This window comes from Diabrotica virgifera, chromosome 9 (assembly GCF_917563875.1).
Source record: "Diabrotica virgifera virgifera chromosome 9, PGI_DIABVI_V3a".
NCBI lineage: Eukaryota > Metazoa > Arthropoda > Insecta > Coleoptera > Chrysomelidae > Diabrotica > Diabrotica virgifera.
Window position 1 is genome coordinate 142,162,811 of NC_065451.1, and position 72,089 is coordinate 142,234,899.

Below are 72,089 nucleotides of genomic sequence, written 5' to 3' on the forward strand. Positions count from 1 at the left end.
CGGCTCAGCGCACGAAGAGAATTCTCGAAAGACAAGGTACGCCGCTGAAAATAAAATAGTTCTAAAAACATCTTTGAAGATTAAACATCTTTTTGGTAGAACTCAACTAACAGACTCGCAGAAAGTCGCACTTTGCCGGTAAAATGTTTTTCTTTTTATGGTAAAAGAAGTGAAGGACTGGCAGTTTGTCCAGTAAATGTCAAGGAATATTATTACAATAGTTTCACATTTTACATGGATATATTCTTGTGAAACACCATTATTGTTATGCAGTTTGGTTTGCCGGCGGTAAAAAAAGTGCGTGGTTCCTGTCCTTTGTGTAGCTGTTGCTATTTTTATGATGATGTTTTGGATTTGTTCATGTTCCAGTAAGAATTCCTGTTTCCTGTATGGTTTAAAATTGAATGTCTTCCCTTCCCCCAATCTCGAATGGAAAATTTTGAAGTTCCCAGTGTTGTGACATGGATTTTTGTTTTAAGTTTTAGAATGGAAGAAAGTGTTATGGCATGGAAGCCATATGATGATAATTTGTAGCCCAGTATTACCCCAACGAGGAATCTACGATGAATGTCCCCCAGTTGCTTTCCAGTAAGTACTCGATATGAGAATTTGAGGATTTTTCAAACGGCGTCCCAATTTGTTTAAATAGTAGGAAAGTCCTCAAGTCTGTGTAAGTATCCTTTGCTTATTTGGTTAAGTAGTTAGTCTTCATTAAACCCTCTTAAAAATACAGGTAATGGTTGGAAAAATGCTTCAACTTAGTCTTCTTTGAACCCTCCTACCCCTCCCAACGAACCTACGACCTGCCAACGCACAAAAAATGAGCTGCCGTCTTGCAATGAAGGTTTGCGTGTCTGTTCCTTCTACTAGCCCCATTTCAACCCCCAGTATCTTAGTAGATAGTCTTTCCTTGTCCCCATATGAGCAGACATGTAAAACGCTTCAAATACAGTCTCGTTTTCATGAAAAACTCTGGGCCCTGCTTCCTTAGGATATTTGATCTCTTGTTTGGATAGCATCTCTTTCCTAAAATCAGGCTGTAGACGATCAAAAAGTGAGCCTAACTTCCGCCCCATTAATATTTCGGATGGGCATCTCCCTGTCGCACAATGGGGTGTAATGTGCTGAGTAAGGAGATATATGTGCAATGCTACTTGTATATTGATTTGTTCATTGCTATCTGTCATTTTCTTAAGTGCATTTTTTACATTTTGTACCATGCGCTCCGCTTGCCCATTACTACTTGGATAGTACGGTGCAACCAAGGCTTGTCTAATAAGGTTTTTCTTCTTTAAAAAATCTTGGAACTCAGCCGACGTAAAACTAGTTCCGTTATCCGATACGACAACATCTGGGATGCCATGAGTGGCAAATAAACCGGGTAAAATGTCTATAGTCACAGCACTAGAGGTATTTGAAACGATTTTTACCTCCAACCACTTTGAATATGAGTCTATGATTATCAGAAACATTTTCCCTTTAAATGGACCGGCAAAATCGAGGTGTATACTTGTCCATGGAGCTCTGGCCCACTCCCACGGATGGATTGGCGCCTTTTTTGGCATATTTCTAGACTCCTGGAGCTCGCTGCATGTATTTACTAGGTGTTCAATTTGCTTGTCGAGATTTGGCCACCAAACATATGAGCGTGCCAGTGACTTCATTTTTACGATTCCAGGGTGTGCTGAGTGTAGCAAATTCAGTATTGTTTTCCTCCCTCCAAGTGGAACTATTACCCTCGTACCCCATAACAGGCAGTCTTGATAAAAGGCCAGCCTTTCCATGTCCACTGCAAAACTTTAGATAACACTGGGTCTTTCTTAGTTTCATTAGCGATGTCTTTGGCACAGATTAGTTTTTCTGGGATGTTCTCGAGCATCAAAACGTCATCTGAGTTTGGCGGTTCTGGCGCATTTACCTTTTGTGGCAACCTGCTAAGAGCATCTGCATTCTGAATTTTTGCACCCGGTATGTAGCATAATTCGTAATCATACGCAGATAACATAAGGGCCCATCTAAGCATTCTGGGTGACAGTATATCTGGGACACCTTTTTTTGGATTAAAAATACCCAGCAATGGTTTATGGTCCGTTTTTATGCTTATTCTCCTGCCATATACATATTCATGGAATTTTTTAACGCCCGATATTATGGCCAGTGCTTCTTTGTCGATTTGGGCAAAGTTTCGTTCCGCAGACGATAGAGTACGACTGTGGTACGCCACTGAATATTCGCGTCCCTCATCATCGCGCTGGCTAAGCACACAACCTACCCCGTAAGGGCTAGCATCACACGTCAAAAATAAATCCTTCCGTTCACTGTAATGTCCCAACACCGGTTCTTTTGCCAAAATGTCTTTTAATAATTCAAAAGCTTTTTGTTCCTTGAAACGCCACTGCCAAGGAACGTCCTTTCGGAGCAGTGCATGTAACGGATTTGCAATAGTTGCCTTGTCTTTTAGGAAAGCATGATAAAAATTTAAAAGTCCAAGAAAAGCTTGTAATTCGGTTTTATTAGTTGGAGCAGGCGCATTGGTGATGGCCGCGATTTTGTATTTAGTGGGACGTAAACCGTCTTCACTAATTTGAAACCCGAGAAACTCTATTGTCTTTGTTCGAAAAACACACTTTTCCTTACGTAAATGCGATAATACTGCGCGCACTTTTGAGTCTAAATCTATTTCTGAGGTACCTACTATTAAAATGTCATCGTAATACGGTAGTACACCCGAACCCGTTAATCTAGTGTCAATAAATTTTTGAAAAATTTGTGGAGTCACGGATATACCGAACTGTCAACGATTGCATTTAAAAGCTCCCTTATGCGTAATAATTGTCTGTGCCTCCGCAGCTTCGCGGTTGACACTTAACTGCAGATAAGCTTGCGCCATGTCCAGTTTTGCAAACACTTTACCGCCCGCGAGAGTGGATAAAATGTTCTGTACCGCTGGCACTGAATAAGGTTCTGGATTTAGCGCCAAGTTCAATGTAGATTTGTAATCGCCGCAGATCCGAACCTCTCCGTTTTCTTTACAAACGGTCACAATTGGGGTGCACCATTTTGGGTGTGTAATAGGCTCTAAAACGCCCTGCGCTATAAGCCTGTCCAATTCAGCTTCAATCTTGTCTTTTAGTGCAAAGGGGACCTTACGTGCTTTTAGCATAATTGGCCTTACATTTTTGTCTAACGAAAAACTTACTGGGGGACCCCGGTAAGATCCCAAATCCGTGTTAAATACATCTGGGTATTCTTCTGGATAATTAATAATGGAATAAATCTGACTTACCCCTGCTATGGTTAATCCTAACCTCTCAAGCCAGTTTCTACCCAGAAGACTGGCGCGGTTTCCTTCCGTGAATATAAGGGGAAGCTTGGCTGATCGTTGACCCCTTTTCACATCCAATAGACACTCACCCAGTATGGGTATCACTGTATTTTGATAATCGCGTAGAATAACACTGGATTGATTTAATTTAGGTCGATTTTCACTAAATATTTTATGGTAGGTCGATTTGCTAATCACTGAGAAACTTGCGCCCGAATCAACCTCCATTTTCACATTTTTGTCATTGAGTAGCACGTCTACTAAATATTTACCGGTAATGCTATCCGACGTCACGTTAAATAACGAAAAATTATAGTCGCCACTTTGATAACAAACACTTTGAGTATTTGATGTCGATTCCTCGGTAGTCTGATGCACTTTGCGTCTTTGATTTTGGTCTTTCTTCTTACCAAAACAAGCTATTTCAATGTGTCCAATTTTCCTGCAAAATGTACAGGTTGACTTAATGTGTTCACAATGTTCAGGAGAATGTTCCTTTTCGCACCGAAAACACTTTTTCCGTTCGCGATCAGCTGATTTTTGTTTTGATTGTCCTGGCTGATTTCTACGAAAACTTACTGCGTTCACCTCTGTATTCAACTCACTCTCCCGTAACACCTGCAAACTTTGAACAGCCACTTCGTGTGCCAGGCACATGTCTTGCGCGTCTTTAAGTTTTAACTTTTCTGTGGCGAGCAACTTTTGCTGTAAGGTCTCATCAAAAATCCCACAGACTAATCTATCTCGTAGCATTGTGTCCAGGGCAGTTCCGAAACCACATGGCTCTGCCAATTTTCGCAATTCTTTTAGATACACAGAAATTGTTTCACCAGTTTGCTGATTTCGCCTATAAAACTTGAATCTGCAGACAATTTCAGACGTTTTTGGCGCAAAATGTTTTTTCAACTCTGCAGTGATCTCTTCGTAGCTCGAATCACTAACTTTTGCTGGTGCAACCAAAGACCTTATAATTTCATAAGTATTTGCCCGACACAGACTCAGAAATGAGGCTCTTTTCTTCTCTGGATCGGTAATATTATTGGCCGTGAAGAAAAAATCCATACGTTCGACGTAGGAGTCCCAATTTTTTGGCTCGTTAGTATTGAAATTTTCTATGCTTCCGTAAGCTGCCATGTTTACTAACCTTGTCTTATTATATCTCCGGGATGAACAAAGCACTTAAATTCCATTTATCCTCGCCGCCAGTTTAAAGTACGAGCCTGGGTTGACATAATATCTAATTAATACAACAGTAATTTGGAATTACCACCCATTTATTTAAACGTAGGTACATATTACGTAAATATAACTAATTACATGTAAACAACTGATGCATTCCGGACGCCATGCCAATATGAAAGTAGTTCACGCATGCGTGTAAATAATTCTTCGTTGCACGCGCACGACGCAGTTGATAGTCCGAGAGCTGGATACATTACAGTAAACAAGATAACAGGTGGAGTTGGGGAGGACGAGAGCGAAAGTGATGAGGAGGGGGGTCACGCGATCAACAACAAACAACTGTGTCGCACAGTGCTGCATTGGCGAGTGTGGAACAGCTGCTTGAGTACGTTGAGAGTCAAGAAGATGCTCCAATCGCAGACAAAATTGTGTTACGAAACATGAGAAGTAGAATCAAAAAGAGATGTTTCTCTGTTCAAAAACAGAGAACTGTTACGGATTATTTTCAAAGAAAGTAATTCACGCTAGTTTGTACCTTGTAAATATTTTTTTTACATATTTGAAAGTATGTACTGTTATTGTTCATATTCTTGGTATTTACAGTAATGTGTTTTATTGTGTTACAATATGTATGTGTGTTATTCATGTGATTCTTGTCAAATACAACATTCAGGTATGTTTTAATGCAATATTAATACGTTAATTACACCATCTAATAGTGTTTTGCATTTTAATACCCTTTCCTGTTAAATTTATAGTATTTTGCGGATTAACCGCGATTTTACGTATCCGGGAAGCCTTAACCCTACTTTATCCCGGTTAATCGGGAGTTGAGTGTACTGAGAAAATAATGTACTTCCGTTTTGACTCACCCTGTATTTGATATAAAGAAAATTAGCAATATCAATCATTTTTGAAAATTTTGACAATACACAAAAAAATATGGCATCATAAACCATTGCTGTTGTGCGTATTCTTATTTATACAGGTAGTCGAACTTGTTACGATTTTCATATAAAATTGGTTATAACTTTGTAAATACCCTCTACAACATAACAAACCTTTATATTTTTGTGATGGAAAAGATAACAGGATTTCGAATATAAAATAAAATATAGGGTGTTTAAATGAAAAAACATAAGTTTGGTCTGCCACTGTGTTATCGAACACCCTGCAACATGCTAACTAATTGTGTGATGTGAAGCTTAAAGTTGGCTACAATTTTTGTTATTAACTTTAATTGCTATCTATTACTATAGCGGATCTATTGAGCTATGAATGAGTCAGATTAAATTAAATTATTAGAAAAATTTTTTTACTAAGCAATAAGATTTTTGTTAAATTTAGTAATATTTTGTATTTTGATATCGACGTCCAAGTTGGAAGTCGAAACGTCAATAAAATAATTTGTGAAGTTAAATTGTGGCTTATTTCCCATTTAGAATAGTAAATAAAGTAACATGCAAGTGCTTCAGTTAGTTGCTAAGTAAATATCAGAAACTAGGTACCTACTTATCCTTTTGTTTATTTTAGGTTGCACGGGAAATTTTGCTCGCCAAGCAAACCAATGGTAAAAAAAACCCGAAGGCAGTATCACTTATTATCCCTATATGATACATTGGAGGTGGGACACAAACAAGTAATAATTAAGAAAAGGTTAGAAGATAGTGAAAATATTCTATACTTTACTCCGTACGAAGATTTGTTTGACATTTTATATTCATTGTATATATCTATCGGGCATGGGTCCAGAGATAAAATGATATTTGGTCTGAAATCTAAATATCATATTTCACGACCAATTATTGAATTATTTTTAAGCTCTTGCGAAGTTTGTCACCTGAAAAAGGCTAAGAAACATGCTAATCTGGTAACCAAGCCTATAATTTCAAGAGAATTTTGCTCTGGGGCTCAAATAGATTTAATTGATTATCAATCATGTCATGATGGAGACTACAAATGGTTGTTAAATTATCAAGATCACCTAACAAAGTTCTGCTGTCTACGTCCATTGAAATCAAAGCAATGTATTGAAGTGGCTTCACAATTACTAAAAATTTTTCTTGAATTTGGTGCACCGGCTATCCTCCAAAGTGACAATGGCCGCGAATTCGTAAACAGTGTAATTACCGAGTTAGTAAAACTATGACCGGAACTGAAAATTATCCATGGACGACCCGACACCCACAGTCGCAGGGGAGCATAGAACGTTGTAATCAAGATGTGGAAAATATGATGCGGGTATGGATGCTTGATAATAAATCCACCAACTATTCCATCGGCTGCTATTTTGTTCAGTTTCAAAAAAACTGTTCTCTTCATAGAGTTATTGGTCGTAGTCCATACAAAGGTTTATTTGGTACTAACCCAAAGATTGGGTTATTTTCCACAACGCTACCAAACGAGATTATTAAGACTTTACACACGGAAGAAGACCTTAATGAAATACTGTCAAAATTCCCAGAAAGAGAACGTAAAAATGCTACCGATTTGAAAGATACTACACTAGACGAACAAGATCAACAACAGTTAGAAATATTTCTCGATCCGGAAAACCAAGGCGATATTCAAAGACCGGAAGAGCCAATCGACACAAGTAACTCATTGCAGGAATCAAATATAGTAATAGAAGTAATTGATGAATACGCTAATTCCGCAGCTGCTTCTGAACCGTTGATGAAAACATCAACGAAACGCAAGAAGTCGTAACGTGTGTTAACTGTGAAAATGAAAGGAATGTATCGTGTGTATTGTGTTCTAATCAAACATCTATTGCGAGAGACAGAAACGAATGCCATTTGGGACAGAAAAGAGCTGCTGAAAAAATGCTGACAAACACTGCTAAAAAATTGCCACCTTTAAAAATTGGAGATTGTGTACTATTGTCAGTTGAAAAAATTGATCGTGGCCCAAGTGACATGCAAAATTTACTATGTGCGATTGTTGACTACAAAAACGGAGTTTTTCAGCTAGGAACTGCAGTGGGTAAAATTAAAGGTTGGTATAATCGTGCGGATATTGTTACAGCAGACAGTCAGTTTTTAAACATAGGTTAGAAATGCGACAGTGCCGGATAAATATATTTCTGTGCGAGAAGCAGTCGCTGCAGTCTCATTGCGCCATGGTTAGGGATATGAGGTGTTCTTGCAAACCTTCGAAGAAACAATGCCAAACGAATCGCTGTGTGTGTTTTAAAAACAAAAATATGTGCAATTCTAGATGCCATCATAGCGCCACTTGTTTAAATAAATAATAAAATAGGTAACAGAACATGTTATGAAATAATGTAGTTGTGTACTACCATCAGAATTAATTTATTATTTTTTTAAAACAAAACATTTTGATTCGTTTTCATATTTTTTTTCTTTCTTTCTATTTAATTTTACTAAACTATATTCATCAAACTACCTGCTAATAATTTTCATTATCCTGCTAATATTCTTTTCTGTTTCGGGCTTATTTGTCTCAAGATTGACTGGACTAATAACTCTGCAATTTATTTAATAAATGACTGAACATACATCCGTCAGACACTGTAACATTCAATCATTCGAGCTGTTTCACCGTTTGCCTAAACCGAAGACGGCAGTCCCCGGAATGACGCATAATTTCAGTCAAAGTAATAACGATTGTAATACAGCGTTTGCCGGCAATACGTGTAATGACTAGGCGTTTCACGGAATGACGTGTTTCGCCGATTGTCTACTACATATATATTAGTATCTACTTATAATATCTATAATAGTTATAGATTACCATCGAAGGACGACATGACCAAAAAAAAAGAAGACAAATCATGTAAAGGCAATAAATCTGTCTTTTGACTTGGAGTGCAAAGATGGCAACCTTCATATCCATCCAGAAAGGTAAAAGAAAATTACTTTATGAAGTAAGGGTTACCCAGGACAACAAACGCAGATGAATCATGGCACCATGCATTTTCTACCATATTCAGCTGCAAACATCCGAACCCTTACCTAGTAATAGAAAAACTACTAAAAGAACAGTTACGACGGGACTACCAGTGTATACGGCTGGAAGCAGGACTAGATCCACCACGGCCAAACAATTACCAGAGGGCAAATGAGCGGCTAAGGGATTTAATAAGAAATTATGAAAATATGTAGTTATTTCAATTTTTAGAGGAGTGTGGTCGCCATGTGCATTATATCTAATAATGTATAAATTGTATAAAAAATGTACTTTTAATAAACACATATTTGTATTTTTTATGAATTTTTCATGATATGAGTATCCACAAGCCAATGAAAAACTCTTTTTTTAAAGTCAATCACAGTGAATGGTAAAGTGTTCTTCATTCTCCCTGTCTTTTTCCTTTTTTTCATAGATTTTATCGATATTACTACTTCATCACTACTTTCATCCAAATCGCAGTCCATACTTCTAACAAAACAAATATTAACTAAAAAACACTGAGCCATACAACAAAGCTCAGAAGCTTGAACAAAATATTACAACAAACAGAATGGAGCTACGAAGTTAACATTCTCTGAAGCACTAGCGTTTTGTATGGTTCACAGACTTTAAAAAGGAACTCTCATCGTTCTTTCACCTGTGCTCGTGAACTATATACATCGTCTTTCTCCCTTGCATCCAATCTTCTGACATGTTGTTAAAGTGATTATCATCTTATTTCCCTCTTGGCCGTGCACAGGCTAAGTTCTAAGCTAACAGATGACGCAAGAATTGCAAAATGACCAAAAATTTGACATTCATTGTTTTCCCCCTAACCTTTCATATTACAATACAATATTAAAGTAATTCGCTATGTTAAGTCACAACGACGATCTCTCGTGGATTTCGGCTGAACTAGTTTTAGGGTGTTTTCATTGTTAACAAACGCTGAGCGCACATGCATTTGAAAGAAGTAGGTAATATTCATTATTTATTTTTAAATTAATTGGACGTAGTTATGCAAGAAGGAACCAACTACCAAAATTTAAAATTTGATATTATTGCTTATATGACATAAGGAAGATTCAAACTTTGCTTAGCAAAAAAGAACCAATGGCTTCAGCATCAATATCTTGTGTTATAACAGTTTGAATCAACTACCATTTACGTAACTATCGTTTTGAGATTTTCATTCAAGATCCAACCGCATAAAGTCAGTTGTGTTTTACAAGAGGGAACCAACTTTGCCTGTGTTTACTAAAATGAATCAAAGGAGCTATATTGCATTTTACAAAAGAGAACCAGTAACCACTGTTCCAGTGTTGTTGATTTGTTGCTGTAGAAGTTTCCGTGTACCGATTTACCGATATATTTGTTTTTAGTTAGTGTTAATAAAAGTTAAATTAGTTTAAAAACATTCAGTAAGAATGTATTCACCAGGCAAAATGATGGTAAATATGTGCAACGAACCACAGAAGAATAAAGCACCGTATTTTGAGGTTAGTTTGCTATTTTTTACTCTTATCAGCTTACTGGTACCTACTTATGTTTTTCTATTGATTTTTTAACATTACGTTTTCATGTAATTTTATCTATTGGTAATGTTTTTTCCTTATTTACAATTTTTCTCTTAAACACAAGAAAGTTGTCTCACATTTGATGGTGATTGGTTCCCTATCGCAAAACAGAGAACACAGAAACATTGATAGCTAAAAGTATGTTTGTGGTTTCAGGAAAATGTCCTGCTTCCTGTTTTTAATGGTGAAAATATGGTTTCTACTAGTAATGAGGATGAAAACATTCTAACTGATCTTGAGAATGTTCCTGGTAACAACTATGATGAAAATTTAGTCATTCCACTTAGTTATAGTGATGAAGATGTGATGATTTTTACGACAACACACAATAATGAGAGCAGTATGATTCCTGAGAATATTAATGATGAAAATGCAATGATTTCTGTGATGGGGCCTAATACTGATAAAAATTTAACGATTTTTCCTAGTACTGAAAATGACAATTTAGAAATTCCACTTCTTGACGAAGAAATTATCATGGCATCTGCTCCTGATGCTAATGTTGCATTAACAGAAAGACAAAGTGTTTTTCAAAGTACAGAATATTTTAGTAAAAATGGAATCTGTTGACTTGAAGTCTACAAGTGATATTGAAAAAAGTATTGTCAACAGAAAAAAAGATACAACAAACACCAAGATAAACTGGTTGAAATTTAAACAAATCCGCATTATTAAAAATAAACCCATGTCTATTTACGTCAGTAACAGCTACAATAACGAATTTGTTGAAATAAATGTGCAAAAAACGAGGAGTTGGCAGGTTCCCTTCCCTGTCATCTTTGTTGAAAAGTCTCTGGCCAGAAGGAAAACCAATATCACCTGAAAAGCTTAAGGACATCGCATCATTTCTTCATTTAATTCCGAATGATTGTAAAAAATTTTATCGTAATTTATCATCTAATGAAGAATTTTTTTTATTTTTATTTATCCGCATCAACCACTCGGGTTATTAGCGGTACATTTATAATACAAAACAGATAGAGCAAAAGATAATGAAAAAATTGAAGATGACATTGATGGGTACAATGGAACGCTGGACTTTCAAATTGAAATTGATTAAAATACTATTCCATTATATTAAAATTGAATAACAAAAACATTCTGATTTTTCCTATTCAGTTTCATAGTTCAGTTTATTTTTATTTTTAAGCTATAAAATAATATTAGATGTCTTTATTTTTTACTTTGTTTTTCGTATTATTGTTTTTAAATAATTACATACAATAACAATATCTAAAGAAATTTGTGTTTTTATTTCCCTATTGTGAAATGTAATTAAGTAATAATGTATAATATGCAATAAGCAACCAATCACCATTTTTTTGGGAATACCAAAGCTGTTATTATATATTATGTTAGTTTAAGTATCAACAGTAAAAATACTATCCCCTTCAGACACGGTACAACCTCCAGTAAGGTTGTAAGTTGTACCTGTAATTTACAATAGATAGCTTTGCGAAAGCGCCTCTCCTGAAAAACACACTTTTTGGAGTTGAGTCATTCTTGCATAACTACGTCCAATTATTGGACAATATAAAATGATGAACATGGAATCTTCACCTTTCAATAAAAGTTGGTGTAGATGTTGTATATGTTACAGTACGTATCCATACAAGGGCGAACCCCACTCCGTGTAGCAGCTCCACATAGTGGATATGTCAGTGAACCCCGCTCGGTGATCACCCTTTTCGATTCAACCGGTTTAGGTTTATATGTAGGGGAGCTCATACCGTATCCATTTAAGCTGGTTCACGGAGCTGGGTTCACCCTTGTATAGATAGGTGACTTTACAGTTCTATCCAGTTGGAGTTGACTATTCCTAGGTCTAGTCAACTCAAACGGCTGGTTTTAGTAAAAATTGGTTATAAATCCAAAATGAAGATTTTTATTTAACATTTACTAGTAAAAGTAGACCCCAACTAGAAAAAGTATACTCTTCCCAATGCCATTTAGTAAGAGTTGATTCACACAAACAACCGATTCTAGAAATTAAATGTTACTGGATATGTTCAAATCATGATAAGCAGTTGAAACAGTCAAAACAAAAAGACGCACACCCATCAAAAAAGCATGTGAGATTAAACTTATACAGTGCTAGTCAAAAGTCCGTACCCCCCTCGTATCTTTTGAACGGTTATACCTATAATAGTGAAATTTGGAGGAAGAAAATAAACGGACGTAAGCTTCCTAACTAGTCATGACAGGTGACGTAATAGTGACAGATGACGTTACAGAGCCACTGTGACCGATAATTTTAAATGGGACCTTATGGCAAGTGATACCTCGTTTGAAAGGTATTGAAAATACCTATTCAGTCATACTAATTTGGTTTGAGTTTAAGCTAATTTTGATGAACAAATGAAATAAATATAAGATTGTAGTTTCGCATTTAATTAATAAAAATTCAAAATTCCGCCTATGATTACTTTCAAACAGGTTGACGTTGACGTAAAAACTACTAGAGAATTAAAAAACGTCAACTTTTTTGCCAAAAAATTCATAGGCGGACATTTGAATTTTTATTAATTAAATTCGAAACTACAATATTATATTTATTTAATTTATTCACCAAAATCAAAATCAACCTAAACTCAAAAAAATTAGTATGACTGAATAGGTATTCTAAATACCTTTCAAACGAGGTATCACTTACCATAAGGTCCTATTTAAAATTATTGGTCACAGTGGCTCTGTAACGTCATCTGTCACTATTACGTCACCTGTCATAACTAGTTAAGAAGCTTACGTCCGTTTATTTCCTTCCTCCAAATTTCACTATTATAGGTATAACCGTTCAAAAGATACGAGGGGGGGTACGGACTTTTGACTAGCACTGTATATTCTACATTTACTGAATAGATCCAGGAATAGTCAACTCAAACTAGTATGAATTGATTCTATTTTTCCTGTGAACTTCTTTTACTAACAAGGGCTAGGAAGAGTCTACGTCAACTAGTAAAAGTTAAATTCAATTTTTCAAATCAACTCTTACTGCTCGTTACACGGATTATACAACATATGACAGGAGCTCAAAACAAATGACAATCAATGAAAAGCCCTATTCTAACAGTCTGAAGCCATTATTGTTTTTTTTTGTTTTCTCCATGTATGCCTATTGCTTTGCCTGTTTCCTCATTCTTTATGCCTAGTCTAGCATTTAAATAATCCTATAAGTATAAAATTGCAATTGTATTTACATAAATCGCACTGTCTTGAGAATATGTATACAGTGATGAGCGTACTAATAACAGGCAAAATAACGCAAAAGATGGAAAACATATTAAGTTGTGAGATAAAAAGAGATGAACCTAGTGGAGGTGTTAAATTTAGCGATAGTAACTTATAGATTGACATTATATTGATTGTTTCCCACCTTTAGACGTATCGGACGAGTTTGATAAATGCTACTGTCACAGTGACAGTTTTAGTAGACATACTCCTCTGATACGTCTAAAGGCAGGAAACAATCGATATATTGTCAATTTATATGTTACTATCGCTAAATTGAACAACTCTACTAGTTCCATTTCTTTTTATCTCATAATTTAATATGTTTTCCATCTTTTGCGCTATTTTGCCGGTTATTAGCTCACTCATCACTGTATTATAGTACCTATAATAATTAAAAATTTAAAATATTTATTGTGATTATTTAGAAATTTAGATACAATTTGTTCTAGATTTATTAGATTGTAAAAATGCATTGAATTATTATAACTTCATTGATTACTGTCCTTTTCAGAAGTTTCCAAACTACTGGCAATCTCCACTGCTCTGTCCAAGTCTGGATACCTGGTTTCCAATAGTCTTGCTTGTATTCTTTTGAAACATAATCCAAAGACAAATTGGTTCCTTATGGCAGATTTTAGATGTGCTTAATCGCAATTTATTGCTGTTTTCTGTACTTATAATGCTAGTAGAAATTATTGCACTGATTTTCCTTCTACTTGCTTTCTGCTTTGAACTCTGAAATTTAGCAACTTCCAAAGGAACAGGATTGTAAAAACTGTCCATTTGTGTAACAACTTCGTTGTATATTTATCTATCGTCTGCTGGTTATATACATATTTTATAAAATATACTCTACTTTTTCAAAAACTACTTTATATTTTTTTTATAATTTTATAAGTTTTTATTATATCATTTTAATAGGTTAGGTAGGTACTTATATCAAAATCAGATCAAATCTTCTCTTTTTCTTTCCATTTGTAATATAAAGTTATCCAACAAACACAAAAGTATATACTGTTTATAGGTACTTTTATAGTATATTTGTTGTGTAATACATACTTTTTAGCGATATAATACATATAATAACATGACATCATCAATTCAATTTCTAAATTTATAATATTTTTCTCTTTTCTCAATTATGTATGTGAGTTGGTGTGTATATGAATAGGGTCGTATCCAACTGTGTGATTATGCGTTTTCGACTTGCGCGTGACGATTTCTGTGTTACCGACATTTTTACACCTTAGGCGTTTTGGGGGCGACCCGAATTGCGCCAATAACTGAGCGTTTGTAGAAGGACTCTAGATGAATCTAACGGTGTATACCTCATATCCGGGAAAATTCGAATTTTTAAGTTTAGGCTTCATAAGTATGATCAAATCTATTTCTTATGGGAAAAACGGTTTTTCAAGCTCAATAATTCCTGTAATAGCTTCAGTTATCATACTTGACCTTAGATGCATCAGATACTACTTGTCAATACGTTTCAAACTCATGTTTAGTGATCAAAATCGGTTAAGCCGTTTAGAAGTTATTAAGCTACAAAAGTATAATCCAATTAACGATTATTCCCTAAATGGTTTATGTAGTTGTAGTGGTTACGACACTAAATTTGATCTGGCAACGGGCAATCCGAGTTCATTTACCGACCATCCCAATATTTTTTTTTCAATCTATTTCGAATAGAAAAGAAATCTAGTGTACATTCGATGGACACTAGATCATTTGGGAGATAATGCGACAAAGGCGACCATTTATAAAGCTTAACGTGTAATCGAGAAACGTTGCATTTAACTTCATACATTTAATTTATAAATAACTTTGAAAAACTCCTGATACAAGAATAAAAAACCGCTAAGCGCCACAAACAGCTACAAAAGATCTGATATGAATATTACGTGGCGCGAAAATGTATTTTCATTTTGATGCAAAACAAAATTCTAGTTTTATTTTATAAAAGATTTTTCCATATTATTTGCTAAATTTGAAGTAACCGCGCCACAAAAAAGTGTCAAAATTCAAACTGTATCAAATTTACTCTTTTGTGGCGCGTATACTTCAAATTTAGCAAATATTATGGAAAAATCTTTTAAAATAAAACTAGAATTGTTTGCATCAAAATGAAAATACATTTTCGCGCCACGTAATATTCATATCAGATCTTTTGTAGCTTTTTTTTTGGGAGGTGAGAATCTTCTAAAGACCGTCTGGGAAGGTGTCCCAGGTGTGTTGGATTCAATCCGCCACGCTTCACCGTGCCGGATCGCCTACCAACTAAACTCACCTCCTCTTTCTCCAGCCGACGAGTCCGGGACCACTCTTAGCGAGTATATACACTGACCCGTCGACCTTACTCTTAACTCCCCCCTGGCACTTTTCGCGTGCGTTCCGCAGACTAAGTGACCCCTAGTTGCCCCACCCCACACACACCTCGCAAAAGACCGGTCAGTGAAGACGACCGTCCCGTGCAACCCATGTGTGGGTGAGGCAAACCGGGGTGCACCCCATCCAGCATGAAACTAGCAAGAAGATACCAGTCGGCAATTACGAGTAACTCCAAGCATTCATATTTTCATTCACTCACACTCACTCTCACACTCATACCTTATTACGTAAATAGACTTCCCTATGAGAAATAATGAAAAACGATTATAAAAAAATTTTGTATGGATAAAATTATGGTACGATATTAAATAAAATAAATAAAATTAAAAGGTAAAATCGATAAAATATTTGTATATTGTAACGTTACAAACGTCACATCTTTGATATTTTATTTTTAAATAATTATTTTACCATATTTCCTTTAATATTTCATTAATAATTATCTTCTTCTATTTGGTTTACCCATTTCCCCCTTTAAAAATTGGTTGGCGCTCTTTTATTATCCTCTTTTATTTACTATATCTCTTTTTATTTAAATCATCATCTGAACATACTGAACGTACCTCGTATACATTCTTACTCCGTAAGTATCTGTCTCAATTCGGAACATGCCCGCCACCTATGTCGCACTGTCATGAAAGTGTCACTTCATCCGTCATCACTACTCCCTGACATACACTGGAAGGGAAAAATTAATCCTTAAAAAGGCATGTAATTCGAAAAATAAATCATTTCTATTTCAACAAATCATCTTCCTCTTGGGGTAAGAATAATATATTGTAATTATATTTCACCGTCTAACAGTTTTTCTAATGTTTTTTTTCTAACCTAACTTCCAATGTCAGACCATGTGTTCTGATATTTTAGTTTCAAATATAATTATCTTTTAATTTACATGTATGCACGTTTGGTAATCAGAATTTTAACTATTCTCATCTAAATTTCATTTGATTTGTTCTTGTCATCTGCTACTCTTTCTGACGATTAGAACGGCAGATGGCACACGTTGGTTTTTCTTCTTGATGATTGATATGTGTCTCTATTTTATAGTTTTTTGGAAAGAAACCACTTTTCTCCCTCCGGGAGTTTCAACAACCCTCAAATCGCCGGCGATACAACAACGAGGACCATGTCATCAGGGCTGCAACCACATAACCAAGACTGCAACGACCAACATCCGTAGGCCTGGTGGAATACAACACCTACAACCCCAGAGCCCGTTGCAGAACCAGCAGCAGTACCATACGACATCAAGAAGATACCATCAGCTACCAAAAGCCATAAGTATAATCCAGAATTGTTAGTTTTTGGCAAGAATTTGAATACATTTGTTAATGCAATTTACTAAGTCATTTTATTTATTATATCTTTATGAACAATAAACATGATTAGTTAAAAACTATGTTTTGTTTGCTTCCATTCCAATTTTCATAGTTCATTCTGAGGTTAGGACAAGACGAACACACACCTGAGTGACTGAGCTAAGCTAAGGGTGTAACGATGGCTATCTTGGTTAGTTGAGGTAATATTTTCGAATATTGTTTCAATTAGCTGGGTAGTCCATCAGCTTTTTCGTTACACTGGCGCCCAACGTGGTCGTTATTATGCTAACTCGTTACACTGGCGCCGCAACGTTTCTCATGTGTGCTAATTCGTTACACTGGCGCACCAACGCACTTGTCTTATCCGAAGAATCGAGCTGTGAGTGTGTGGTTTGGTAGCAGACAACAAGCATTAATAAATACTATTTTCATATATTTCATTTTTATATTCAATTTTTGCAGTAAATCTATATATATATTATCTATTTTGGTACTTTTTGACTACCTTTTTGACTAATTTTTATATATTTTCACATGTTATGGGTCAAAAAGTATTACCAGTTTCAACAATTTAATTATATATTTCAGCATAATTGATTTAAAATACATTTAAAGTTGCAAATATTGGTATTTTTAACATTTGGAATTTTTTACCTAATTTTTATGTTGGGACCTTGATAGTAATGTCCACATGGTGTTTTTTCTGTTTTTTCAATTTAACCAGTTTTTTTTGGTAGTTCTTCTTTAATTACTTTCTTATTTTATTGTAACTTTCCAAAACCCAAGAGAATTTTTCCATTTATTGTCATATTTTCTGTACTTTTTATACGTACTATTTCTTCTACGTTCTTTTCATAGGTACTTCTGTGTACTCTAAAGTGCATTTGAATCTTGTTTTATTACTTATTTTCAATTACTTTCTACTTATTCTTATATTTCCTAGTTGTCCTCATATATTTATTACCAATTTTGTGCAAATACCAAAAATTTTGTTGTTTCCGTCGAACTTTCTGTTCGGATGGTATATACTACTTTACTTGTATAGTAAAGACTGGGACAATTTTCAAGTTCTTTTCTTTCATTAAGTTGTTTTATTATTCTTATTCTTTTTCTTTTCTTATTCAGCAAATTAATTTAAATCATTCTTCTTCTTCTTGTGTTGAATCTCAAAAAATTTTTTGTTCGTAAAGCATGATATTTTACATTTTTCAATTTTTTGCATTAGTGCACTTATATCAATTATGATAAACATCATATTTAACATCTTTTTTATTTAACAATGCCCTATTTATCTATATATTATTGTTTTATTATTTTATTTTGGGTGTTGTACTGATTTTTGATACAGATTAGCACAAAAGCCTCATCCGGCACTTATAAGTTGTGTATGGCTTATATATAGCTGCATAGACACCTAGTGTTTTTTTTCCTAGGGTACATATAAGTTATCCATAGGGTTGGGCCAGATCTATTGAGTCTGAGTTCCGTTTTTTTTGGTCTTAATGACTGTTGATATACAGTTTAATGCTGTATATTATTTTTAGGATGATGTCTTTTATAAATTTTCTCTTTTGAAGTTAAAATAATTCTATGCATCTCTACTCTTCATGAGCCTCTGGTGTAGAATTATGGCGCTTTGAAGTATGATTGTAGTTTAGCTACTAGCATTTGTTATTTTCCATCTTTGCAAATCATATTTATGAATTTTTATACATATATTTTGTTCTTTAGTGTAGATCCCTGGTATGCATTTGATGGAAGTAGCATTTGCATTATGTATCAGTATCTCTCTCTCTCTTTATTAACTTTTTGGTTAAGTCTTTTAGGACTAGTTTTATGCAGTTTTTTTAAACCCTTTGGTGTAGAACTTTGTCTTATTTGGCTTTCCATGTAGTTGGTACTTATTTTTTTTTAATGGTTTATCTATAGTTGCACTTGCATTTCTTTTTATTATATTATATTTATATTATCTTTATCTACTAATATGCTTTTACTTGCCTTGTTATATTGATTATTATATTATTACCTTACTTTAGGTACTTGTTATCCGAGTACTTGTTATTTTGTTCGAGATTCAGTTGTTAGTAGCTCCAATAGCTATTTATTTATTTTATATAGGATGTGATATCCCTTATATTTACTTAAATTTGGTTATAATATGCCTTTTATTTTATATAAATACCTGAATATTTGCAATTCATTTTTATAAATAACAACATTATTTGGCTTAGGTCAACTTATTTACCTTTAATTATTACTTACTTGGATTTTTAGTAAAATTTAATTATTACTTACACTTTATACTACATGTCTTTATAATTTTGAATTAATTTCATACTTTTTAAAGTACATTTATTTTTTTATCCAGAGATAAATATTCTCTGATGTCATTTATTTATAATGAATAAATATTTTACAGTGTGATGAATACTACAATTCATTGGGTAATATTTTAATTTTTTTTATTTTCCCCAGAGTAACATCTGAAAATTATTTTGGTACTTTAAAATTTTTTATGATTAATAATTTATATTAACTATATACATTGACTTAATGATTACTTTATTATCAGTATTTATTTTTGATTTGTTTTGAACGATTACTACTGCATATATTTATTTCGGTTAGAACTTTGATTTCTTGTTTTCCTTGAGAAAAATTTCTCACCTGTCTTCGAAATTTTTCTGATGAGTTGATGGAGTGTGTAACATTCCTGTTTTCTTTGAGAAAAATTTCTCACGTGTGAAAATTTTTCTGATGGGTGAGAGGAGTGTGTAACGTTACAAACGTCACATCTTTGATATTTTGTTTTTAAATAATTATTTTACCTTATTTTCTTTAATATTTCATTAATAATTATCTTCTTCTAATTGGTTTACCCATTTTCCCCTTTAAAAATCGGTTGGCGCTCTCTTTTATTACCTTCTTTTATTATCTTCTATTTAATATATCTCTTTCATTTAAATCATCATACTGAACATACCTCGTATATTCATACTCTCCAAATATATGTATTTTCAATACGGAACATGCCGCTACTTCATAGTACTTGGTTGTCATTTTAAACGTCGTTTTCAATGACAGTGTCACTTCATCGACTTGACCCCCTACTCCCTGACATACACTGGAAGGGAAAAATTAATCCTTAAAAAGGCATGTAATTCGAAAAATAAATCATTTCTATTTCAACAAATCATCTTCCTCTTGGGGTAAGAATAATAATATATTGTAATTATATTTCTCCGTCTAACAGTTTTTATATTGTTTTTTACCTAACCTAACTTCCAATGTCAGACCATGTGTTCTGATATTTTAGTTTCAAATATAATTATCTTTTAATTTACATGTATGCACGTTTGGTAATCAGAATTTTAACTATTCTCATCTAAATTTCATTTGATTTATTCTTGTCATCTGCTACTCTTTCTGACGATTAGAACGGCAGATGGCACACGTTGGTTTTTCTTCTTGATGATTGATATGTGTCTCTATTTTATAGTTTTTTGGAAAGAAACCACTTTTCTCCCTCCGGGAGTTTCAGCAACCCTCAAATCGCCGGCGATACAACAACGAGGACCATGTCATCAGGGCTGCAACCACATAACCAAGACTGCAACGACCAACATCCGTAGGCCTGGTGGAATACAACACCTACAACCCCAGAGCCCGTTGCAGAACCAGCAGCAGTACCATACGACATCAAGAAGATACCATCAGCTACCAAAAGCCATAAGTATAATCCAGAATTGTTAGTTTTTGGCAAGAATTTAAATACATTTGTTAATGCAATTTACTAAGTCATTTTATTTATTATATCTTTATGAACAATAAACATGATTAGTTAAAAACTATGTTTTGTTTGCTTCCATTCCAATTTTCATAGTTCATATCTGAGGTTAGGACAAGACGAACACACACCTGAGTGACTGAGCTAAGCTAAGGGTGTAACGATGGCTATCTTGGTTGGTTGAGGTAATATTTTCGAATATTGTTTCAATTAGCTGGGGTAGTCCATCGCTTACTCGTTACACATGCTTTTTCGTTACACTGCATCGTTAACTCGTTACAATATATAAAATTAAATAAACAAATAAATAAAATAAAGTAAAATAACATGGTAAAGCAGTCAGTGTAGGTTGGATGTAAAAGGTCCTCCCACCCTGGCTGCCCTCTACAACACAAACACGTTAAACATAAATAAAATAAATAATAAGGGTCATCCTGCTTGCAGTCGCCTCTCTTTTTCCTCTTTGTGCTTCATTGTTTTTGTAACAAAGGCAATGACCAGGTCGAAGTCACTCTTGCTACTGATAGCTTTATCCATAAGCTCGTGAGGCTCGCCTAGAGGAGACCCCAGACCCAGCTGCAGCTCGGTACGCCGCGTACGGTATGCCGGGCATACGAATACGACATGTTGCGCGTCATCCACCACTCCACACTCGGGGCATAGATCGTCCGCGGTCTTCTTTATACGATAGGTATATGATCTGAACGATCCATGTCCCGTCAAGAACTGTGTAAAGTAGTAATTGACGCGCCTGTGCCTGCACTCGCACCACCTTACTACATCCGGAATCAGAGATCTCGTCCAGGCTGCCTTTTCGACCTCGGCTGCCCATTCCCTTTGCCACATCTCTAAACTTCTGTTTCGCTCTTGAGGTCCTGAACCAATTGCCCCGTTACCCGTCTGATACATTCGGACTCTTTCTCTGGCCAGAATGTGCACCGGCACAGAACCAGCCACAACCTGTAAGGCAATAGTTGATACGGTTCTGTACGCGCTGCACACCCTGATCAGAGGTTTTCTCTGTACTCTAAGAAGCATGTCTTTATATTTCTTCTTCTCCAGAGCCTCGTGCCATACTGGGGCCCCGTACAGTGCGATGGATAAAATTGACTGCAACATCACCGCTCTTTTATGAGATCCAGGACCCCCTATATTTGGCATTAACTTGGTTAACGTGGAGGTCCTTTCTTCCGCTTTCCGACATGCCTCTTGCACGTGTGGTCCTAATGTCCGTTTGTCATCAAAAGTAATTCCTAGATATTTAACTGTCTTCTGGGGTCTTATTTCGGAGCCTTTATACTCAAATACTATATCTTTTCTATCTCTCGGTCCCCTCAAGATTACCGCTTCTGTTTTCTCTACTGCTAGCTTTAGGTCATTTCTTTCTATCCATTCCGCGGTTGTCTTGATTGATTTGTTTACTCTCTCTTTTATACCCCAATTCATGTCGTCTTCTACTAGTAGAGCCAGGTCGTCCGCGTATGCAATTGCTCTTACTCCTCTCATCTTATTTACTTCTAGTACCCCGTTGTATAGTATGTTCCATAGTGTGGGTCCCAGGACCGACCCTTGGGGTACTCCCCCGGTCATTTCCATCTTCTTTTTTTTTTTTTATAGGCATACGGTTCTCTCGGACAGATAGTCCTTTATTATGTTGGACACATAATCTGGAGCCCCAAATTCGACGATTCTGTCTACTATGAGGCCACAGTTTGCTGAATTAAAAGCATTTTTTATGTCCAAGAGAACAAGGACCACCCATCTTTTTTTGCTTGCTCTAGCCGCGTCTCTTATCCAGGTCGCGGCATCGACGGTCGATCGACCTTTTCGAAATCCGTATTGTTGTTGTGATAATACTCTCTCATTTTCCAACACGCCTTCCAGCCTCTTCTTGATAAGTCCCTCGTAGAACTTACCAAGGCAGTCCAGGAGGCATATTGGCCGATAAGAGGATGCTGAATCGGGGGGTTTCCCAGGCTTTAGGAGCAGAACAAGGTTCGCTTCTTTTAAGTCCCTGGGAAACTCTTGCTTCTGCAGTAGGTCGTTGAATATTCTTCTGATCAAACCTGGTTTCTCCGTTGCTATTATCTTAATTGCCTCTGGTGGCAGCCCGTCGGGGCCGGGAGCTTTCCCCGTCTTCATCTCCTGACCAGCGGTTTTTATTTCCTCTTCCGTGAACTCCTCCACCATCGTTGGAAAGATTTTTGTAAAAGTTTGAATGTCCTTAGTGGGGAAGAGGAGTTCAGCCGATTCCATCCGCTGGTCCTCGTCCAGTTTATATGGGGCCATTATCCTTAATGACTTCATGGTAATTTTGTAGGCATCACCCCATATATCCTCATCCAATGCTTTTATCAGGGTCTGCCACTTTTCCTTTTTTTCTTGTTTTATTTTTTTATTCAGTGTTTTCTTTAGTTCTTTGTAGATTTCTTTGAGCTCGAGGTTGCCCTGGCTTCTCGTGTAATTCCTTCGAGCTCTGAGGCATCTTTCCCGTAGACCTTCTATCTCATCCGTCCACCAGTAGGGGGATTTTTTGTTATTCTTTTTCTTCACGGTGGCCAACTTTGCTGCATTTTCTAATGCTCTTCTCAGTTGGCCAAGGTCAGAAATCTCTTCCTCATTGATCTTTCTGACCTCCGATAGGTATGTGGTTTTGTTAAAATAGATTTCGGTGTTTCCTATCGGCCGTCTTAGTTTCCCTTTCACCTTAACCTCGTACTGGATGTAGCGGTGGTAGGTAAATAACTGGTCGTCGAGGACATCCCATCCCTGTATTCTTTTGGATAGCCCTTCAGTTGCGATAGTTACATCAATATGTGTCTGGCTGGCCCCTCTTACGAACGTTGGTTTATTATTATTTAAGACTTGGAGGCCAGCCTGGGCTATCCATCGTTCCAAAGTTCCCCCTTTTTGTCATTTATGGGGGAACCCCATAACCTCGATTTAGCATTGATATCCCCGGCGACCAAGATCTTTTGTAGCTGGAATATTGTATGCGCCACTCATTTTTACGGCGCTTAGCGGTTTTTTTGTTTTGTTTATATTTTACATCTGAATGTTTTGTGCGCCACTTGTTCGTAGTTTTTTAACTTGTTGCTACAATCTAACAGGTGCCTCCGGGCCTATGTTAACAAGTAGAGTGTTAACATAGTAGATAGCGGCCTGCGGGCATCAAGCGACCAATACATAGGATTCATAACCCAAAGCGTTTTTTATTCCCCTTGAGGGAATCTTAATTTTTAATAGAGTAGTGGTCATAAAAAGCTATTTAGTGCCAAGTGTGCCACCTCCACGCGGTTAGGGGCGGGCAACCACTCCGTGGCCATTAGTCGGGTTCGTCCCGCAATAAGCTCCACGGTAGGGCTAAGAGCGCACTATAAACAATTTCGTGGTGAAGGACAGTTGGGGTTAGTTAGTTTAGTTTTTTGTAGTATAATTTATTTTTTATTTTAATTTTGTTAAAATGAGTACTAAAGATAGTACCCAGAATTTGCATAATGAAGAGGAGGATGAGAGCTTTAGCACTCATCTGAATCTCAGATTAAGTTCGAACTCGGCTGAAGAGCCAACTTTTGAGGACAATGTCAATGAATTAATGGATTTCATAAATAATGTTATGGACCCGAGTAATAGATTAAACAAAGCTGGGAGAGAAGGATTAAAAGACAGAATAACAGCAATAGCGATGAACATGGCCAATTTGGCGGGACAGAACAAAATTTTAAGGGAAGAAGTCGAAAGACTGAGAAAAGAAAGTCAAACGAAAGAGCGAATATCGTATGCAAGGGTGACAGCACAGCCTGCAGTGGCTACAAAAAGTGACAAAAAGAGTGAGCAAGAACGTAAAATAGAGATGAGGAAGGAGGAAAACACCTTGTTCATCACGAGTGATAAAGCGACGACCGGTCGCAAAGTACAAGAGGAACTTACAAAGGTATTGAATTCACGAACGGAAAAAATACGTATTAACCGTATGAAAACTATTGGTAAGGCCCTCATAATTGAGGCTGCAACCAAAGAAGACCTCGAAAAAAATTAAAAATAATGCTAATATAAAAAGGAACTTCAAATGTGAACTGCCCAAAAAACGGAAACCACTGGTCATATTATATGACGTGAACAGTTCGGCTAAAGAGGAAGACATAAAAGAAGACATACGAGCTCAAAATTTCGAGCATATGAGCAAAGAAGAATTTGAAGATTCCTTCAAAATTCGTTTTAAAACAGGCCCAAGAGGAAAATCAACCGTCCACTATGTGGCGGAAGTGTCCCCTGGGTTAAGAAAAGCATTGATTAGAGACAGAATTTACATAGGATTCAGTGCGATCAATGCCAAGGACTACATAGTAGTCCCCAAGTGCCTCAAGTGCCAAGACCTAGGTCATGTCGCTAAACATTGTTCCAAGGAAACCGCATGTAGCCATTGCGGAGGTGCTCATGAAAAGAAAGAGTGCGACAAAGCTGAACAGCGAAAGACTTGCATACCGTGCAAGGCGAGAGGAAAGGCAGAGTGCAATAAAGATCAGAAAGATTGTCCAACACATAAGATGTTGACAGACAGGTTGATTCTCAAAACTGACTGGGGTAAATAAATTCGATCGTGAAGATTGTGTTAATCAATCAACACGTGAGAATAAAAACCCTGTGGATGGACAATCTTCTAAAACACCGTCAAAACGATTCCGAGATCGACTACGATTACTTTCCTTTAGAAGGAAAAAGAAAAATATACCAAATGTCAATAGCGACAAAGACAAACCGCAGACAAGAGATGAGGGAGTGTTGGCTCTGTATGAAAATATGGAGGTCAACATGAGGCTATCGCGTCTCGAGGAGGCTTCCATACTGGTTGCTGCCTTGAGGCACATAGTCAGAAAGCTCCATCAAAGAGGCGACAAAATTACGTTTCCTGTTCCTGATGCGGTGGATAGAATTCAGCTCAAATGCTTGAACATACCCACGGACGCAAACGAACTGCTGCCACTGCTGAAACAAGTCTTCAGTAGGAGGGGGGAAGTCTTCGATCTTGAGGAACTTTACAGTGACTTTGTGAAAACCTATGGGAGAATCGCAACGGATTATACTCAAAAATGGCCACTGAGTCAAATACACACTCGACATCCGTAAGAATTAAGATGGGGCAAATAAACTGTATGAGAAGTACTACCGTACTTCATGAAGTACGTAAATTTGCAGAAGAACAGAAATTAGACATTGTGTGCATGCAAGAAGCATACACAAAACAGGGAAAAATACAGTTTATGCCCCTTACATCACAAAAAGCGAGTATAGGCGATAATCCCATGGCGGTCACAGTACTGTTCAACAGCGAGATGAAACTTTTCCTGCTGAGGCAGTTCAGTCATGAGCACTGCGTATGCGTTGAAGTACTAACAAAGGTTGGTAAAATAATAGTTGCAAACCTATGTTGTCAATTCAACGATGACATAGAACCTTACATAGAAAAAATGAGAGCGATCTTTCTAGCATACAGAAATGAAAAGGTTGTGGTTGTGGCGGACGCTAACGCGAAATCGGTATTGTGGAACTCACCACAAACGGATGAGAGAGGCGCATTAGTTGAGGACATTATTAATGAACTACAACTAATTGTGCACAATAGACCAGGAAATCCGCCAACCTTCCAGAACAGAGCAGGCGCAGCCAGTAACATAGATATCTCGATATCAAATGTGAAGGCAGCTAACCTGGTCAAAAATTGGAAGGTTGTAGAACATGCGACCCCCAGCGACCACAACTTTGTTGTTTTTGAACTTACAAATACGGCAAATAGCACGTACTTGTCATCGAAGAAATACAATCTAGGTAAAGCAAATTGGGAGCAGCTGAAGGCTGAGTTCTTGCCACCGCGTCCTATACTGAGAGGATGCAATGTACATGAGGAAGCCAAGCAATTAACAGCAGCAATAAGAGCAGCTATGGATATAGCAATACCGAAAGTAGCTTCCGCCAAATCGGTAACAAACACAGCTTGGAAGGAAAGCCTGACGATGTGGAATCTATCTCGAAAGGCAGAGACTTCTGCAAGAATATAGGGATATAAAAAGCGAATATAAAAGGGAAATAGTGCAAACCAAGGCGAAGAGTTGGGAGATGTTCGTATCAAGAAATCTGGAGCTGGACATGTGGGGTGTCCCATACAAAATTGTGTCCAACAAAATAAAAAGCCCAATAATGCTTTCAACTCTGTTGAAAGAAGACGGCTCGTTGACAGAGAGTTGGGAGGAATCAGCGGACATATTGTTAGATGTGTTGCTGCCACCTGATGACCTAGAAAACGAGACTGAAACACAAACTCAGATCAGAAGGGCAATGATACAGAGGTATGAGACGCCTGACGTGCCAGTGACAGAGGAGTTCACAGAAAACGAAATCAGAGAAAACTTACGAACAATGAAGAAAAGAAAGGCCCCTGGGCCTGACAATATTCACGTTGAAATATTACAAGCTCTAAATGAGCAAGTAGTACCCACTCTCGTGGCCTTATACAATGAATGTATAAGGCAAAGAAAGTTTCCCAACAACTTCAAACAAGCTGATGTTGTAATTATAAGCAAAGGAGAAGACAAAGATCCCACACAGCCAAAATCCTACAGACCCATATGTTTACTCAACACTATGGGAAAACTGTTCGAAAAACTGCTGTGTGCAAGGCTGAATCATGTACGGAGCATAAACGGGTTACACCCTGACCAGTATGGATACAGGAGCGGGAAATCCACGGAAGACGCTATTAACAAGGTATATGAAATCATCGATAGTAGTGAAGGGAAATATGTTATGACAGTGTTTATAGACATTTCTGGAGCTTTCGACAATCTCTGGTGGCCTGCGTTCTTTGAAAGACTTCGGAGAATGCGGTGCCCTGGGGACTTGTACGGAAGCTTTAGAAATTATTGCCAAGATAGGTATGCGAGTCTGAGCTGTCCAAATGCCAAAAAGACCAGGCATATCACAAAGGGATGCCCTCAGGGTTCGGTATGTGGTCCCATATTTTGGGATCTCATGCTGGAAGAGTTGCTTGACGAAATGACTGTGTGTCCTGACGTACTAGGGTGCATTGCTTATGCAGATGATCTCTTGCTCATAATAGACGCTGATTCGAGAAGACAATTAGAAGGTAAAGCAAATGATGTACTAGAGCAAATCAGCAATTGGACATCGAAAGTTAAGCTTTCGATCTCACAAAGTAAAACAGTTTACAGTTTGATAAAAGGTAGGCTGGAAAGAGATCCCATAATAAGGATCGATGGAAGGCCTATTAAAAGAACTAGTACAGCAAAATACTTAGGAATCGTTATTGATGAGTCGAGGCTCTTCAGTAAGCACATTACCAGCGTCTGTGAAAAAGCAACGAGGTTGATGCATGGCATTGCGAGCCTGGCGCAGAGGGACTACAGGGTACCGTTCCGTCAAGTAAGGGTTTACCTTAGCTCAATTCTAGCGTCCATAATAGGGTATGGAGCCAGCACGTGGGCACACAGGTTAAAGAACGTGAAAAATAGGGAAAAAGTTGATAGAGCTCAGAGAGGCTTCCTTGTCAGAATGACTGGAGCCTTCAGTACAACACCAACAGAAGCCCTAACAGTGCTCACAGGAGTTTTGCCACTTCATCTAGAAATAACTAGAAGGGGAAGTCATTACTGGCTTCGGAAACACAACTATGAAAAAGTAATCGAAATTCTGGGTGTACATGTACACAGCAGAAATGAGATAAACAATGAAATAGAGAGGAAGCGGCAGGACGAATGGGATGCGTCTGTGAAAGGGAGAAGACTTTATCAGTATATACCACGTTTGAATGAAATTCCATCACACTTTAATCCAAAACCTGGGTTAGTGCACTTCTTGACAGGTCACGGCCCATACCCTAGTTATTTGCATAGATTCAACCTCAAGCAGGATGATCTATGTGAATGTGGACAGGTAGGAACACCCGAGCATGCGATATTTGACTGTAACATCTACGAAGATGTCGGAGACCTAAGACAGCGATTACAAGCACGACAAATAATTGAAATATTGAACGACGAAGAACTTTATAACAATTTAAATGACCTAACAGATAGAGTTTCCAAAAAACAACTGGAACTGTACAATGAACGACGAAACATACGACGAAATCCTTAAAAACATTTTACCATATAAATTTTTAAACTTAACCACGTAGGTGGATAATAAAATAGTGAAATTTATCTATAGTAAACCTCATTGTTAAATGAACTTGAGAGTTGGTAATTGGGTGCATCGCGGAACTCTCTGGACAAGGTTTTGGACTAAGGGTCTAATGGCTCACCAGAACCGCCAGAGGGGAAAGCTATGCACTATAAACAATTGAAAACTTCAAGCGAGTTCGAACTACGGTAGTAGTTAGTAGACTAGGATGTTATGATAGCAGGCCGCACTCAAGGTTGAGGGTGAGCAGCTCACGTTTTGAGTGCGGGCTGAAATCATGACTTAGGGTGAAGTATTAACTTAGTAATAGATTCTTAGGTGTAGTTTAGCATTTTGTAGGTCAATGCTGCATGTATGAAGGTTTGACATTGCATGATGTACAACCTTCAAATAACTCTACTTTAGTTGATTAGGACCTACCATTTTATAGAATTAGTGTTTAGTGAATTTGTAGTTAGTTATTAATTATAAATAAAAATAAAAACTGTTCAGAATTAAATTAAAATGTTCAAAATCCGGCGAGGATTAGATTCCAGATGCCTGGCCTTAATGTAAAAATAAATGAAAAAAAAAAAATCTAACAGGTACAAATTTAACAGTCACTTCTACAAAATTGTAAATACAGTCCTGTATTTATACTACATAGGACGAAAAATGTCAATTTGGCGGTTTTTAAAACTGACAATATTTTAGCTAATTTTACAAATTTTTTTCAACACTTCGTCATTTTCCAAATTTTAATATTTTTCAAAAATCCTAGTTGATAGTATAGAAAATAACTTATGTTTCAAGAATTACTTTGAAATTTTATGTTTCAGGATCTCTATTAGTCCCGATCACTGCAGCAGTAGACCTATGATTTTATTTTCACGGTGCTAGTAGATGGCGCATAAATCGTTTAATTTTTAATATTTTTTTATGAAAATTGTTTGACACATACTTCATTTTATAATAAATGATCATGCAAATTTTCCAAACAATTGGTACAGTACTTTTTATTTTAGAAATTAAAAAAATATATATGAATTTGGTACTTTTACACTAGGATAGCCCCTTAAAAAAGATCGCATAAACTACAGTGGTAAAACATTGTCAGACGGAAATATCCCAAAAGATGGGCCAAATAAGTCTTCAAGAGGCTCAGGATATATATGGAATTCCTAAAGCGGGCTTTCCATTTGTGCAACTGCGCATGCATAATAGCCGCATGCGGCGGCCGCACAATAGAGGCATGCAGAAAATCAGTGCGCACGAGGTGGTTGCAATTGTGCGCGTGTCTTCCGATCTGATAGCGGGAGACATATGCATCTATCTGCCTCTTAGTTAGTTTTTAATCGCGGTTTGAAGCACATGTACAGCAATGGAGTGGTCAAACGAAAAATGCATTGAGTTTGTCGAAGACTATCGCCAATTTACATGTCTTTGGAAAGCATCTGACAAAGATTATAAAGACAGAATTAAAAGAGGTGACGCTCAACAATATTTGGTTGATAAATATAAATTAGGAACTAGAAAAGCAGTGAATAACAAAATAAAAAGCTTCCGGTCATACTTTCATCGGCTTCACGCTGAATACAAAAGAAAACGAAGTGGAGATGGAAGAGATGATGCACTACCAGAGCCGAACTGGTTTCTTTATAAATATTTACTATTTATTCTGGATGGTGAGGAGAATCGGTCCGGCAAAGAAACGTTTACGACTCAACGAGAGACATCATCAGAAAAAGAACACTGTGAGGAGGATGAGGTAAGTTTGTAGTAGAGCATTTCATTGTATTATTTAAGCAAACAAACCTTTTAATGAAAGTTTTTTAATATGAATTATTGATAAAAATCTCTGTTAAGAAATCTGTATAGACGCTTTATAAAAAAACAGTAAATGTTATGGAATCGTATTTAATAGTTTGGGTAATATTTAGTGCAAATTCTACAAGGAAAATAGTTTATTACAAATATACGTCTTGCCAAGGTACAGAACCTTCATGAGACATAAAGTATTTCATAAAACCGTCTCTTATTTCTTTTGCTTCTCTTGTGGCATTTCCTCTCATCTTTGCAAGGTTTGTAATTCCAGTGTCGCCTGCAATGTCTTTTCTCCATTTTCCGTGTACCAAATTTCCATCTACGTCAGAGCCGAGAGTACATGGAGGGCAATAAAGGTGACGTGATTGACGACTTTGTCGCAAAAAATTGTGGATGCAAACACATGCAAGCACCACTTATTCAATGGTAACCGTCTTCAGTTCAATCGGTGTTCGAAAAATTCTAAAAACTGATCTGAGTAATCCAAAAGCATTTTCTACTATGCGCCGAGCTCGTGACAATCGATAATTAAACACTCTGTTAGGGGATCCTTTCAGAAAATCAGTTGCATAAGGTTTTTGAATATGTTTTGTTAATGGAAACGCATCGTCTGCGACAAAGACGTATGGTAGAAGAATATCAGTTCCTGGTAATTTTTTTTGCTCTGGTACATTGAGTACACCATCTCTTATTGCTGTATACAAAGAGCTATCAAGAAAAACCCCTCCATCAGACATTCGTCCTGGTCGTCCCACATTTACGTATCGAAAACAATAATTAGCATCAACAAGTGCAAAGAGAACTATATTAAATGTTCCTTTGTAGTTGTAATAAGAACTTCCAGAATTTGGGGGGCATTGAATTACAACGTGTTTCCCGTCAAGGGCACCCAGACAATGTGGGAAATGCCACTTTTCTTGAAACTGTTGAGCAATTTTCAACCATTTTTCTTCTGAGGTAGGAAGCTGAAATAAAAAGTGCCATTAAAAGATCACTTGAATATTTGATACAATAAGAAAAGTTTAACTTTAGCAAAACATAAATCTCCTAAAATAAATTATTCTATTTACAGAGTCAACAGGACAGAGAAAGTCATCGCGAAAGTGATTTTCAATCAGGACTGATCTTTGATTCGCCTCCAGGAACACCAGTAATCCGTAAAGCTGAAAATAATGATATTATTCGTAAACAAGGTCCGTCTAAAACAGTCATGTCAAAGATACGGCCCGCGATCGCAATGTGTCACAGAAAGAAGAATCATGTTTTTTAGAGCTTTTAGACTTCACTCGATTGCTCTACGGAAGTTTTAAAATGCGTACACTACACTACATTTATAAGTCATTTCAAAGGCAGCGCGTGCCTAGACAAGCGAGAGAGATAGACAGTAACACCATCTCTTAGCGGAAACACCCTATTATTTTTGTTGAGAACAATAGAATCTTCCATGCGCTTCGAGTCTAGACTAGAACCTTCCTTATCGATATAAAAGAAGTGCGTCGACGTGTCACGTGAGTCAGTTGCGAAGTAGTGGTTGAGAAGGTATTGTACATTTGTTTGTGTCGTGCGTGTGCGATATCCATAATTGTGTCGAGTTCCATATTTGTTACGATTTCGGCATAATGTCACAAAAACGTAAAGTTGATAGTGAACGTAGAGTTTTTCAGTCTAAATGGGAAAATGCATATTTTTTCATAGAATGGAAAGGTAAACCACTGTGTTTGATTTGCAATCAAACAGTTGCTGTTTGTAAGGAGTTTAACTTGAAGAGACACTATGATACGAATCATAAATCAAAATTCGATTGTTACACTGAAAAAATAAGAATGGACAGATTGTCATCTTTAAAATCTAAACTTCAAGGTCAACAATCGATGTTTACTAAAGCTAATACTGAGAGCGAAGATGCCCTGAAATCAAGTTTTATTATTGCATTAGAAATCGCGAAGAGATCAAAACCTTTCACTGATGGTGATTTTATTAAAGACTGTATGTTGAAAGTTGCCGATGTTTCATTTCCATTTCAAAAGTCAATAATTCAAAATATTTCGCTGTCAAGAAACACTGTTGCTTCAAGAATAAATGATTTATCTCAAAATTTGGTTCTTCAACTGAAGGAGAAAATTAAGGAATTTACAAACTTTTCACTGGCTGTTGATGAGAGCACTGATACTGTTGATACAGCTCAACTTGCTGTTTTTATACGAGGTATTAACAGTAACTTTGAAATAACTGAAGAACTATTAAAGTGCGTTCCATTGACAGGTACTACAACAGCAAATGATATTTATTCTGCATTGGAGCATTTGATGGCAGAATATGGACTCGATTGGAATATACTTAGCAGCACAACTACGGATGGCGCTCCTGCCATGGTTGGCCAACATTCGGGCGTTGTAACTAAATTAAAACAGAAAACATCAGGAAATTTTGTGGGATTTCACTGTATAATTCACCAGGAATCATTGGCATCCAAACATTTAAAAATGGACCATGTCATGCAACCTATAATTAAAATAGTAAATTTTATAAGGAGCAGAGGACTAAATCACCGACAGTTCAGACAGTTTTTACAAGATTTGGACGAAAAGTTTTCCGATGTCCCTTATTTCACCGAAGTTCGTTGGCTCAGTCGAGGAGTAGTTTTAGAAAGATTTTTTGCATTACGTGACCCTATTCAAGCTTTCATGTTAGAAAAAGGCAACCCAATTGATTATGACAATGACTGGTGGGTTGATTGTGCCTTTTTGGTAGATATGAATAAACACTTGACTGATCTGAATGTAAAGTTACAGGGTAAAAATCTGATTGTCACTCAAATGTACTCATGTATTCAAGCCTTTGAAACAAAGTTGAGGCTGTGGGAAAATCAGGTAAAAAATCAAACTTTGGATCATTTCCCTCATTTAAAATCATTTGGCACAGTGGATCAAAAAAAATTGGATCAATATTCTCAACTTCTGCAAAATCTTATCACGGAATTCAACAATCGTTTTGAAGACTTCCACAAAATGAATGAAATGGAATTCCCAATTTTCAACAATCCATTCAATTTTGAAGCTTCACAGGCACCAGTTCATTTGCAAATGGAGTTGATAGATCTTCAATCGGACAGTATTTTGAAAGAAAAATTTAAAGAGGTTAACGCACTTACATTTTATACACAATATTTCAAGAGTTTGGATAACTACCCGGAATTAAAAAAGCATGCAGCACGCATTCTGTGCATGTTTGGTAGCACCTATTTATGTGAGCAGATGTTTTCCGTCATGAAAATAAATAAGAACAAACATCGCACAAGACTTACAAATGAACATCTCCAATCAATTCTTAAAATAAATACAACGAATATGATACCTGACATCAATGAGCTTGTCAAAAACAAGAGAAGTCAGGTATCTGGATCCTCGAGCTCAAAATAATTACCCTCTTTTATAACTTTGATATGATTTTTAACAACCGTATATTATAAGTATACTATTAAATAAAATGTTATAATAATTCAGTACATTTTTTTTTATTTGAATCTGGCCCGCCGACACATTCTGAATTTAATATATGGCCCTCTGCAAAATTGAGTTTGACACCCCTGGTCTAAAAGACTCAAAAGTACCAAACCATTCGAAGACACACAGAATAAACCTGCAGAGGAAGCTGCCGCATTATTAAGAAACATTACCCAAAATATACAAAAGAAAGACCAAATTTCCTCTTTTGCCGCATACGTTGAAACTAGAATCCGGAACTTGAAAAACCCTCGCACATTGGCAATTGCAAAAATGCGAATAAACTCTCTTTTATTTGAACTAGAAATAGAAGAACTTCAGGAACAACCATCTATTCACATTTCTTCTAATCAGGTTCTTACAGCCAAGGCTTATCCTAGTAACAATTCCAATTTATATTATGCCTACCCATACGAGTGGTTATGATGTCCCCACAGAAGTTGTACACGTTACTGACACTGCCAAGCGGTATCAAACACTTTCACCTGCAGTGGTAACTCCTGGACCAAGCAGCAGCTCTACCATTAGTTCTGTTTTCTCACCGCGTACTGAACAATTCGAAAATAGCTCCCTCGATGGGCAAAATACAGTGGATGCTAGTGAGGCAAGTTGTCATATAAAAGATTTTTTGAACTTTCAAGCAGAATAGCGAGCTTAATGTAGTTTTATGTTTTAAGAATGGAAATTACATATGAAATAAAAATATTTTACAATAATTACAATTACATAATTGTCTTACCTGTACATATTCCTGTAGAACTGTCACAACAGCTAGAGCTACATATTTTATTATGTGAGAGATACTTGGGGTTGAAACTTTAAAAGTGTACATTAAACTCGCGAAGCTATCTCCACTCGCTGCATACCTCAAAAATATTGCGAGCCTTGTCGCCTCTGGAATTGCTTCACGAAAATAGGTGTTTCTTTTACATATTATTGGGCCAACCAGCGTCAAAAGTAATTCAAAATCAGTAGGTGATATCCGAGTGAAATTTTTAGTTTCTTTCCTTCTTTGGAGAAACGGGTTTATCCAGTATGAATGCTTCTTTCGTTTTTTTCGCTGATTATTATCATTATTAACAATAATTAGTACTGCCGCTGCAATTGTAACAGCTTGTTCGTCACTCGCCATATCTAGGTACACTAAAAAGTTAGACGCATAAATGGAAATTTGGTACACGCAACACGCAAGTTGCAAGCAGGTAGCATGCATCTGTGCAAGCGCATAAGGTATGCAAGGCAGATGCGTAGTTGCATGCGCAGTTGCACAAATGGAAAGCCGGCTTAAGTCAACTTTACAGAGACATAACAAAGGGCCAATAAAGAAGCAAGGGGGACAAACCATTCTCAAACAAAATTAGAAGCAACGATAATCTTATAACACAGACCAGTTTAGCTCCATCGTTCTCAATAATTAATCTATCAGATGAGTATTTCACAAAAAAAACTGGTCAAAACTGTAGAAACTTTTCTGTCAAATTATAACCAATCTTTGATACTGCCGAAAATTCCAACTTCTTGTTTTGTAATAATCATAAATTGACTTTATCGGTCGCAGACAGTGCCGTTTTATCCATTGGGCGCTTTATCCAGGGGCCCGTACGAACCCTTCCGTTTATTAATAACAAATTAAAGTCCGCTAGATAATCGAGAACCATATTTTTTAAATAGAGAAAAAGACTACAAAATACCTGCAATTTCGATATGGTCTGATTTTAAGACTGATAAATAAGAACTGTGACAACTTTTAAACCAAAGAGTGATTCCTTAGAAAATTGTAAAAAAATGTATGAAGCTGGAGACAAAGCTTATTATAGAAGATTAAATGAAAGCAACTCTTATAGAGTAAAACCCAATGTCGGCAAAGAGAAGTGTTAAAGCTGTTTATTGTTTATGCAAATTATTTTCAATTAAAAAAATAGTTTAACTGATTTTGGATATTTTTACCCACTGGAAATATTTGGATAGTTTACTCAAATCCCACGAAGAAAGTAAATTTCATCTGAACTCTACAGTTACATTAATAACAATATCATCAGTTGGAGTTAGATGGATCATCAGTTAAATTGTAGTTATAGACGCTGGCTTGAAAGATCAAGTAGAATGCGAAGCTGACTATTGAGTAAAGATCCTAAGAAGAGTTGTTGTCACCATCAAATTACTTGCTTCTCAAGGACTAGCTTTTCGTTGACCCCATGAGAATTTAACGAGTCGTCATTTACAGCGGAATGCGAATAAAGAAAATGGTTTAGTTAGCTATCTGTCTGACCAAGCTTGCAATGAATTCCTGGAAGCGATGAAAAGAAAACATTTAGAAACTTTTGACGCTGTAAATGCTTTACTAGTGAAAACGAGCAATAATAGAGACAAAAAATCAGCAGTCAGAAGTGAAGCCAAGGCACTGCACAATAAAATGGATACCTTTGAGACAGATTAACTTGGATACTCTATCGACACTGATTTGGGCAAGGATTTTAAAACGAGTGAATGCAGCAAGCAAAACGTTAGAAACTATGGACTTGAACGTGTCAATTGGAGTAGAATGAATGACATTTGGGCTTTGTTCAAGATGTAAGAAGAAATAAGTTAAGCGAAATTGAACTAGAAACCAAAAATATTTTTTTGTGAATGCAATAATCTCAAACATATTCTATAGAATTGGTAAAAAAACATTTTTCGATGAAGCAGTTGAAAGTGAAATAGTTTTAAGAGGCAAGAGATACTCAGAATTGAAGTACCTATTTAATGTTATATGCCACAATATTTTTCAAGATCTTAAAGATAATATAATGCTACAAAGATGTTACATCAGCTGTTAGATGTTCTTTACGCTAAATAAAAAAGAAGTCAAAAAGTGAAAATATTTTATGCGAGGAATATAAAAAAGATGTTGATGAAACGAAAGAGAACTTGCATAATGAAATTATTCATTTTATAACGTTATGACAAAAATTTGAATAAACATTTGAAAATTTGTGTCATCCAGGATGTAAAGGCAACTTTTGCCAATTTTTAACTTTACTGCAAGTTTATTTGACGATACCCATGTCTAATGCCCCAGATAACACAAAGACATCTTAAAGAAATCTAAAAGATAACTCACTAAAGATGTTTTAGACGTCTTAAAGATGTCTGGTATTTCCGGAAAGATATCTTTACGACGTCTTAAAGATGTACGGATGTTACAAATCCTTACATCTTAAAGATGTCTTTTTTTGTATATTATTAAGGTGTTTAGGATAGCTTTCTTTTTAATTTTTTATGAAATATTTTAAATGAACTTTTAATAAAAATAATTAGGTTCTAAAAATACGTTTATTGCTATTAAAATTTTACATGTAGGGGAATATATAAGTGATATAGGAGAATAAGATATAGGGGAAGATATAGGGGAAGGTATAGTATAAGATATAGGGGAAGGGGAATATATAAGTGATAGAGTGTGTTTTACAGATTTGAATTTTATTAAAAGAACACATGATAATGGGCGCGTTCACCAGATGCAAACGTTGGCAATCAGTTTGCGCTTTATGGTTCTGAACGACTTGCTAACGTCAAACATGTTTGGAAAGCGGTCGCCATTTTTGCAAACATAAGATATTTAAGTTGAACTTTGCAAACGTGTTGAAATATGGCGGGAATTTAAATTGTATATATTGTAAAATATATTGATGAGGGTTTTATATATAAAATAAAGGCTACTGAAGACATTCTGCTACGTTATTATATTTTCTTTTTTCCTTTAATAAAAAAAAATAAATTCAAAAACGTATTTATTGAGAAAATTTATTTTAGGTTACGTTCAAACCAAGCAAGCAAAATGTCAAATTTTAACCTAAACAACCAACCGTTCAGTTCGCTGTCAACAAGTTTAGAATCAAAGCGCAAACATTTGTGAATGTGTTTGCATCTGGTGAACGCAGTCAATTTTAGTAAGCAGGATGATTCAGATCATCATACAGGGACTACCATTTTAAGTGAAATTAAAAACATAAATCTAATAACTGATATACCATTAGACTACATGCACCTAATTGCATTAGGAGTTGTAAAAAAAATTGTTTGTGGAATTTGGTGTAACGGGCGACCTCCACATAAACTATCCAGTAGACAAATTGAAAATATATCTGCAAAGTTGGTGGAAATGTCTGGTTATATTCCATCAGAATTTTCTCGTCAACCTCGAACTTTAAAAGAATCAAAACGCTGGAAAGCTACTGAATATAGACAGTTTTTAATTTACACAGGTCCAGTTGTTTTGAAAGATATAATAGAAAAGCAAAAATATCAAAATTTTTTAATGCTTTCCGTTTCAATACATTTATTATTAAGTTTGACAGATAGCAACAATGTAGATGTAATAGATTATGCAGAGGCTTTATTAAGAAAATTTGTCGAAACCGTTCAGAGGTTATATGGTAAACAAATAATGTCACACAATTTTCATAATCTGCTGCATTTAGCTGATGACTGTCGAAAATTTGGTTCATTAGAGAATTTCAGTAATTTTTCTAGTGAAAATTTTTGCAGAGTTTACTTAAGCAGGTTAGAAAGCATGACAAACCTCTTCAGCAAATTATTCGGCGTAATTATGAACTAAACACTAATAAAATTTAATTTACTCCACAAAATAGAAATAAGGAAATTCCTTTCCAATTTTGTTTAGAAAGAGAATATGTAGGGGGTGTTTTAATAGACGATACTACAGGGCCTGAATTTAAAAAAATATGCTTTGAGAAATTTGCATTATCTCTTTCTTTAAAAGATTCTTGTTGCATCCTAAAAGATAAGTCAATTATTGAAATTAAAAATATTGTATATTGCCCTAGATTACATCAGAATGTAGTAATAGGTTCAGAATATCAGAGTAAATCTGACTTTTTTAACATTCCTTGTAATTCATCAAACTTGGATATATTTTTAGTAGAAAATTTCTTCTTCTTCTTCTTAGCCTTCTATCGTCCACGTTTGGACATAGGCCTCTCCCAACTCCTTCCATCGGTCTCTATCCTGAGCAACATATTTCCAATTCGTTCCGGCTACTCTTTTAATATCATCAACCCATCTCATCTGTGGTCTTCCTCTCGGTCGTTTACTTTGGTAAGGTCTCCAATGTTGTATCGTGGCATTCCAACGTTGGTCTTTTTGTCTAACAGTGTGGCCTGCAAAGCTCCATTTAAGTTTGGCAACTTTTGTTGTTATGTCCTCGACTTTTGTTTTTGATCTTACCCAGTCGCTCCTCTTTTTATGTGACAGTCGTATACCTAACATTGCTCTTTCCATAGCTCTTTCTGTTGTAGCTAGTTTATTCATATTTGCCTTGGTTAGGGTCCAGGTTTGACACCCATATGTCATGATAGGAAGGATGCACTGGTTGAACACTTTGGTCCTCAAATATTGATGTATTTTGCGGTTCTTAAGTATCCAACCAAGTTTTCCAAATCCTGCCCATGCTAGTCTTGCTCTCCTATTAATTTCCGCACTTTGGTTTTCTTTGTCAAGTTTCAGGATTTGGCCTAGGTAGATATATTCCTGGACTTTTTCTATCTCACTGCCATTTATAGTTATGCGTCTGGGGTCATCTGTGTTTGTCATTATTTTTGTTTTCTTCATGTTCATTTTTAGACCGACGTATTGGGAGCTGCCTGCGAGTTCCTCTATCATAATTTGCAGTTCCTCGAATGAGCTCGCTATAATCACAATGTCGTCAGCGAATCTGAGGTGATTTAGCTTCTTGCCATTAACGTTAATGCCATAGGTTGACCAATTTGTCGTTTTGAAGACGTCTTCTAGTGCTAGGTTGAAAAGCTTTGGCGATATTACGTCTCCTTGTCTCACGCCTCTCTTAATAGGGATGGGATTTGTATTTTCGTCTAGTTGTACTATCATAGTTGCATTTTCATATATATTATGTATTAGTTGTCTATATCTCGAATCTATTCTACAATTATTAATAGCTTGTTCTATGGCCCACATCTCGATACTATCAAACGCCTTTTCATAGTCTACGAAGGCAAGAAATACGGGTAGTTGGTATTCATTTGCCTTCTCTATCAATGTTCTCATTGTCAGCAGATGGTCTGATGTACTATATCCTTTGCGGAAGCCAGCCTGTTCCACTGGTTGGTAATTGTCCATTTTGTAGGTCAACCGGTTGTTAATAATTCTCATGAATAGTTTGTATACTTGACTGAGCAACGATATCGGTCTGTAATTCTGTAGGTCACATTTGTCCCCTTTTTTGTGTAAAAGTATTACTAGACTTTCGTTCCAGTCTTTAGGGATCTTGCTATTATGGAGACATTTATTAAATAGCTCTGTTAGTATAGGGATTGTTACTGTCTTGCTTGTTTTCAAGAGCTCGGCAATTATACCGTCCTGTCCTGGAGCTTTATTATTTTTTAGTTCTTTTAAAGCTCTTTCTATTTCGAATCCCTTTATATTTGGTAGTACTTCTGATCCCACGTTTTTTATTTTTCTTTTGACGTTCTCCTTTGTTGATTCATTAGGCTGGCTTTGCGAGCTGTACAAGCTTTTGTAGAAGTCTTCGACTATTTTTGTTATTTTATATTTGTCCTTCTCTTCCTTAGTATTGGCGTCTTTAATTTTACTGATTTTTTGAACACCCAATGCGGGTCTTAGACATTTTAAGCCTCTGTTGTTTTCAATGACTCGCTCTATTAAGTTCTCGTTCCATTTTTGTAAGTCGCGTTTTAGTTCTTTTCTAATTGTTTTATTAAGTTCTATGTATTCTTGAGTATGGCGTTTGTTTTGCGTTAGTAGTTGTCGTCTTTCCGTCATCAGTTGTTTAGTTTCGTTGCTTATTTTGTCTTCTTTAGTACTTGTTTTCTTTGCGACCTGTAGTCCGGCTTCGAGAAGGTTCTTATTGATGTTTTTGTTAATTTCGTCAATTTCATCTTGATTATGTGAAGGATCATATTTGAACTTATCCGCTAAGACCTCTCGGAATTGCTCTTCATTTGTTTTTACTTTAAAGGCATCTATTCGCGTTGTTTTTTTAAATATTCTTTTCCTCTCTTCTTTCATGTTAATATTTATTTTTGCTCTAACTATACGATGGTCACTACCCGTTGTTACGTTGTTTATTGTTGTTACGTCTTCGAATATTCTTTTGTTGTTTGAGAGAAAATAGTCTATTTCATTTTTGGTGGTTCCGTTAGGTGCAACCCATGTCCACTTTCTGTTAGGTTTCTTTTTGTAGAAGGTATTCATAATATACATGTTTTCTTGTTCCAGAAATTCCATAAGTTTTTCTCCCCTTGTGTTTCTTGTGCCGAATCCAAAATTTCCAATCTTGCTTTCAGAGTCTTCAATCTTCCTTCCTTCTTCTTAGTAGAAAATTTAAGTACTTTAAAATATTGGCCAATATCAGATATAGCATTAAAATGCTGTAGAATGCCTTACAATAACAAATTTGTAGTTGCACCTCTACTGCACTGAATAGTAATATATGTAACAATTAAGATGCTTCCTGCATGGTGATTCGGTATTTATTAAGGTTGATCTTACCCTACTGAGAAATGTTCCTTGACCATTTTTTAAATACTTTTTAATTTTCTTTTAAAATTACTTTTAAATAGTCCCAGTTCCAGTTATTTAAAAGAGTTCCATCATATATATATTGATTCAGTATAGGCTCGTAGTTAAAATTAGAATAAATTATTATACGTAAACCTTTTACACCAACTAACTCTCAATTACATAAAAAAGAAATTACAAAAAATTGTTAAAAAATGGTGAAGAAATGTTCGTCATTATAGTAAGATCAACCTTAAAGTTGGTTTATTTTTTATTATCAAGAAAGAGTTGTTATATTTGTAGCTTCTGTATTTGTGAAATAAAAAAAGTGGAGATATGCATGCATGTTAGGCTGATATTAAAAAAATTAAAACTGCACCTATGGTTATTTTGGGTATATGCAGCCTGTATTTTATTGTTTTTATTATTTTTATTACCTTATTTATTGAAGAGCACTACTAAACTATTATCAGGAAGCAATCTTATTGCACATAAAATCATAAAATTCTACAATATTTTAATAAGTTACATATCTTTTTTTTATGGAACACTGGAAACCTACAAAGAATTTGTTGAAGAAATGCCTTGGGTTGTTTTGAGATTTCCAGAAAGTGAAACAATTGAGGCAGTACCAGCTAAGTGGTATGACAAAGCAAACAAACTTTGTAAATTTCCTCCCGTGGACGATCATACTGAGGAGTTATCCAACTTTATTATTGAAGAATATGACCCCTTAGAGGAATGGCCAATACATGAGGCAGTGTTAGAAAGCCAGACAGAATTTGTACTGTTTAACAAAGCTCACATTAGAGCTAGTAAAGCGTGCAATAGCCAGAATTACAAATCAGATAAAGAAACTGTGTTACCACAAAAGAGACCTCCTAAACCAAGGAAAATAGCGAGCAGTAGTAGTGAGCAGGACTCAGATGGGTCAGATCTGGTTTTTGAACATTCATTTCCTAGTAAGTTGTAAAATTAAAAAGGTGTTATTATAAATTTTAATTTTGTAATTCTATTTTATTGCAGAGTCTAAGAAAGAACAACATGAAAAGTGTACCCCATCTAAATCAAGTGAGCACATTTTTAATAATAAAATAAGTTTTATGAGGTGATGATTCATTTTAACTTGCTGTACTGTAAATATAATATATGATATGAACTCATAGTGTTATAGTCACTTGCATATATCTACCACCAAAGCAAGTGAACTGACAAACGTACCGTTCGACAGATTGGAGTACAAATTCAAGTGCTGTGGCACATTCTTTAATGTGTATTTTTACATAAGCTTTATTTATAACTATGATCTTTTAGGAACTCATCCAAATATTGGATTAGAAAACAAACAGGAAGTAAAAACCGTGCAAGAAACTTCCAAACCCACACCAACAAGTAAGTTATTTTCTAATTGTTATTGAATTTCTAAAATTAAAGACCATTCACATTGTGCTTAAGTACTAATTTCAGTTTATGTATTGGCTGTAAATCAACTTTACAGATGTTAAACTGATTTTTTAACAATTAAAAAAATTGATGGTTTGCGTGAAAACAATATGAATTGTTAACAAAAAGTACGGCTCAATACTACAGTGAAAGCACCTATGTAGTTGCTATTTGGTCAATAATTTTGATTTTTGTTTTAGATGCCAATGCTCAAGAAACTGCAATTTCATATTTAATAAGAATAAAAAGAACGTTAGAATTACAAGAACAAAAACTTAGTGAAATTGACAGAAAAGTGGATGAATTGTCCACTATAATCAGAGGGCAACAAAAAAGTACAGATATAACTGATGATGAAGTTCATAAGAAATTACCTCTATCCACCTTAGAAGAACTAGGAGACGTTGAAAAGCTACTAGAAAATGCTACAAATCTAGACAACCTTGTGAGTGATATTCTTATATTTTTAAAATTTTTCTGAGACTTTGTATTGAAAATATTCAATGTTTATATTCTGACAATTTTTATTTGAGTACGATTCATCTGTATCTATATCAAAAGGAGATTCAAGCGCATTCTCAACAATGAATCACACTCAAATAAAAATTGTTAGACTACAGTTAGAAATCTAATAAGTGACTGTCTGCAGGTTATTTACATGCGTCAGGTGGGAGGTTTTGATTACAAGGAAAGTGTCAGGAGATGCTTGAAAAAAATCTTCAATGATCAATTAGCAGTTATCTACAGTTTTCAAGGTCATAAGGGGAAAAATCCCTTTAATAAGACTCTAATTTGCACTGCCGTAATAAGTGAGTATATATTTTGTTAAAATTTGACAGTTTTGTGTAGAAATAAATCAGATTATTAAACAAGTTTATCAAAAATAATATTCCTCAGTATTATAAGTTTGTTTTATGACCGTCAAATTTTATTTAATTCATTTACTGGGAATCGGTCAGGAATATAAAAAAATTCTGTTGTTTCTGTACGTTTCGGTTTATTTTAATTTAAACCCTTTTCAACAGTTTGTCACCTCATAGAGGTTATATAGTCGTTAGTGGTTTCGTGTGTCAAATATAAATAAATAAATACAAATATATTTGACACACGAAACCACTAACGACTAACCTCTATGAGGTGACAAACTGTTGAAAATGGTTTAAATTAAAATAAACCGAAACGTACAGAAACAAAATAATTTTTTTATATTCCCGACCGATTCCCAGTAAATGAATTAAATAATAATTCCTCAGTATTTATTTTAAATAGAACTACAGCGAATATTAAAGGAGCAGGCTAAATTTAGAGTTACCAGAAGGCAGCAATTTTCTTAAAATAATACTTGTCATTGATTGTTTCTACATAGAACTTGAAATATGTTTCCCTGTATATAAAGATTTAGTCAAAATAATTAAATATTCTAATGAAAGTTCTTCAACCTACTACAATTGAAAGCGTGAGATAGATAGATAGAAATGTTGGTGAGTTAAAATTGATGTATCAAGTCAAAATCGGAAATACTGTAGCTGTTTTGTAGTACATGACAGGCTATTTTTGACTACCTATTCCATGAACTTTTATTTGGCAATTTTATATGTAGTAGGGCCATAATACTACATAAAATTGATAAAAGTTTATACATTATTTCCGATTTTAACTTGATACAGTTTACCCAAATAAGCCGGTCATAGTGTATTGGAACTTTCTTATGCAGGGTGCGGCAGGTAAACTGCCGGTTAAAAAGATCTCGAGAATTAAAGATCACTGAAAACTCAAAATTGATATGTACCCTGCATTGATATGTACCCTGCATTGATATGTATGTTTCTTATGCACCCTGCATAAGAAAGTTCCAATACACTATGACCGGCTTATTTGGGTAAACTGTATCAAGTTAAAATCGGAAATAATGTATAAACTTTTATCAATTTTATGTAGTATTATGGCCCTACTACATATAAAATTGCCAAATAAAAGTTCATGGAATAGGTAGTCAAAAATAGCCTGTTATGTACTACAAAACAGCTACAGTATTTCCGATTTTGATCATAGGGTGATAAAAATCAATAATTTTAAATTCTAGGAATTTTTTGTTTTATCAGTATTTTGATTATTGTTCAAAATAGCTTACATGTTCCTATCTTAACTTTTTATTTACTATCCATTGCCATTTAATTAAAACAAATACAGGATGGTCAAAAATTCGGAATTCTCGACTACCCTTTATTTGTTTCAATTAAATGTCAATGTATAGTAAATAAAAAGTTAGGATAGGAAAATGTAATCCGTTCTGACCAATAATCAATACTTCTAAAACAAAAAATTCCTAAAATTTAAAAATATCGATTTTTAACACCCTATATCTTCGGAACTATTCACCTTTGGACTTAAATGTGATAGATCAGTGAAATCAGCTCCTAAAGGACAATCTAAAAATGCCATAAAATTCAAGATGTCCCATTAAAAAAAACAAAGTTATAACCAACTTCCGGTGTAACCGGAAGTAGCAAAAGGATGCTGATTTGTACTAAATAGTTCACCCTTGAAAATCCCTACATGCCAATTCTTAGTTTTCAGTGCCTTTTAATTCTCGAGATCTTTCTAACCAATGGTTTATCTGCCGCACCCTGTATAGATAATCCAAATATGAAAACTAAAATAAATATTTTTTTTAGAATCTATATTGAAACTACATATAGATTGTACATCTAAGGAAGTCGAAGTAGCCATAAGCAAATGGCTGACAAAAGCCAAAGAGAGGATGAAGAAAAACGAAGAACACACAATTAATTTTAATTTGGAAATAAAGAGTTAATTAATATTAGTTAATATTTTAATATTCTCATTCATATATTTCCCCAAATTGTGCAAAGGTCGCGTGCATACTGATACAGCAAACGCAATTATAGAAAATGTTCAGCGCAGTTTTTCTTTCTTGGTTAATAGAGCGAGTACACATTGGTGAAGCAATACAACCTACAACGTTTTGCTTTACCAATGTGTGTCCTATTAATCGAGAAGAAAAAACCGCTTCTAATACCATTACTCAAAAGTTTTGTTATTAATTATGTTTTTGCTTTATCTGTGTGCACTCGGCCTAATTTACATAAAATATTACTGCAGTGCAAAATGTGCATGCGAATATTCTTTAAATATGTTACTTGGAAAGCACAGAGAATATTTAAGGAATATCTAGAATATTCCCGATGGCATTGCCCCTTGAATGTGCGAGCCTGGATATTCATGGATCATTCAAGGAATATCTGCAATATTCATGGTATATTTCCTTGGAGTGCTTCCCCGAATGTACCTGTTTGAATGTCTTTAGGATATCCCGGTAATATCTGAAATACGCGTGGAATATCACTTGAAGATATTCTTTGAATGCGGAACGTTTATATGATATTCATAGAATATCTGGGATATTAGTGGAATATTCTCCAGAGATATCCGTCGGATATCGCTAGGACTGAACAAAATGCTGGTCCTAGGAATATTCTATAAAGAATATATATATCTAGGGGACATTCACTGAATATTCCATTATTCTTTTAGGACATTCTATGAATGTCCTATGAATCACATTTTGCTATCTGGGTTAAGAATGCCAAGACGGTCAAAAATTTGTTTTCTAAAACTAAAACACCCTTGTCCCTTCTGGAACAAGTTAACGTCATCTATCACATACCTTGTGCTGAGTGTGACTCTTGTTATATCGGTCAGACAGGGAGATCACTAAGGGGGCGTCTTACAACACACCGCAGTGATATTAACTTATCCAAGCATACGTGTGCTCTTTCTCAGCATGCTATTACCACAAAACACAAGGTAGACTTCAATGAAGTTAGGATTCTTGGCAACGAACGTAATCTCATGAAAAGGCAATTCTTGGAAATGTGTTCGATACTGAAGCACCCCAATGCTCTGAATAAAAGAATGGACATTAGTAACCTGAGCCAAATTTATCATGCATTAATATTGCAGAATTAGTCATTGTCAGTTTACTGTAATATTGTCTCCTATGGTGTGTTTCTGTATACATTTTCACTTAAATAAATTCAATTTAAAATTTTTTACTTTAACCATAACTATTATTAACTAAATATTTATTGCTGGAAATAAATTTTTGATAAAACAGTTTAATGAAACTTTAAATTAATTGGATTCATTAATTCTCATTACTTACTCAGTTCTATAATATTATGAACCTTGGACTGTGGATGTTAAATTAAATTTATACTTGTTTTTGGCTGGCTAGCCAGCTAAAACCAAGTCACTTGTATGGTGATATGGAAAGATCGTCCTCACTAGTTTGTTTTTTCCTCGAACCATTCCTTGAAAGTTAAATGGTGTTTACTAACCATTTGTTGCTTTCTTTATAATGTTTCGTACAAACAACATGTTTTTCTTACCATATTATATTACATCTTCAAATTTACCGCTCAAATGCATTAGCGGTTGGTATTTCGCCTTGTTGTGTCAGTTTTGACTTCAAGGTCACTGTCTTTTACGGGATGGTTCGTTGTCTTTAGAAATGCCCATTTTGCCGAGTGGATTTGAACAGTGTAGAAGCTTTTGTGGTAACTTTTAATACCTTTTTTATAAATTTTGCTACTATTAACTTTTATAATCATTTTAATAATGTTACCTAAAGTCAAAATCAAACTAAATTAATATGCTTTTGTTGGAAGGTTGATCTTGTGATCTTACTTAGTTTCTCGGCGAATACAAGTTTTTTACATATTTTTTTAATCACATGTATGATAACCACATGCTGCTTTTGCTGTTCAAAGTCTTTGTTAAACTGTAAACTGTACTTTTTATTGATTGTTTCTACAACCTAACGATTCAATGGTTCATTGTTTCAAGCTTTTTTTACAATTTTATACCTTTGACTGCTACATGTCTTTTTGAGGTAACACTGTTGTATTAACTTCTCTTTGGATGTTTGGTTTTTCATATTATTCTTTTTAGATGAACCGATGATGCTCTTTGATTAGAGAGCGAAACGTCTTCGAATAAATAGATGAAGTAGCCACCTTCTTTGTCTTATTTCTCCACCTATTGACCGAAAAACCCACCACTCTTCGAGTGATCCTTAATTTATATATATATATATATATATATATATATATATATATATATAAAATGAATAATTTTGGGGAATGCAGTCAATGTGTTTTGGGCTGATTAGAAGAGAAACACTTTGAACTTTTGTCGTATATATATATATATATATATATATATATATATATATATATACGTCTTCATATCAAGGCGAGATCCGACTAAATCGAGGACAACCCGAGATCCACCAATAGGAAATTAATTATTGGAGTATATTGTTCATAAGTATCTTTATAATTAACATATTAATCATGGCACACTTAGAGGGGAAAAGATTTTTGTACTTAAATTTTTCTGATAAATTTACAGCGAAACGAGATCCGTCGCTGAAAAGTTAAGGGGAGGACTTATATACGAAATTTTAGATATTTACCGTTCAACGCGAGATCACACACTGATGCCAGCTCTAAAGAGTATTAGTCGAGCGGTTGGAGCTCGTGTTGTATTGTATATTTCCCACGATATAAAGATATATAATGGGCGTAACTTTTAAGTATCGCTTCTTTTGTGTCTTTAAAGTCTACGATTGACCTTTCAGAAAGTCCCTTAGTTTTATTACATACATAAGGGTGTGAAAAAAGAAAAAGAATACTTGACAAATAATAACCATTTAATAATGATAATTATTTGCAATACAATATTTTAAAACTATACATTAATATTCTTAAAAAACACTTACTATGAAACCAAAATGTAATTATTATATTCTTAAATAATACAAATTGTTACAAAATAATTATTTAAATGATTGCTTGTTTTAAAAATACATTACAAGAAAGTAAAATTTTTTATAAATATTATTAAAGTTTAAAAAATAAAATAACTCAATATGTAATTATTATTTGATAGTTAAAAAATGATTTTAAGTAAAATGATTTAAAAGATAAAAAGAAACACACATAATTTTCAGGGTTAACTCCTAATTGCATGAAAATTTGAATTTAGATTCTACCCATCCCCCACTTCAAAGTTGAATTTGTGCCGTTGATTGCTTTTACTTGGAGGGTGAAAAAATATACGTTTAAAATAAGTCCGGAAACAGATCTGACTAAGTTTAAGCAACTTTTGTTCTATAGAGTTTTTTTAACTTAGGTACTAGGTTAATTTAGTAGTAGGTACTAGAGTCACTTGCGACTAAAAATATTTACTTTTCAACAAAAAAAAACACGTTTTTCGGCGGTTTTTCGCAAATACTCAAAAAGTAAGTATTATATCGAAAAAATATTCTTGGAAAAAATGTAGCATATAAAAATAACGAAAAAATGGTATATTCTTAGTCTATAGAACCAGTAAAAGTAAATTTGTAGCTCATAAAAAAGACGATCTTATCCTTCACATTCCAAATCAAATATTTTAACGTGATACATAGTACCAAAAAATGAAGCTCTTGGGAAAACCCATTAAAATTTTTTTAAAGTGTTAACAAAAAGCTTTATTTTATTTTATAAAAGTTATATACGGGTAGGAGAGACAACGGAACGAATTTTCGAACGTTTAAACAGACGACATCCCAGATTTACCAATTTCTGGACAATTGATCCAAAGGCTGGATTCTAACAACGAAACAGTTGTGGATTTTCAAGTTTTCAATGAGAGCTAGAATGAAAAAACATTAGTGACCTCGAGTATGATGGTTTGGATAATTTGGCTGGTTATATCTGCCATAAATTGAAGGACTCCAGTATTCAATCCGAAGATGTTTCAACGTACACGTGGGTTGATCATTTGAGTAAGTGTGGTTTATGTAAACCATCAGACACTCTCTTGTCATATATTAAGTAACTGGAGACAATTTTTCCTTCCACATGAATGGTGATTCCATTTTGGTAACTAAAAATTATTTAGAAAACCTTATGTCCAAAAGTGTAACTGTAGACTGTTCTAACAAAGCGAACAAGTTATTTTTTAGGTCTCGGATGTACTTCCGAATTAAAGAATTAAACAAGTCTCTTAACAACCTGACATTGCGTAAAAGAAAAATTATGAAAACTGCTACATAGTTGCTGTATGTACGTCTATTTCACATGCACAAAATTTAAATAAAGTGCATGGCATGAAAACTGTAAAACTTATTTTTGTCTTTTCCACGCCTCTTACTTAAATCTGATGAAATACATTATTTAAAAAGTAAAAAATTTTGTTTCTTTATCAATCCATTAAATTTATGGTTTTATTTTTGGGCTTTTCTTCCCCTTGGTAAAAATTATATTTACTAATGTGTAGGCCACTAATCAATTTTTGCCAACTAACGAAATATAATAATTTTAGTAGATATTGATTATATGAATATTTTTATTTTCCGGATACCAATATAATCAAGAAACTGGGAACTTTACAAATAACTGAAAATCAATTTAAATAAAAGTAAATAGTTTAATAATTTTCCTCTAAACTATAAAAATCACTTAGTTTCTTTTAGTCATAATTCATTCATTTGTGCTATTCTCAAATTTCATTCGCGTTCGTATTACGAACGCATAGACGGGACTATGCTTTACTCTGTTGTTAACGTCATGCGCCAATCGGACGAGCTTACGTAACTAGAATATCAGGGTGTGCATATTTCCGGGTCCCGGTGAATTCGTATCTATTTTAATCCCCATCCTAATTACAGACCAACTGGCAACTCTGGTGAGCAGTTAATTTTTAAATAACGCATTAACTACCGGTGAATTGGTAACTTTCATTTTTTAAGTATTGTTGATAATCTAATATCGGTATTCCAGGTATTTAGCGCTGCACTCCTAGAAAATGGAAAAAATGTCACAGGAAGTGAAACCGATGATGAAACGAAACGCAAAAGAGAAAACTTGGATGATTGTTTTAATAGAAGTAAAATTAAAAAACGGTCACCAAGCAAAGCAGGCAACGAAAACAAGGAAGACATGGAAAATGTTATGATTACAATAATGAAAGAGCTAATGAATAAAAACGATGAAATGCTTCAGGAAATAAAACCAATAAGGAAAGAATAACAACAAACCAATAAAGAGTTAATGGGTGTAAAAGCAGAGAAACAAAAACTAAAAAAAAGAAGTAAAACAGCTACATGAATGAATGGAGCAACTGGAGAAATTTAGCAAAAAGAAAAGCTTGATCGTAACTGGGTTGAAAGTAGAAACAAATGATTATAAGAAATTAAAAGAAGAAATGAAAAATTTCAGAGCCCAAGAGTTGCAAATACAAATAAAACTAAGAAGTGCAAAAAAAATAGGAGAAAGAGTATGCGCAATAGAAACAGAAGCCCTCACGGATAAAATGGAAATCCTAAACAAGAAACGTAAACTAAAACAGCATAAAGATCGTATCTATATAAACAACGATTGGACATCGAAAGAAAAAGAAATACAAAAGGAAATAACTAAAATAGGAAAGGACGAAAGAAGCAAAGGTAAGCAAACGAAAATCGGCTACAAGAAATTAATAGTGAATGGCAAAAGCTAGATATGGGACGAAGAGAGAGAACAGCTGATAGAAAATTCAAAAAACTAATAAACGAAGAACAGCGGCTGAAATATGATATTGACATGGCAAAAAAGACTCGGAAATGCAAACGGTTAACGAAAACAAAATAACGCACACAAAATAAAGAAAGAATCTCAATAAGAAGAAAAGAACAAAACCCATTAGAATGGGCTCTTGGAATATTAGAACCATGCTGGCAGCAGGTAAGATGCAAGAAATAGCTCTTGAAATGAAAAAATACCAACTAGAAATCCTAGCCGTACAGGAAATACGATGGAAGAAAAAAGGAAAAATTGAGAAGAAAAACTTTAGCATGTATTATTCGGGAGAAAACAAACAGGGAACGAATGGTACGGCATTTATGGTGAACAAAAAAATGAGGGAAAAACTGATACAATTCAAAGCAGTTAATGAAAGGATATTTTACATAAGAAAATAAACAAGCCCACATCTCGATAGTCAATTGCTATGCACCCACCGAAGAAGCAAACCAAGAAGATAAAACAGAATTCTAAGACATCCTGGAAGAAACCTGTGAAAATATTCCGAGGAATGACATATTAATAAAATTGGGTGATTTCAATGCAAAGATCGGAAAGGAGGACTATAATCGTAATGTAGCTGGCAAAGAAACCATTCATGAAACTACGAATGATAATGGAGGAGAAATCTGCAACCTAGCAGCAGCAACAAATACATATATAGTTAGTACTGGGCATAAACATAAAAAAGAACACAAAATAACATGGATGATACCAGGAAGAATGGATGGAAACCAAATAAATCATACTCTAATTTCGAAAAAGTGGACACAACTAGTACAAGACGTAAGGTCATATAGAGGGGCAAATGGAGGCACTGACCACATATTGTTGATAGCAAAACTTAAGATGAAAATAATCAAAGCAAATAATCATAAGGAAGGAAAAAGGAGGAAATGGAATATAGCCAATCTGAAAACGCAAGAAACAAAGCAACAATATACAGAACTGGAACAGAAATTGGGTCAGTACAAGCACATAGAAATAGAAGGAGAATGGAAAAACATAAAGAACAGCATAATAGAGACAGCAGAACAAATAATAGGATTCCAAAAAAACAGAATCGAAAGAATGGTTTGATGAGGAATGTCACCAAAAAAGTCAACTGAAGCACCTCGCAAGAAACAAATGGCTACAAAGTGCCGAACAGGAACAACTGGACCAATATAGAAAAGAAAAACAAGAAGCATTGAAACTCTATAGAAGAAAGAGGAACACATGGATCTCTGAACAAATGCAAGAATTAGAAACGAATAATAAAGACAACAAGAAATTGTTCGAATAGATAAAACAACAACACAGTACCAAAAAATCTGTCACAAAAATAAACAAAAAAGATTGGGAAAAACATTTCACGGACCTATACAAAAACGACAATAAGGCATATTCAGAGGATGAGGATATAAGAGATAACAGAGATGAAGAGGAAGTCGCACCTACTTATTAGGAATTCATGGAGGTATTAAAACAACTAAAACTAAACAAAACGCCAGGGCCAGATGAAATCAACAACGAACTGGTCATCAACGGCGGAGAGGAGCTCACGAAGCGAATGCACAAGTTAATGGTTACAATTTGGAAGGACGAAAGCATGCCAATAGAATGGAAAAACGGACACATCGCACCAATCTTTAAGAAAGGAGATCCAACTAAGTGCTGCAACTACAGACCAATTATGCTACTAAATACAACGTATAAGAAATTGACCACAATTATAAGAAACCGACTAAATCAATACACAGAAAAAATTATAGGACCATATCAAGAGGGTTTTAGAACAATAGATCAAAGGAAGATCAACAATAGATGCAATACACGTACTGGCACAAACAATTGAAAAAAGCTATGAACATGACATAGAATTACACATACTATTCATCGACTTCCAACAGGCCTTCAACAGCATATACAGACAACAATTATTAAAAGAAATGAAAAAAATGGAGATACCGGCAAAATTAATAAGACTAACTAGAATGACAATAAAAGACTCAACAGCAAAAGTTAAAACAAATGAGTGCGATACAAATGACATCAAATTAGAACTTGAAGTAAGACAAGGAGACAGTCTGTCAACGACAAACGACACTATTTAATATCGCTCTAGAAGGAGTAATTAGGGACACAGGGCTGAAAAAGACAATTATTCAAAGCTCAACACAGATCATAGGATATGACGATGAACTGGGACTGGTAGCACGAGATAAAAAAAGACTAGAAGAGGCACTTTTAACCCTGGTAAGAGAAGCAAAGACGAGAGGACTAATAACCAATCAGAATAAAACAAAAAATCTTATAAGCACACGAGACAATGTAAACAGAATAGCAGAAATAAAGATAGGTGAAAATACATTCCAGAGAGTAGATTGCTTCAAATACCTGGGGGTGATGGTGGACGGCAAAAACGGAAGGAGTATAGAGATAAACGACAGAATTAAAGCAGGTAATAGAGTATATTGGAAATATCACCAACTACTCAAGGACAAAAACCTGAGCAAAAAAAAACAAAATCAAAAATATACACAGCAGCAATCAGATCAGTGATAGCCTATGGAGCAGAAGTAATGTGCCTTACGAAAAAAGACGAAGAAAAGTTAAAAATAATTGAGAGAAAAATTATAAGGATACATGGCCCAGTAAAGACAGAAACAGGGGAATATTGAAAGCTGATGAACCATGAAATAATAAATATAAATAAAGGAGAAGATATAGTAAAATTCATTAAAGCACAAAGCCTCAGATGGTTTGGGCACACACAAAGAAGAGGGGTAGAAGAACTGATCAGGAAGATAATGAACTGGAAACCAGTAAAAAATAGACCAAGAGGAAGACCAAAAATTAGATGGGAAGATCAACTGCTAGACGATATATCAAAGATGGAAATTGCAAACTGGAGAGAAAAGATTCAGGACCGGAGAGAGTGGAAGAAGATAGTAGAGAGGGCAAAAAAACATCACAACCTATGAACTAAGACCTAAAGGAAAAGCGGACTAATTTACCGCGTGAAATGGATTAAAAGAGCTCATATTTGATCGAACTATACTCTAACAGGAGTGAACGGTCCATATAATAATTCCAGGTATGTACCTGTATAAATTACCCTCCTTGAAGTTGGTGTAAAAGGTATTCACCATTTATGTATTGTCTTTTGGAAGGATTACTAGAGAAAATCCAAATACATTTTGAAAAAATGGCTGAAATCGCTGAAATTCTTGTAACAGATTCCGTAATGAGTGTACATGGGTGGTAAATGATTTTAAATTTCACTTAAAGAAAGTGCTAAAAAGTCTAAAACATTTATGGTACTGTTCTGCATCTGGTTTCCAGGCAACCTGTTATACCGACGGTTAGTTTTTTTAATATTTTGAGTAGTAACTATGTTGGTTATCAACAATTTGATGTCAAAAATGCACATTTTGCCATTTTTTGTCTACCAGTAAGAAGAAAAACATTCAAAACAAAATTTAAGATAACCGCATTATAGAGCATGTAAAACAATTTAAACAAGGTTTTATAAATTTCGCTATACTTGTTGCTTATAAAACTATAAATTAAGTCAGTTTAACGTTAATATAACTTATGTAAAAAATACAACTTATATCTCGATATTACGTGAAATAGCTCAAAGAAATGAGTAAAAATACACGGTTTTTATGACACTCAGTGTAACTACGTAACAATTGTTTTAGTTTCTATATGGACGGAATAACAAAATTTATGTACATCTGACCAATTTTTTCTCAATTTAATTATTTATTGACAATTTAAATGAAAAATAGCCGATTTTAAGAATTTTCGTCTATAAGTTACAATGTTTTACCAAAAAACTGAAAAAAGAACCGATTAGTTTATTGAAATAGCCTTAAAATGAGTTGAAGTAAAATAGAATTGGAGCTTTGTTTATCAATAAACATTAACTATTCAAATTTATTTCTTACGTTTTAAGCTAACTACCTGAGGTACCCCTAAACCCTAAAAATGTCATCAAAACGACGATTTTGAAGCTCTTCCGACTGGATTAAAGAAGCTATTATCGATTCAAACAAAAGTTGTTTATTTTTAATTCTAAATTTCAACTATTTCATTAAAAATAAAGTGTTTCAGTTGAAAATTCAAGGTTGCTACACCCACCGCTTTCGCAGGCAGAATAAGAACCCTGCTATTGCATAAGTATATAGATTTTGAAAAACCATTCAAAAAGCATTCCAAAGTTTTTTCGATATGCCGTCTAGTTCTCGAGATATTTGACAATCGCCTTATTTGACAATCGAAATTCATTTGCGATGTTTCCAAATTTACCGGATCTCGGGTTGTCTGCAAAATATATATTTACCATATACACAACGGATCGCGCGCGCTGCCCTCTACAGCGGATTTAGTGGAACCACTGCAATATAAAATTCACCAAAAGGGGTGCAAAATGAGGTCCAGACAAAAATCGATTTCCTTGTACCCTAACCATTGTTACATCGAGATGTCACTATATACACGTGAATACAAGGTGAGATCCAAAATCGGATCTCGCCTTGCAAAACGGATCTCATCTTGTATGGCTTATGATACAAACGGATCTCGCCTTGATATGAAGACATATATATATATATATATATATATATATATATATATATATATATATATATATATATATAAAACAAAAGATGTAGATCTTTGAAACACACTCAGTGATCAAATGATCCACAGGTACTGGTTTGGACGACCACTCGTACGAAAACAAACAAATGAAATAGAGAATGATTGGAATGTGTCTGAAGATATTCAGCCTCTCATCTTCACCGATGAGCCCATAGAGGTTGAAGAGGGCGAAACACATTTCTAAGAGCTGGTGTTTGGATCTTCGATTCTATTCAAAAAAATTTTCCCAGCCCGAAGTAGTGGATGTGTGAATTGTTCGTAAGGGGATTTTTCCGCATTCTCTATTTCACTTGTTTATATATATATATATATATATATATATATATATATATATATATATATATATATATAGAAGATCAAGAGTTCCTCAGAGTTCCATAGCAACCTCTTTTAAAGCCCTCTACTCAGTTCAAAAGCTGGTTCGCTATGGACAGTCCAAGTTATTCACCACATTTTTTCAGTATCTTGATAACATATACATATTATATAATAATCATAAATTCGCTTTTCAAATTTGAAGCAAATACTAACGTAATGATTATTATAAATATAATAACAGAAGAAGTTGTCCTTGGTGTTGAAAATCCTTGATATTGATCTATTTTTCCATTAATATAAGCCAATATTAACGGAATGATTATTAACAATATACTTGTAAAGGTACGTATCCATACAAAGGTGAACCTCCGTGTAGCAGCTCAAATGGATACGGCATGCGCTCCCCTACATATAAACCGCAAACCGGTTGAATCGAAGAGGGAGAGCACCAAGCGGCGATCACCCACGTATCCACTATGTGGAGTTGCTACACGGAGCGGGGTTCACCCTTATATGGATACGTACCTTAAGATATCTACTCCTTGAACTTTTTGAACAAAACTTGGTAAACCTGTAATTGGATATAAAAAAACAACATAACACATAATATTTAATATTAATACATTAATTAAAGAAAGTACATTTATACATTAGATCAAGATTTTGAATACTATTTGCCACTGTCTCTTTTTTCTACACACACAGCTTAATCCTGTTAAGATGTCTTATATTGTACATTCAACAGTGTCGATCCGATACATCAGCGTATGATTTTTATGAATCCATAAAAAGGCCAAACTTAAAATTGCATCTTCGGCAGAAAACCAAACTCCATGATGCCTGCACTCCTTACTATCCAAAAATCAGTTTACATGTATCCAGACACTGTGTTGGCACGGCTTCTGCTCTTAACCTGAAAAAAAAAATAGAATGAGTGAATCAACATCTCTATGTTTCAAAATAATAAAAAATTAAGATTAGTATAAACATGATCTAACTAAGATCGGTCGTACACGGACAGCTTCAAGCAGTCTTGTATTGACTTGTATGTCAATTCAACTCATTGTCTGTCAGAAAAGAAGCTTATTTCACTTATGAAAATGTGACACTGAAAACAGCCTGTTTTAATGACTACCTGTGTTCATCTTCAAGTTCGTTAAAAGGCTATTATACAAAATTTCAAAGAACTTCATATGATATGATTTAAAAGAAGTCAAAAAATTACATGGCCAGAAAAATTCTACTGCCTATCACTGCTGGTGCTGCCTATCACCAAAGCTTAAAAGGTGAAAAAAGTGCAAAGGATATTACGAAAGACTCATCTACTTCAGGGGTGGGCAAAGTGTGGCCCGCAGGCCGCATGCCACCACCTTTAGACTTTTTCGCGGCCTAAAGTGAATTATTTACATTTAAAGAATGTTTGTTTTTTAATTATTGTTAATGCTAACAATTAAATATAACATGAAGAGAAGTATCCATATTTTGCAAATGTGGTCTCTTGTTAACAAAGTACAAAAAACTCAAAGAAGTACCACAAAGTTACTACAAAAAACTTTGTGGTACTTCTTCGAGTTTTTTGTACTTAATTAAATATAATAAAAAATGGCATTTTAGCTCTAAACACAAAAAGTCACAAAAAGTTTTATAATGACACAAAATTAATTAAAGCAAGCAAACCGTTCTCAATGGTGAATTTATTAAAGATTTTTTTAGTTAAAGCAAGTGGAATTTCAAATTCAAATTCTTCATTCAAATAGAAATCCTACTAATAAATATAAAAATTTGCTTAATTAAATGTAACATACAATATACAATACATGCAATATGCAACACATACAGACTTATTAAAAATGATTTTTAAGCAGGTAAAATATATTTTTTTAGTAGTTTTTAAAAGTTGGAACTGTCACTGCATTCTTAACACTGAGGGGAAGCTGATTAAATTCATTCATACATTTGTAAAACAAGGATGTCATTGTACAGTTTATTAGTTTTTTGATGTCAAAATTTTCAATATTTCTCGTGGTATATGAATGAACTTTAATGGAACCCCTTAGTGTAACATATTCATTAAAATATGCAGGCAACATTTATTTTTTTTTATTTAAAAATGAAAATCATAGTAAGGTAGTAAAGCCTTTGTCGAACTGAAAACCAACGTAAAGTAGAATATATAATCTCAATTGGTGTGTAGCGATTGCATCAAAGAATTGCTCTCATACCTCTGTTATACAAAATTTGCAATGATTAAATTGATCCTTTATCTCCTAGATATAAAACACTTGAACAGTAGTCAAAATGGGGCTGAATTATACTTCTAAATATGTACAGTGATCCTTGAAAATAATGATAGATCTTTGCTAATTCTATTAAAGAAAAATATTGAAGTCAAATATTTCATGTAAAAAAGAACAACAAAAGTTTAAAAATATCAGTTTATCGGGAAAGGCTGATGTCCGAAGACTTGAAATGATGAATAAAAATGTATAAAATCGTCTAAAATCTGTTTCAGAAGGTAATTTAATGTGGTATTCAATTGCATTGGATGAAAGTGTTGATAGAACTGACACAGCTCGGTTATTAATATTTACTCAAGCAATTAATACTGATTTACTATCCATTGCAAGATAATTCGGATGGAATTCCCCAGATTAAGAGCTGGGCCGATATCAAGCACAAAATGACTACTCCCTTAATGCTGCAACAAATAGTCACCCTTAGTCTTTCGTTAGATTATGTTCAATTTTAAATTATATCCAAAGTTTAAAGGTACTGTACTAAATGATAAATCTGATTAAATCCGAAATATCTTGCAACGAATAATAGATATTTTTATGGTAGGAGAGCCCAAGCGGGGATTTTTGCAGTTACTCGAGCGCGTCAGATTATTACATGGGGAAAAATCTTGTACCCTGAAAATGTATCTCTACCATATATTAGCTCTTAATGCAGGAGAATTCATTAAGGGAGGCCCGAGAAAAAAATCTATCCTTAAAAATACTCGAAATTGTCAGATTAAGTTAAGGTAAGTTAAGTACATGCAAAAGAGTGTATATTTCAAAAATCTAACGATGTGAACGGGGCGTAGGAAATGGGTGAGTCCAAAAGTTTCACAAGAAAAAAGCGAATACATATTTCGCAAAATGAATGACCGACCGAAAAAGTAAAAAATATGTGCTCAATATTTTTCAAAAATCTATGGAATTATACCAAACACGACTTCCCGGGGAAAGGAGTCGGGGGTAAATTTAAAATTTTAAATATGAATCCCGCGATATTACTCGAAATGAACAGCAGATCGAAAAACTGAAAAATACACTTATTCAATATTTTTGAAAAATCTATCGAATGGCACCAAACACGACCCCCACGAAGGTGGGTGGGGGGTTACTTTAAAATCTTAAATGGGAGTCCCCATTTTTTATTGCAGATTTGGATTCCTTACATAAAAATAAGTAACTTTTATTCGAGACATTTTTTCGAATTATGGATAGATAGTGCTATAATCTAAAAAATGATTGTTGGAAATGGAAAGTCCCCACTAAAATGGAAAACTTAACTTTTTTTGGTTTTAGAACCTACTCTTCACAATCCAATAGGTCCCCATAACACTCGAGTGACTGCACATTTAGCATACTTTGCTACCCTACCATTATAAAGAACTGTTATCAACAGAATCCATGAAATCTCAAACAACTGGAAACAATATTTTTTAAGTAGTCAGGAAATTTTTGGAAAATTATAAATTACCCTAATCCAACTGATAAGTGTAACCACTGACAGAGCACTACTTAAGTGAAGCAAATTTTGGAATTTGGAGAAAACTTGAAGATTACATTCATGAACAATTTCCAGAATATGATTTATTATCACTGCATAATCCATCAGCAGGTATTGTGCAAAAATGTTTTACATGTAGACGTCATTTTAGTTATAAGTAATATTGTTTATTTTATTCGTTCAAAAGGACTAAATTATTGTGAACTCATAGCATTTTTGGAAGAGTTGGAAACAGAACATACTGATTGTCTGATATATGACAATCACATTCGATGACTAAGTTTAGCAAAAGTTCTTAAAAGATGCTGCGAATTAAGGAAGGAAATTGCCTTATTTTTAGAAATGAAAAACGGCAACAAATTTTCTAAATTTACAAGTTTTGAATGAACATGTGATTTTGTGATTACCCTGGACATAATCATTTAAATATTTTAAATTAACATTACAGTAATTAACTGTTCTAATTGGGAAATAAGCCACAATTTAACTTGAAAAAATAATTTTATTAACGTTTTGACTTCCACTAAATGTTGTTGCTTAGTAAAAAATTCTTCTAATAATCTAATTTAATCTTACTCATTTATATCGGCAATTCAGACATATATTATACATTTGAAAGTAGAAGACTTTAAAATTATATTGCCAATATTTATGAGTTGTGTTCCTGAGATGACTTTATTGGAAGATAGTTCATTCAATTGCATGAAATCAACTTAAACTCACGAATATCCGTCACAACAAAATCATAGCATGTGATTTGTCTTTAAAAAGACAACCACATGCAATGGTGACAGTAAAATTCTGGTGTTAGTGATTCCATAGTAAATCATGAGGAAAACCCAGGAAAAAACCTTGTAATACTATCTGAGAAAATATTCTACTTCAAAATGTATGATATATGTCTGAATTGCCGATATAAATGAGTCAGATTAAATTAAATTATTAGAAGAATTTTTTTACTAAGCAACAAATTTTTGTCTAATTTATTAATATTCTGTATTTTGACGACATCTGAAGTGGAAATAGTGGAAGTGGAATTAATAAAATTATTTTATAAGTTTATAAGTTAAATTGTGGCCTTATTCCCAATTAGAATAGTTAATTACAAAAATGCCACAAAGAAATAGCTTCAGAACAATAACAACATTACAGGACAAAAATGTATACATACACAAATGACATGAGTTACCTAAATTCATGTTACAAATGAGTTACCTAAATTCTTTTAAAATGAAACTGAAACTATTCTTTGATCATATAGAAAAGAAAGAATACATCAATTTTCCATCATTAAAATTATTAAATAATGTACCAGAAATATTTTTTTATTTATTTCTTTCAAAGAAAACAAAAACAATGAAGGGAATCTGAAATTTTTTTCAAATTTATAACTTGATTATTTTTTTTAAGGATGTTTGAATCTAATCTGATAAATAAAAATAAATAAATCTGACCTCGGAGGTAAACCACACTATGTTATTATGAGCAACTGTGTTTAGCGTATGTTTGCAACAAAGTTTAAAGCATTTAGGATGTTAATAAAAATTTGATATATCCCATAATTAGTTGAAAGGTAATATGACCATATTTTAATGATAATATATAACCAAATTGTATAATTGAACTAATATAAAATAAGTCGATTAAAGGAACTTATTCAAAAAACAACACCATGTCTACGTAAGTGTAGGTTACTTCTGAGTTGCAGAAATATACATAATATAGTCGGTTTCGCTAAACTCGGACACATCTAGCTAGTGATTTTAGTAAGTAATTTTGCCAATTTCGTATAATTGGCAAAAACGTAATTACTAGATAGTTAATAATTACTAAATAGTTAGTAATTTTGCCAATTTGGCAAAATTGGCAAAAAACAAAAAAATTACCTACTAAAATCACTAGCCAGTTGTTGTGTCTCGAGTTTAGCGAATCGACTGTATATATTTAAGGTAAATAGCATGCTTAAATAATTGAATAATTGTGAACGTCATTTAAACAAAATTAGTAGAGTTTATGTTAACATGTTAACATAACAAATATTGCGGCCCTCAGTAATAGACATGCCAAAAACGTTTTCTGGCCCTTACCAAAAAAATTTGTGCCCACCCCTGCTGCATGGTCGAACTGGTAGAAATAAACCTTGTATTAGCTAAAAAAAATATGCATATTAGAATGGTGTTTGCCATGGAGCACATAACACATTCACAGACACGCTTTAGATATAGACACATCTTCTTATATAGAAAGTTACTTCATGTGCTGTTGTGTTTGTGAATGTGTTAACAAAAATAAACTTATTTGGAAATGGAAAAATATCGATGTGGAGGAAGGTGAATGAAGAAAAATAATTTAAAAATATAAAAGCTACAGTATAGTAAGTTCTTTAACGGTAAAATATTGCAAAACCTCTAAATTTTAAAGAACCGCTTGAATTGATATGAAATTTGGCATACACATAGCTAACAAGTCAAAGAAAAAAAGTGATATTGTGCTGATGTGTGCTTTTGACCTGGGTGTGGCTTTCACCCCTTCTGGAGGGTGAAAAAATATACGCCCAAAGTAAGTCCGGAAATGGATAAATTGACTAATTTTAAGTAACTTTTGTTTTATAGAGTTTTTTCATGAAGTCAATACTTTTGAGTTATTTTCGAGTGAATATGTTCATTTTTCAACAAAATAACCGCGTTTTTAGACGGTTTTTCGCAAATAGCTCAAAAAGTAAGTATTTTGCCGAAAAAAACATTCTTAGCAAAAATATAGCCCGCAAAAAACTGAAAAAAATTGTGTATATTTTAGGTCTCTATACCTGGTAAAAGCAGAGTTATAGCTAATGAAAAATAGGTTCATATTCGTTCAATTCTAAATGGAATAACATGAAATAACCCAAAAATTAAGCACTTTTTGGGGGAAACTCATTAAAAATTATTTAAAGTGATTAAAAAAGGTTTCATTTTTGTTTTATAAAAAAAAATTTCTAGCATCAGAAGTAAACAAGTTACGCTCAAAATAAAGTTAGTCCCTTTTTTTTGGTAAAAAATCGGGAAAATCACCTCCTAATTAGTATCTCAGATGAACTTAATTGTTACCACTTCACAAGTTTCTTTACTCGTGTATGTATTGTTTATATGATCTGTAAGTTTCATCGGTTCAAAGTCCTTATTTTTGCAAGAGCTGTAGTTAAAAGGACTTGAACAAGTCACTGAACGAAACACCAAATCTTAATCAATTTTTGTCTTAGAGAAAAACAAAAAAATACAAGATATTCAGAAAAGCAATACTGACTTTTTTGTTTTTTGAGATTCTTGGTACCTCCAACAATTTTTAAGTTACAGTGGAACCTCGATTATCCGTCAGGGCACCGGACCAAGGGTATGACGGAAAATCGAAAAGACGGTTAACAGAACATTAAAAAAATAAAAATTCGTAGTACATATAACTCTCAAATTGTATTTGTATGTTTTATTTGACAATATAAGAGGGATTTATGTTAGTACAGTAGAATCAATTTGATTTAAAACATTCCGAAATCTTTGTTTGTTTGTTATATGTATATCCAGAGCCCTGAATAAGAACAAAAATTATTTACATAAAAAGATGCGGTGGTGGCATAACTGCACGTATACATTTCAACGAATTTCGTCTGGCTTATCGCAATGCTCAAACAAAATGAATTGATGACATTTTGCAACGGCTGGATTTCTTAATCGAATTAAAATCATCAAATTTAATAATTATTGTGCTGTGTATTTTTATTTTCGGCTTGCGATTCTAAAAATAGAACTCTAAAAGCACGGTACATATCATTATTTATCATTACCTATTTAAATTGAAATTTAATCCAGAGCCCTGAATAAGAACAAAAATTATTTACATAAAAAGATGCGGTGGTGGCATAACTGCACGTGTACATATCAACGAATTTCGTTTGGCTTATCGCAATTCTCAAACAAAATGAATTTATGACTAAATTTTTACTTATGTAGTCAATATAACTTATGTATGGACCCTGACGGTTAACAGATGTGACGGTTAATAGAGAGACGGATAATCGAGGTTTCACTGTATTTTGAAAAGAAGCATATTTTCCAAATTTTAAAAATTTTATTTTAAATCCAAATTTTTTCAAAAATACGCACTTTGAGTCAATAAAACTTACATATCATACAGTATGTCCCTGTAAGTTGTATCCATATGGAAAACTTTTTTATTATTAATTTTACGAAAAAAAGTTATTCTTTATAAAAAGCTCTTCATGGTCCAAAACCTAAGATTTAACCATCAAATATCAAATTTTTTGAATAGTATACGAGGTATGTCAAAAAGTTTGAATTTCACTCAAGAGTAAAGTAGCTTTATTTTTCACAATATTGAAAATTGTTATTATGAAAAGTTGTTTGGAATTAAAAACTGTATTCTAGTATGCAATTACATGCTTCTAATTGAAACATTTTTTTTTGCAAAATTATGGATAACTTACATTATTTTTAGTTATTTTTATTCAGATAACTCTTTTATTATTAATTTTACGAAAAAAAGTGATTCTTAATAAAAAGTTCTGCATGGTCTAAAATCTAAAATACCACCATCTTTTGTCAAATTTTATCTATTTTATACGAGGTATGTCAAAAAATATGAATCTCGCTCAACAGTAAAATACGTTTATTTTTTACAATATTGAAAATTGTTATTATGAAAAGTTATTTAGAATTAAAAACTATGTTGCAGTATGTAATTACATCCTTCTAATTGAAATATTCTGAACTATACAGGTACTTTACTTTTGATCTAAATGTATCTTTTTTGACATACCTCGTATAAAACTGATAAAATTTGATATAAGATGGTTGTATTTTAAGTTTTAGACCATCCAGAACTTTTTATTAAGAATCACTTTTTTTCGTAAAATTAATAATAAAAGAGTTATCAGAATTGAAATAACTGAAAAAATAATAAGTTATCCATAATTTTTCAAAAAAAAATTTTTCAATTAGAAGGATGTAATTGCATATTAGAATATAGTTTTTAATTCCAAACAACTTTTTATAATAGCAATTTCCAATATTACGAAAAATACAGCTACTTTACTCTTGAGTGAAATTCAAACTTTTTGAAATACCTCGTATAATATTCAAAAAATTTGATATTTGATGGTTAAATCTTAGGTTTTGGACCATGCAGAGCTTTTTATGAAGAATAACTTTTTTTCGTAAAATTAATAATAAAAAAGTTTTCCATATGGATACAACTTACAGGGACATACTGTATAAACACAACATAAGTAAAATAATTTGTGGAGCGAAAACGATTAATTTTATTTAGGTTGCCAATTAGGGGGAGATCTTCCCGATTTTTTTTTGCCAAAACAAAAGGTAGCAACTTTATTTTCAGCGTAACTTGCTTAAATTTGACACTAGAAACTTTTTATAAAAACAGAAATAAAGCTTTTGTAAACACTTTAAAAAGTTATAATAGGTTTTCCACAAAAAGTACTTAATTTTTTGGTTATTTCACATTAAAGTATTCCATTTGGAATTGAACGAATATGAACCTATTTTTCATTAGCTATAAAGTAACGTTTACACGTATTCAGTAACTGGTGCCAGTCTCACTGGAATGCGAGTGCTTGACTAAGACAGCGCTGGATAGGTTCGTTTACATGTATCCAGTAACTGGCGCCAATCTCACTGGCACTCTTATTAAAAATCTAATACCGCCACTAAAATCACAGGTACGACAGGCATGAAAAATAGACTAGCTTTCTATTCGAGACAGCGCTGGCAGGCTGCGTTGGACTGGAACAAAAAAGCGTTTACATGATGCCACTACCATGCCAGCACTGTCGTTCCAGTGTGACTGGCGCCAGTTACTGGATACATGTAAACGCGCCATTACTCTGCTTTTACCAGGTATAGAGACCTAAAATATACACAATTTTTTTCAATTTTTTGACGGCTATATTTTTCCTAAGAATGTTTTTTTTTTGACCAAATACTTACTTTTTGAGTTATTTGCAAAAAAAAACGTCTAAAAACGTGGTTATTTTGTTGAAAAATGAACATATTCACTCACAAACAACTCAAAAAGTGTTGACTTGGCGAAAAAACTCTATAGAACAAAAGTTACTTAAAATTAGTCAGTTTATCTATTTCCAGACTTATTTTTGACATATATCTTTTCACCCCCAAGAGGGTGTAACGTCACCCCCAGGGCAAAAGCACACATCGGCACAATATTACTTTTTTCTCTGACATGTTAGCTATGCGTATGCCAAATTTCATCTCAATCCAAACGGTTCTTTAAAATATACCGCAAAAACCGTGAAAGAATGTACTAGTAAAGCATGGTAGAGTAATGATGTGGGGGTAATGATGATTATTTATTATTTTCGTCATTGATGAGGCAGCAAAAAGAGAACTGGAAGAAAGAAAATCTGCTGGTGAAGTAAATCTGGGCATTATATATCAAAATGGGGCCCCAGTAGTTAAAGAAACTAAGCAAAAAAACTAGTTTCATCCCCATTAGCAGTATTTTATCAAAATGGTGGCCTGTGACCAAATTATTTGATGTGATAAAGAGTATTTCATGTTGTTCGTATGACATTATAATATTTGCTGAAAGTAACCTTAATGATAATATAACCGATTGTGAGATTACATGTGTTGCCTTTAATATCTACAGATTTGACAGATCTTTAAGGACGAGTCCCAAACAAAGCGGTGGTGGTGTTCTGGTTTTTGTGAGCAAGAAGATACAATCTCAACGTATCTCTATTAATGAGGACAGAGTTGAGCAAATCTATATCCTATGCCAATATAAAACAACAAGGTTTGTGGTGGGTGGAGTATACATTCCTCCACAATCTTCACGAGATACTTACAGTTTGCATTGTCAATCTATAGAAGATATTACCATATGTTACACTTCACTTAACATATACATATTTGGCGATTACAACCTACCCAATGCAACTTGGCTGAATGACGAGTATGGATTAATGGTTCAGTGTCCTGGAGGGGATCCTGCAATAGATGTTGCTCAAGAGATAGGGTTTTAAAAATTCTTTCAACACATTAATGTTCCTAATAATCGTAATGTATTTTTAGATTTGGTTTTTTCAAATGTTAGGGAATTAAATGTCTTGAAAGCAAAAGATCCTTTGGTAGACCCTAGCCAACACCATGTGGGTTATGAGTGTTTTTTAAACTTAGATTTAACTGATTCAAAAAATTTAAAATATGATGAATTTTTTTATGATTTTGTAAATGGAAACTACGCTGAACTCAATAACTTCCTTGCATCCATGGATTGGCAGAACTGTCTGGTTGAGGGTGTTGATAATTCTGTGGGTTTGTTCTATGATGTTCTGTTGACGGGGATAGCATTGTTTGTACCATTAAAAAGATTCAGAACATCTTCCTTCCCTAAATGGTTTTCCCACGAACTCAGGAATTTAACGCAGGAGAAAAAACGTGCCCACTCTATGTACATGAGAAGTCAGTCTGATGCTGAATATGTTAGGTTTTCTCGCCTTAGGGCTGTGTGTAAGCGTTTGTCTGATACATGCTTTAGTGGCTATATGGGTGGAGTAGACATTAGCTTAAAAAATAACCCTAAATCATTTTGGAAGTTCATTAATGACAAGCGATCTACTCATAGCTTACCGAGCTCTTTATTTTATTTAGACCAATCAGCATCTAACGGTCAAGATATAGCAAATTTATTTAAGAAGTTCTTTCAAACTGTTTACTTGCCTAATAATGGTCAGCTCCGGGTGCCCTGCTACCCTGAGGGTAGCAATGTAAGTACATGTATTAGACCTGCTGCGATATCCATAATTGAAATTTTTGACAGTATAAGTGATCTTCCCAATAAGCTGTCAGCTGTCCTGATGGTCTGTCTAATTATCTTTTGAAAAAGTGTGTCTGTACTCTAGTCATACCTTTGCATTTACTGTTTAACAGGTCTTTAGCGACATCTATGTTTCCGGCTGCTTGGAAGGAGAGCTACGTTATACCTGTTTATAAAAATGGGCAAAAGGATAACATTGAAAATTATCGCAGCATATGCATTCAGTCTGCAATACCCAAGCTTTTTGACAGCCTGGTGGCCAAGCAGCTTTCTTGGTTGTGTAACGGATTAATTTCCTATTCGCAGCATGGCTTTCGCATAAAAAGGTCTGCTGTGACGAACTTGGTCGAGTATCAGTCTGACTTATTGTGTCAAATGGAGGATCGTAAACAGATAGATGCCATATACACGGATTTTTCGAAAGCGTTTGATCGTGTTGATCACCAAATACTCTTGGAAAAGCTGGTGTCTGTGGGTTTTGATGTTAACTTTGTCGAGTGGATTAAGAACTCCTCATCGGGGCGTACTCAACGAGTGAAGATTGGTAGCTATTTATCTGACATTATTACAATAAGCTCCGGAGTTGCTCAGGGTGGCCATACTTCTCCGCTTCTTTTTATCATCTTTGTTAATTGCTTTTTGAATAGTAAATGCTTAATGCTAGCTGATGATCTGAAATTCTGGAGACCTGTGGATGGTTTGTTCGACCAGGCGTTGTTGCAGGAGGATCTTGATAAACTGCAGGAGTGGTGTGTTCGAAACAAACTTTTCTTGAATGCCAGGAAATGCTGTTTATAAGCTTCTTTCGGAAAGTCAGTAGAATTGAATCAGGTTACATCATTAATAATCAGTCACTTGAATATGTATCTTCCGTTAGGGATTTGGGTGTTGTTTTGGATGAGAAGCTTTCTTTTGTGGAGCATATAAATGCTGGTGTGTCTGTGAAGGCATCTAAACTTTTGGGATTTGTTACAAGAAATTGCAAATTCTTCTCTATTGAATCTACTAGGCTTGTTTACTGTAGCTTAGTAAGGTCCCTCTTGGAGTACAGTTCTGTGGTTTGGTCACCCTATTTCCAGACTCATATTGATACTATCGAGAGAATACAACATAGATTCTTGAGATCATGTGCTTACTATACACAAACTATCATTGTCAATCACGATTATTCTTTTCTTGAACAACAGTTGTCCCTACCTCCACTTAAGGTACACCGTGACATAGCAGGTGCTGTTTTCATTTTTAGGATCATAAATGGACTTATAGATTCTCCCAATCTTTTAAGTCAGATTAATTTTAATGTTCCTTATCAAGCTCTCCGTTACCATAATATGTTTAAAATACCTTTCCATAGAACATTGTATGGCGTTCACAACCCACTTGATAGGTATATGGGATTGTTAAATAATTACGAACTTGATTTATTTAATATAACTCTAAATCAATTAAAAAGATCTCTTGCTCTGTGATGTTATTTTTATACTCTTAAGTGTTATGTTTGTATGTTGTATATTTTTTTGTAGTCAATATTTATGTTATATATTAATTTTCGTGACATATGAAATTTTTCAGTGTTTTTATACTTTTCTAACTCTCTATTTTTAGATTAATTAAGTCATATTTAACACATTGAATTTATTATTACCTTTTGGAAATGTATTAATATTTAACTGTAATTTTTCTGTTAATGGGGTTATCCGGTATAATAATAAATAATAAATTATGTTGAGGGTCTGGAATTTATTAGTCTTTTTGCAGATGACACATTAATTGTATGCAGTGGTGATGATATTTTTAACGTAGTTAGAAGGATGCAGTGGTTGTCAAAAAGAATTAAGACATTTTTGTATACTAACAAGTTAAAACTTAATTTGAGTAAAACAAAGTCAATGATAGTCTCTAGTCGGTATAAATTGAACAATATAAGTATGGAAAATTTGAAACTAAAAGTTAATAATGAATGCATGGAATGGGTCAATGAAATTAAATATCTTGGATTTATACTGGATAACATACTCTCTCTGAAACCTGATTTTCAATATATTTGCAAGAAAATATCTTAAGAGGCTACAGTAGCGAGCAACAGGTAGCAGCAAACGCGTTACAATATTGCGGCTCTAATTTTGAATATTTTGTCGAGATATTTGGCACACATATTCGTAATATAATAAAGAATGGCGGTACAGAGCCCAATTTTAGAAATATGTTAGTACGTGGAAATTACTCTATAACTAAATAAAATATTGAAAAAAGGAGCCTGTACCGCCATTAAGAAGAAAAAAATAATAAACTTTCTTCAAATAAACTTTTTTATCTCATGCCTAGATTTTGTGTAATCTTGGAACTACTAAAATTTTTTATTTCTAACAAGAAATCGAACATATTATAACTAAATAACTAATTACGCAACATAGAGAAATTATCAGTGTCATTTTGACAAACCTGCGTCAGATTTTCTCTAATTTGTTCTGTCATCTTTATTGATATCAGTCCAGTGCAGTAGTGTGTTAATTTAAGAATTCGTTATAGTTGTTTCATAGGAAAATAGTGTTTATTGATAGTTATTTATTATATTTTTGTTGTTGTTGTATAAGTTGTTGGCCTGTTTGAAATAATAGATTGTTGTTAATTGTGTTTTAGTTCAGTTCTATGTAGGTAGGTAAGTATATTTTACGTAAAAACATTTCGAATTCTAATGCGAGTATAAAGATTTAGGAGGATATTTTATTTTTAACATATTATCAATAGTTTAACGAAATGGGAAAAGTTAATCAAACAACAAATAAAGCGAATAATTCCAAGAAAAAGTCCATTAAAAGCCGTGCCAAAATTATGAGAACATCAAAATTGGAGCCACCACAAATTTTAACAATGTAAGTACCTATGAGAAGTAATCTACTGTTGTCATACATAAAAAAAGTGTGAAAAGTTGTTTCCCATGAAAATGAAATTCGTAATAAATCTATGTTTAGGTACAGAAATCCTGACTACAGTACAAATGCCAATTTTTTTTAGGTAGATATTCATAGTCCTGTCGCCAAGGGGGTACAACGGCATCCTTTATTCAGATGGTCTTACCCAAGATTTTTTTATGTATCTTGACCCGTAGAACACGAATTTGTTGGGTAACAGTTGATCCGGATATCGATAAGATTGTTATAAACAAAGAACTTGAGGAATTACATAACAGCGATTTCTCGCAAAACAAAACATTTTTTTTGTATTTTTTGTGTCATTCTAAGCAAAAACTGTTCTGACAAGTTTTTTCGTAGGATGCATAGTTTTCGAGATAAACGCGGTTGAACATAAAATCGAAAAATTGCAATTTTTGAACCCGAAAAAATTTATTTTTGCTAAAGGTGATACAGTAGCGATCAACAGGTAGCAAAAACGCGTTCCAAGATTGCGGCTGTAATTTTGAATATTTTTTCGAGATATTTGGCACACGTATTCGTAATAAAATAAAGAATGGCGGTACAGGGCCCAATTTGAAAAATATATTAATATGTGGAAATTACTCTGTAATTAAATACAATATTAAAAAAACGAGCCTGTACCGCCATTAAGAAGAACAAAAAAATACAATTTCTTCAAATAAACTTTTTTATCCGATGCCTAGATTTTGTGTAATTTTGGAACTACTAAA

At 34.2% G+C, this 72,089-nt stretch overlaps 2 protein-coding genes across 2 annotated transcripts; both read left to right on the top strand.

Annotated features, from left to right (window-relative positions):
- Window positions 1-30,283: 30,283 nt before the first annotated feature.
- On the top strand, window positions 30,284-34,655 carry LOC126891489 (uncharacterized). Its single transcript, XM_050660667.1, has 3 exons — window positions 30,284-30,670; window positions 31,799-31,919; window positions 34,534-34,655. Exons 1-3 carry the CDS (start codon window positions 30,284-30,286, stop codon window positions 34,653-34,655), a joined length of 630 nt encoding a protein of 209 aa, XP_050516624.1.
- Window positions 34,656-42,258: 7,603 nt separating this feature from the next.
- On the top strand, window positions 42,259-46,035 carry LOC126892947 (uncharacterized). Its single transcript, XM_050662888.1, has 5 exons — window positions 42,259-42,730; window positions 42,795-42,839; window positions 43,083-43,160; window positions 43,412-44,020; window positions 45,887-46,035. The coding sequence occupies exons 1-4, from the start codon at window positions 42,349-42,351 to the stop codon at window positions 43,690-43,692; spliced, it is 786 nt and encodes a 261-aa protein (XP_050518845.1). The 5' UTR covers window positions 42,259-42,348; the 3' UTR covers window positions 43,693-44,020; window positions 45,887-46,035.
- Window positions 46,036-72,089: the final 26,054 nt, after the last annotated feature.

What these genes read in the sequence shown, in the direction of transcription:
- LOC126891489 (XM_050660667.1), top strand. Translation starts at nt 30,284, where the DNA reads ATGGAGTGGTCAAACGAAAAATGCATTGAGTTTGTCGAAGACTATCGC. An exon ending in AACACTGTGAGGAGGATGAG is followed by an intron (nt 30,671 to 31,798) that starts GTAAGTTTGTAG and finishes TTCTATTTACAG; the next exon opens with AGTCAACAGGACAGAGAAAG. An exon ending in TGATATTATTCGTAAACAAG is followed by an intron (nt 31,920 to 34,533) that starts GTCCGTCTAAAA and finishes TATTTGAACTAG; the next exon opens with AAATAGAAGAACTTCAGGAA.
- LOC126892947 (XM_050662888.1), top strand. Translation starts at nt 42,349, where the DNA reads ATGCCTTGGGTTGTTTTGAGATTTCCAGAAAGTGAAACAATTGAGGCA. An exon ending in GTGTACCCCATCTAAATCAA is followed by an intron (nt 42,840 to 43,082) that starts GTGAGCACATTT and finishes ATGATCTTTTAG; the next exon opens with GAACTCATCCAAATATTGGA. An exon ending in TTCCAAACCCACACCAACAA is followed by an intron (nt 43,161 to 43,411) that starts GTAAGTTATTTT and finishes TTTTTGTTTTAG; the next exon opens with ATGCCAATGCTCAAGAAACT.